Source organism: Aulonocara sp. 'chitande type north' Nkhata Bay, linkage group LG14 (assembly GCF_057382095.1).
Source record: "Aulonocara sp. 'chitande type north' Nkhata Bay isolate Kocher_YH1m ecotype deep benthic linkage group LG14, A_spYH_male_GT1.1, whole genome shotgun sequence".
In the NCBI taxonomy this organism is placed as follows: Eukaryota; Metazoa; Chordata; class Actinopteri; order Cichliformes; family Cichlidae; genus Aulonocara; species Aulonocara sp. 'chitande type north' Nkhata Bay.
The window spans coordinates 21341780-21412642 of record NC_141357.1 but is presented as its reverse complement, the minus strand read 5'-3'; the positions used below and the strand labels follow the sequence as shown (position 1 = coordinate 21412642).

General features: G+C 43.6%; 3 protein-coding genes across 7 annotated transcripts; 1 reads left to right on the top strand and 2 right to left on the bottom strand.

Annotated features, from left to right (window-relative positions):
* Window positions 1-8738: 8738 nt before the first annotated feature.
* Window positions 8739-13131, top strand: rnf26 (ring finger protein 26). The gene has a single exon (XM_086261512.1). It carries the CDS (start codon window positions 9198-9200, stop codon window positions 10560-10562), a length of 1365 nt encoding a protein of 454 aa, XP_086117638.1. The 5' UTR covers window positions 8739-9197; the 3' UTR covers window positions 10563-13131.
* A 5260-nt stretch (window positions 13132-18391) lies between these two features.
* Window positions 18392-24726, bottom strand: c1qtnf5 (C1q and TNF related 5). Of its 2 annotated transcripts, none has more exons than XM_086261511.1 (3): window positions 21998-22648; window positions 21457-21701; window positions 18392-21371 (listed from the first exon to the last, which is right to left on the bottom strand). In XM_086261511.1, exons 2-3 carry the CDS (start codon window positions 21686-21688, stop codon window positions 20851-20853), a joined length of 753 nt encoding a protein of 250 aa, XP_086117637.1. In that variant the 5' UTR covers window positions 21689-21701; window positions 21998-22648; the 3' UTR covers window positions 18392-20850. The 2 variants fall into 2 exon arrangements, with proteins under 2 accessions (XP_086117637.1, XP_086117636.1); XM_086261510.1 differs by lacking the exon at window positions 21998-22648 and adding an exon at window positions 24451-24726 and having other exon boundaries at window positions 18394-21371.
* Window positions 24727-34779: 10053 nt separating this feature from the next.
* Window positions 34780-69518, bottom strand: kmt2a (lysine (K)-specific methyltransferase 2A). Of its 4 annotated transcripts, none has more exons than XM_086261507.1 (34): window positions 69202-69518; window positions 60355-60427; window positions 56889-60226; window positions 56190-56367; window positions 55236-55464; window positions 54128-54858; window positions 53956-54029; window positions 53620-53856; window positions 53355-53501; window positions 51919-52017; window positions 51479-51599; window positions 51245-51358; window positions 50885-51066; window positions 50173-50349; window positions 48685-48795; window positions 48348-48421; window positions 45104-45318; window positions 44892-44986; window positions 44667-44804; window positions 44421-44579; window positions 44175-44286; window positions 44002-44080; window positions 43697-43857; window positions 43459-43605; window positions 40719-43359; window positions 37970-40630; window positions 37479-37547; window positions 37171-37397; window positions 36947-37021; window positions 36671-36845; window positions 36384-36491; window positions 36213-36293; window positions 35953-36082; window positions 34780-35870 (listed from the first exon to the last, which is right to left on the bottom strand). In XM_086261507.1, exons 1-34 carry the CDS (start codon window positions 69445-69447, stop codon window positions 35595-35597), a joined length of 13680 nt encoding a protein of 4559 aa, XP_086117633.1. In that variant the 5' UTR covers window positions 69448-69518; the 3' UTR covers window positions 34780-35594. The 4 variants fall into 4 exon arrangements, with proteins under 4 accessions (XP_086117633.1, XP_086117635.1, XP_086117634.1 ...); XM_086261509.1 differs by having other exon boundaries at window positions 45104-45315; XM_086261508.1 differs by having other exon boundaries at window positions 56889-60223.
* Between the last annotated feature and the right edge of the window lie 1345 nt (window positions 69519-70863).

The window sequence follows — 70863 nt, the reverse complement described above, 5'->3', positions numbered from 1 at the left end:
TGATTTTTGTGTTAATAAATACGTAAAATTGACAGACGGCGTGTGTTATCGTGTGATTTGTGAGTAATGATTTACAAAGCGGCCATCCGGTGCCCTTTATTTCTAAAAAAATAATTAACCCTCTGTGGTCTTGTTAAAAATGTTTTAAATGCTCAACACAGAAAGTCATAGAGCTGTTTTTATTTATTTTTTTAAGATAAAGGGAGACAGAGAGAGTTCGTGTGAAAACAGTGTTAAATGGTTAATATATCAGACAAGCTAAATGTTGAATTACAGTATAATAATGTGACACAGAAACAACACAGAGCTGAGGTTTATGGCAGAATTTTGCAGCAACAAAGATTTTGAGAAAATTATTTTAAGACCTGGGAAAAGATTTAAAAACTTCATGGGACATATTGGGAAGTATTTTAAGTGTTTCTTTTAATTGTCTTTGTGCAAGTTTTATGCCCTGGGCATCACTAAAGTTTATTTAGTTCATGCTTGAAAAAATAGCCCAAATAAGTGCTCAGATGCCTGCCAAGTGGCAAGACTTGAACAATGACTTTGGCGTAACCTCCACAGAAGAAAAGCTTGCCTGGTTTTTACTGTCTTGTGTTTGTTTAAATGTTAAAATGTATAAATCTGTGGTCTTTAGAGATGCTGGCAGGTGAAGTTTGGTCTTGGTAACCTGGCTGTTTTCATATACTAAGGGTGAGTTTAAGGTGACCAGCAACTACCGAGTTCTTTTAGGGTGGAATATTTTCTTACATGTTACTCAGAGCATCTGCTTTGCACCTGCATGTACAGAGAAAGAAAGCTGTGTTATTCAAAAATAAAAAAAACTGAATAAAACGTATTTACAAAAATGTCAAAACTACTTCTCCTTCGTAGACATATAAGATGCTTTATCGCTTTATCTTTAAAAGGTAGAAGCAGTTGATCCCCAACTTTATCTAATGCTTAATTCTACCCTTGATCCTGGCTTGTGAAGACTCCCTGTTCTCACGTACTGACTTGAGCGTGCCCTTACCATGCACCCCTGTGGGCCATTCCTCAGTGATGGATGATCACTTTTGTACAGAGAGATGTGCTGCTGGGCTAAGACGACCACAGAGGAAGGAAAGAGAGGAAAAAGAGTCACTCTTTCCGAAGGCCACACTCAAGAGCAAGTTGTTTTGGGGGTTGTCTGCTCAACATGAGAGACAACTATTGTCAGTTACTCCAGTGGACGGGAAGGGGGGCTTTTCGGCAGCGGCTGGTATGGCGAGGGGGCTTGGGGAAGGAGTGGGAGAGCAATCTGAATTTCTTCTAAACACCGTCACAACAACAGGGATTGTGACAAAGAGCCACTTTCATAACCACACGGGCCAAGAACTGAGCATTGCTTCACCATGGTGATTATATGTAATGGTGGCATTAATCATAATGAATCCACCCACCGCTGACATGTTTCTTCAGTGTTCAGGCCTGGTGTTTCACGTCTTCTGATTCGAAGCGAAGGCACATAAATTCAGTTTGTTGCTTCATAGAGTAATTTGAAATGAAAATGAGGATAAAAGAAGCATCTTACACACTAATCAAAAGATTCAATAGTGTAGTGTTTTACACATTTGCTTAACAAGGTCTACCAAAATCTACCAAAATCAAACATGCAGAGCTACCGGCTGTGGTGACCACAGCTCTGTCAGGGTACAGCTGACAATAGTCTTTCACCAATACTAAACAGCTGATTCACTGCGTAAAGAGAAACAAGCCTATGGACACCCTTTTCATCGTTTCTGTTCTTCTTTGTGTAGTAATCCCATAAAACTGTGATGTAATGCTGGATGCAGCTTTAATCACAAAGAAGATCCCATCACAGAGGTGCACCTTTTAATCACATTTCAGTTACTCAGAAGAAAAAACTCCACACATTGGTTATTTACAGCTTTGGAGAATCCACTGAGTTCTTTGCTCTTCTTTGTTTCTGCTGATGTCAGTCACTTTTCCGTCAGTGCAGAATGTAGTATTTTCCAGTTGAGGTTTAATTTTGGGGCATGTGGTACCCCTCATCTGTCTTAATGTCAGTTAACACCTAATCTGTCCTTTGCTCTGACACAGAAACCTCTCACAGTCGGAGAGCGTTTTTGTGAAGCAGCTACGTTTCGTACATTTTGTACTGCGAGCTTTTTCCTATCAGATCTGGCTGTGTAAGTTGAATGGACTGAAACACTGAAACATTTCAAAAATCTTTTAATCAATTCCTGATACCTACACAGAGAAAGAGTCAGATTAAACAGGATTTCTGTTCTTAGTTGCAGAGGTGTTTAAAAGTATTAGACCATCTGGGTGAGGTAGGAGTGATTTAAAAAAAACGTATTTGATGCTTGACTCGATGATTAAAGTGATGACTAATAAAAAGTTTTTTTTTTTAAAGACTAGCTGTATGATTTCACGCAGGATCTTAGTGAGTGATGAGTCATGAAGAAGGAAGCTGCTACTGCTGCCTACAAACTGATGGACATCCTGCAGATGTGCAGAAGAGACCCTGAAAAGACGTGACTGAAAGACCATCTGCGTCACGCTGAAGGACCTCTTGGTCATCCCAGTCACGTCTCTGTGAGTCACATAAGAAACATTCCTGCCATCTCTTTTGTCTCACCTTCTTTTGCAGTTTTCCCTCACTGCCTCTTTCGCCCATTGAATGAGCTGCAGAGGCAGCAGGCCTGAGGCAGAGGGTTACAGAGGAATGTGGGGTCCTGCTTTGGGTCTCAACCAGTCTGCACTCCAGTGATTTCTACTGTTTGGAGTTTGTGTTTTCCCAGAGAAGTCTTAAATCCACCGCCTACCCCCTGTGCTCTGTGTAAAACACACACATACACACAAACAGATGTAATCTAAATGTAAATTGATGTGAGTGTAGTGCACTGGCCAGCTGCCAAAGACATCAGTGAATCTCAAAATAAACCACAGAATCTGGGAACATAAAAGTTGAAGTCAAAGCTGCAACAGCACATTTCAAAACTGTGGAGAAAGTGATGTAGTTTGCCTCCTAAAATGAACCTCAGTGGATCAGGTCTGTAAAATGCAGAAATCTGAACTTTGGAAATCAATTTAAATCTCATAGTTTAAAACTAAGCACAGGAATCTGAATGAATTGCACAAGGCTATATTTACACCCCAGTATCGTTTTTTTTGTTTTGTTTTTTTAAACCCCAGATGCTCTCCACACAGCTGTTGAAGCATCAGGGAGCAGGATAGCAAAAAGTACCTTAGGGTGGTCGGCTGCTCAACACCAGAGAAAGCTTGTGGTGGACTTCAGGAGGTCCAGGATTAACGCTACTACTCTGTCCATTAGGGGAGATGTGTGGCGATGGTACAGCAGTGAAAATACCTGAGAGTTCACTTGGATGAATCACTACGCAGGAGCAGAAAAAAGGCAGCTTCTGTTGATGTTTTACGACAGTGTGGTCACCAGAGTGGTTATGCTGCGGTCTGCTGGGGTAAACTATGTGAACAAGTGTTACAAATTAGTCCATTGTTGGTATAATTAAAAGGATTCTATTTCTCATTCATTCGCATACTAGATGATTCTGCAGTCATAACTTCCATTCAGCAAGTAGCATCTCATCTATTTGATGTAGGTGGGAGGCAGACAGAGGTTGGATTGATGGTTAGCAAACTGCACATCATCCACACATGACTTTTTGTAATTTCACTAAACAAAGAAAAGCTAAACACTTTGGAAGGCATGCTCAAAGCTGGGTGCTAGGTTCTGTTATGCCTTTGACAAACATTGAAATGATGTACTTTGTTTGAAAAAATACAACCATTATCATCATTAATGCTGGGCTGGACCACCTTTTGTTTTGCCTCCAGAACTGCTTTAAGTCTATGTGGCATAGATTCAACGAGTTGCTGGAAACATTGCTCTGAGATTTTGGTCCATATTGACATCGTAGCATCACACAGTTGCTCTACATCCATGATAAGGCTCTCTTACTGCAACACATCCCATATCTGCTATATTGGATTGAGATCTGGTGACAAAAAAGGACTTTTAAGCACAGTTAACTCTTTGTCATGTTCAAGAAACCAGTTTGAGATGAGTTCAACTTTTGTGACAAGGTGCGTTATCCTGCTGAAAACAGCCATCAGAAGATGCTAGAGTGTGGTGATAACGGGATGAACATGGTCAGCTGTCATGTTTTGCAACTTACTTGGTTGGACTCAAGAGCAGGACTCAGGCAAGACAGTGAGATGTAGAATACGCTTTAGAATAGAATAGAATAGAATAGAATAGAATGTCTTTGTTGTCACTATACAGATGTACAATGACACACGGAGCATCTCCTACTCAGTGCAAACATGTGGGGGAGGGGGCAGAGGTGCAGAGAGCCTTAGATCCGCGGGTTACTGAGGTGAGGGTGGGAGGCAGGAGGAGCAGGAGTGGTGATCCAGTGGTTGAGTTTGATCTGTAGTAATAGCAGGTGTTCCTGAAAAGGTGAATGTCAGGGAGTGATCCGGGGTTGGCTAAGTCACTAGAGAAAGGTGGAGAAACAGAATTACACACTTGACTTGGTATCACCAACAACTAGCCTGTTTACCGCTCTAAGAGAGTGATAATCTGGTGGAGTCTGGATGGCTGCACTGGTCCTTAAGTATTGCCGTTGACTGGTGATGAGTAGCCTCCGCCCAGGTAAGGCAGACACAACGGCTGCCTTTCACCCACAGATCAAGGCTTCTTATGACAGTCTGCAACTATACTCTTCCCCGATCTGTTAGTTGTTTTAAACTTTAGCAAGTCGTCTTCCCCTTGTCTACATGTCTGTCCATTCTGTAACAGTTCATTGATGGGTTCATTTGTTTTCAGCTATGGCAGTGACAACCACTCTCACACAGCACACATTTTGTTCAGATTTTCTGAATAAAGCAAAACAGTTTAGTATCTAATAAAGCACACCACTCACCTCCAGTAACAGGAGAGAAAGGTTTGTCCTTCTCCCTTGTCTCCTGACCTCCTTGCTCACAGGAGATCGTCTGAATTGTTGGAGTTTTCTCTTTACTTTCCCTTACAATATAAAACACCTTGAGACAACTGTTGTTCTGCTATCATGTGACTGGCTGATTGGATATTTGCATTAACAAGCTGTTGAACAGGCGTACCTAAAGAAGTGGCTGGCAGTTGTATACATATTTTTTACAGGAGATTCAGAGGTAGGCCGTTCCTCCATTGATTACTTATGTCCTGTCCAACTTTCCCTTCAACTATATACTTTTGTTATGTACCAGTACATGACAAATTAAGACAAATTAGAGCTCTCCTGTCTGTGATACGGTTATATTTATGAAGTCAGCTGGGGGGCGTGGTTCGTGGTGTGGCAGCGGGAGACGCTGACACATCTGAGCTGCATTAGCTCATCATGCCTCCCCTGCTTGTAAGAGTGAACTGGGTCCTGAATGGCGTTGTTGTTGGTGGTGGTGTGTGTTCGGCTGGCAGCTGGAAAGCTGCAGCCGTGAGTGTAAGGAACAAGCAACTATAAATAAAGATGATGAAAAGCGTTGAAGTGTGGTTGAGTCCATTCTTACTGCCACATCAGTATTTTCACTGATTTCTCATTTGTTTTGGCAGTGTAGAATTAACATGATATTCATGATAGTTCACATAGATCTGTGAATAGATGCGTATAGTATCCATATCACCCACACAATGGAGTTAAAGGTTATTCTGTGGGAGTTTCTTTAATGGGTGGAAATGTCCCAGCAGGTGTGAAGCTCCAGATTGGATATCTGTGGATCCTCAAATGTTTGTCTTAGTGTCTCCAGTTCATCCTGTGCAAGCCCCACCCCCATGTCCCTGCATGACCTTTTTATGTCCTTTTTGACATTGTATGCTCATTTTAGCTAAACAGTTCTGAGGAGGCAGCTTACAGCTCTGAGTTGAAGACAAATGGTAGCAAGTGGAGGTTTTTTTCATATAAAAAAGTGGAATCTACAGTGTCTGTTGACTGATGAGAGAAAATGAAGCAACTCTATGTAGTGCACATTAAGAAAACTTATAGAAATTCTACATACGATTCCATATGAAAGCCACCCTTTGTTTCATCTCGTCTTTTAGAGGGGAAGGATTTGGTTGACCAGTCAACAAACAAAGGAAACTGACTAAGGGTCTGCTTTCGGACCAGAGGGAAGGTTAGCTACCATAAAAGGAGTAGGTCTAGAAGCTCTCCGCCAGAGACAAAGTAGTGCACAAGACCTTTTATAGCTTCTTGCACTGCCCCGTGTATCCCTGCTGCATCATTAAATGCTTAAACAAATGCTGTTTGTCAGGCGTCCAAAGGCTCAAAGCAGGATTTCCCATGATCGTATCAGATAGAGTTTCCCTTTGCGAGGAACAAAGTCCAGCGCTGAATGGCTCAGATGGAGAGGATGAGGCAAAAGGCAAGGAAGGAAACTGTTTTGATATTGCTCAGGACCGCAATTCTTTTTTTGTTTCATTGTCACTGAAGTAGCTGATGTAATGGGAGGATATATCTGTTAATGTAAATGGAATGGCTTGAGGAAAATGTAAGATATGGTGATGAAAGGTCAGAGTACTGAAGAGTGGATTTCCCAGGCAGCTGTAACTGGAACTGACTTTCTTAATCCTTAAATCATTTCCTGACCACAACCCACACCTTCAATGTAAAGTGTGATGCAAAATACTGTAAGGACTTATTTTTGTCCCAAGAAAAGGAAACAGATCTCCACTGCATGACTGTGAATGTTTGTCCCTACAACATTAGAGATACACATATAAAAAAAATGTTTTAAAATATCTGGAACCCCAAAAAACTGAACAAAACAAATTCAAAAATACTTTCAAAAAAACTCTTCTCCTATGTGGCTAGTGTTATCATCAACATGTTCCAATCCCTGCGGCGTCAATTAGTTATGCTTTGTCAAAGCTGCTGGCGTGGCTAATTTAATTAAACACAGGGTTTCATTTGGCCTGTGTGCTGTGACGCACTGCATCATGATATAAGTGAGAGTGATCATCATCTCAGTGCATCATTTGTAAGTAGCAGGGTTGCTGTGCTAACAGGCCTGTCCACGATCTTTTCCATATCTCAACCAAGTTGTTTCAAGGGCTCAAAGGCTGCCAGCAAGTGGAAGTGAAAAACACTCCGGATGGGATTATTGGAATTGATACTTGAGTTTTTGAGACTTCTACATCATCAGTGTGAATATTTGATATAGCAAATAGGATGCAAATTAAAGCTCGTATATACTAATTAACAATTACTCTTTTTTTTTTTAAAAAAAAAAGAAAAAAAAGAAAAGCATTTTTCATGTTAAATAAACATTGTTCATGTTTCAGCTGCTTCCTTATGGGTTGCCATAGTGGATCATCTGCCTCCATCTCACAATATCCCTCTCATTCTCCTCCGTCACACCAACCTCTGCCTGTCGTCTTTCACTACTTCCATGAATCTCCATATTCAAAACCCTGTCTAATATATCTATTATCCCTTCTTTGCACATAGCCAAACCATCTCAGCCTTGCCTTTCCAACTCCAGCTCCACCTGAGCTGTCTCTCTGATGTACTCATTTCTAATCCCGTCTATTCTGGTCACTCCCATTCAAAAATCTTAGCATCTTCAGCTCAGCATCGTGTCTCTTTGTTAGTGCCACCATCTCCAAACCATACATCGTAGCAGATCTCACTACCATCTTGTAAACCATCCCTTTCAGTCTTACAGTTATCCTTCTGTCACTCCTCTCCACCAATTCCACTCTGTCTGCACCCTCTCTTCTTCACCTCTCCTGCGTGTTGCCTGTCGCTTTAGATGCTCTAGATTTTAATTCATCTACCTTCGCTACCTCTACTCCTTGCATCTTCACTGCTGCACCTGCTTCCCTCTCATTCACACAGACTTTCATTCTTCTCCTCTTCAGTATATTCCTTCATCTCTGTCTTCCAACAAATCATTTTGATCGTCTAACTCTAAATGTGACTATAAACATGGGCATAACTTTGTGCTGAACACTGGGGGGTGGGGGGGGGGGGGGGGGGGGGTCAAGATCTCTGTCTAAATAAATAAATAAATCTGGGTAAATTCCCAGATGATTAAACATGCAACTATTTTGCTGGTAATAACTGAAATGAGTAAAGAAAACCATCAGCCTTTTTATCCAAGATAATTCAGAAATTTATTGGGGGGGTGGGGGGGTATATTGGCTGGGTCTGATTATTTGACTATAAATCACAAGCCTAGAATTATTCTGTATTTAGTAAGATTTGAAACTAGCAGGAAAAACCATAAACTCATTAGGAATGTGCTTCCTGATGCTCCAGGTCATTTTCACAGATGTAGACTATAACTTCATTTTGAAAGCAGAGAAGTTTCTGGACATGAGAGGGAATGTAGATTTAAAGCAGAACATGAGGTTCACTCGTGAGACCTTGAAATGTGTTCATCTTTATATACACTTCACTAATGCTAGAAGTCACATTAACATTCAGTGTCGTAAATTTTGTTTAGTTTAAAAATAATGAAAAAGAGCAACAACAAATAAAAATGATTAAAAAAATAAAAGAGGGTGTGAAAACCCCCCAAAAAGTTAGTTTGATTAAGTCAATTTTATCAATGTTATGGACAATGCGTAATTTTATTTCTGCATATATTTTTAATATGTTTTGAATGTGCGACTTTTTTTCTAAATCCACTTTTTTCCCGCTTGTAAACACCGGGGACACTGTGCGCATGCTCAGCTTAACGACGCACATACGTAAGCTCACTCGACCAAAACAAATATGGCGGATACAGTAATGATGGTAAAGACTCCAAAACCTTTTGTCTGTTTTTCCCTCGGTTTTTCTTGATTTCGTTTATGGGTTCGGCCGTTTTATAAAGTCGTCGTTGAGCCGGAGAAGTGTTTTTGAGTGGTAGTTTGACCGGACACCCAACAAAACGAAACCTAGAATATAAACGGAAGTGTGTGGACCTTTTTTGAAACTAAACATCCGCCTGTGCAGCGCGTGTTTGCTGTGTTATGTCGTTATTTCAGTGCATGAAAAATGGGGAAAACATGAAAAATAAAGACGTTGAGGTTCAACGACACGAAGAATGGTGTGCTGATTGAGAGGACCAACAATATGTAACTCAAAGCAAAGAAAGGAGAAATGGACTTAACGTGGATACAACCTGAGAGCACCGAGTGGTAAACAGTAATACTTTACAGAAATATTACCATGGGTTTGGTGAACTTTGTCATATCCACTGTAGGAAAATGTCTGGATGCTCTCTGCTTACTACTGGACCTGAACTTTGTCATCGTCCACACCGTGGTGCAGACTCTCCTGGCAGTTATCACCTTCATAACCAGCCTGCCCAGCCTCCTTTATAACTCGGTGCTGGAGCTGGGAAACCTCGTTCTGCTTTGCGCTGTGTCCACCGCGGAGGCGACATCAAACCTAGCTCACAGCACTGTGGCTAATCTGGGGAGCTTGTTGCTGGCTCTGGAGGGGCTCCTGGAGAGCTTGAAGATGGTGGGTTACCTGTCTATGCACGTCCTACTGCGTGGAAAGGAGCACTTGTGTCGAGGGCTGCTGTCAGTGATTGAGGGCTGTGGCATAGCAGTCAGCCTGGTGGTCTATTTTACCAACACAGTGGTAAACTTTGTGCTTATCGCTACCCAGAACGTCTACTTGGCTTTGGTCAGCATGTGGCAGACGGTTTCCACCCCACTGCAGAAGGCGCTGGAGCTCACGTTGACCTGTTTCACCTTTCTGTACAGCAGCCTGGCCGGCACATCAGCTTTGCTATGGACACCCTGCAAGATGGTTTTGGACTTCCTGGTTTCACTGGTGCACATGTTCATTAGCATCTTCATACTGAACATCTACGGCCTCGTGCTCACCATTACTATTGCACTGGCCACCACCGCTTACCTAAACCCGGGACTGTCCCGACAGATTGCTGTGCGCGTTGTAGAATATATAAACTCCTTTTCACTTCTCCGTAGATTATGTTTGGCTCTCAATTGCATCACTTCAGCCTTACTGTGCTTGCCTCACTTTATACGCCGTAACGTGCAGTACCTGCAGAGGATCCTCTATCACATCTACCGACTGGAGAGACGACTTTGGCAGCAGTTGTCTCACCAAAGCAGCCTGATTGGCCTGATGCTCCGACCACATCTTCACAGGCAAAACAATAACAATAACAGCAACAACAGAGCTGGAGGTGACGGTGACCCTGGGGAAGAGAGGCGGGACCCACCAGATGGTAGAGCAGGAGATGGAGCCCACCAGGAGGTGCTCAATCCAGTTTTACCCTCCTCCAGCACAGACAAGCAGCTAAAGAAGAAGTCGCGTTCAGGCGAAGATGGTAAACCTCTGCCAGCTGAGAGTCTGCTGACTCTGCTGAAGGAACAGGAGGAGAGGAAGAAGTGTGTGATTTGTCAGGATTGTGCCAAGACAGTGGTGCTTCTGCCTTGCAGACACCTCTGCTTGTGTAGAGACTGTACACAGATTCTTTTAAGGCAGCCCATCTACCAGCAGAACTGCCCGCTCTGTCGGCAAATGATCCTCAACACCATGGACGTGTATCTATGAGGGACCAGCCAAAGTGGATCAACTGGTGTCTGATACCAAGTAGCCTCACAGCCTATCAGTATCTACATGTATAAGTTTTACCACCACTGAGCTTTACTATATAAGGTTTCTTTTTTGTCTTTTCACTTAAATGGGACTTAAGTGAAAAGACCAGACCAGACTTGTTAAACATACTGGATAGCTCTGGATTATTTGGGAATTGAGAGATTTAATGATAGTAAGAAAACAAAAAGTCACCAGGTTGTCTTCTGGTGTCAGATGCGTGCACACGTTAACAGCACATGTTGTGCCCTGATTCCATACTATACACTAAATGTAAACAACACATAGTATGTACAAGTTCTCATGGTAAACATTTTCTGTGAGTATGCAAGAAGTCAACATATTTATATGTGCACAATATTTGTGCCATGATGCATCACAAAAGTGATACAGCTGTATACATTTTGAGAGAAAGCCAGAGGTTTTGTTTTTTCAGCTGTAAGCACCTCTTTGTGCATTTTGCATCAAAAATGTAAACACAAGCTTCTTTTTCTCACATGACGCCTTGGAAAATATCAGAATTCGTTCTGTTCTCACTTCTGAGAATATTCCTTAGTTTAGGTGAGGTAGCAGCGTGGGTACGCCTTGCTTGCTTAATTCTACGCATTATTTTCCACTCCGTTCCTTCAGGCATCATATAAACTTTATACCCAAGGAGCTAGAAGTGTAAAAAAATCAATTTTCAGAATGATCTCTGTTCAGGGATGCAATGCTTACAATGCTTTAAATATCAGTCACGTGTGCAACTGTGTGTGTGTGTGTGTTTGAGCTTTGCTTTAATTTTTGCCTTCCCAGTGTAAATCCATACTCAAATCCTAGAGTTAGTCTTGAGTTTGGGGGCAAGTCTCTAATTTAAGAGTAAGCTGTGTCTGTTGCTGTTTGCCACAGGGACGCACTGATTAATCAGCCACGCATCAGCTGTTTGCCAGTGTTAACCTTGTTGATTGCCTGCTACCCATTTAAGATGATAACTACAGTGGCCCTGCGAGGTCAAACGGACTGCAACTAAAGAAACATCAGCAAATAGAGAAAGAAAAGACTGCAAAAATACAACAAAAATAGAAAAAAACATTGCCAAAGCTAAAAAAAATTTAAGTTTTTAGTTTCTGGGGAAACAACTATTTGATGCAGCAGCTGTGGAAGTTACAGAAACCAAAACGTGAAGGATTGCACTGAGACACACTCGACAGAAGCAAAAGATTCATTATCGTTGTAAAGGAGAAGCAATGCAAGGCAGTACATATTGTTTTAATCACACAATTCATACAGTACTGTAGATGTATGTTTACTGTTAGCTGTTTACTGTTAGCTTGTCACTTCCACAGCTGTCCTGTCACGTTATTGTCTTCCCAAAAACACTTTAGTTTTCTTTGGTGTTTTTTTTTCCCCTTTAGTTTTTCCTTTAACAGTGTTGTTTCAGTTTCTGCTGTGTTTTGCGTGCTTTTACAGAATTTTTCAGTTTACTGGTGGGTTTCTTTTAAGATGCATTCATTTGACCACTCAGAGTTCTTAGGTTTGGTCAACTGAATGCTCAAGAGGTCTAGTATATTCTTAAAATTGTTTGTTTGTTTTAAGTTTCCCTGGCACAAATGGAGTATTAAATTAAAGTGAAATCGGTCCAAATTTCACCTTCAGTGCATCTCTCGTGTTCCAGTGTCGCTACATTGAGCCTCAAAAAAAAGCTTTTCTACCACTCATGTCTTAAATTGTTGTGATTTCAGTGGGCCAAGCTGTGAAGGAAGGAAGCTAACACTGTGCTTTTACTTTATTAGTGAACACATAATTCCACATGCTGTACGCATGAATGTTGTATGTATAAATGCAGCTTTCACCCTTTAGACCAGATTCTGTGAACCACTTCACCATTTTGTCTTTCCAGTCAGGCTTGATTCCATTTATTGTATCTTATTTCTTCCAGCTGATAGGGTCTTTCCTGTCCTCTGCCAGAGGTGAGTTACAGTCACAACTGACAAGTAATCCATAAATGGTTTTCCCTTTCTTTTGACATTGCTGTAAAACTGATTTCTGTGGTATAAAAGGACCATAAACAAATAAGGATTTTGCAATTTAATTTGCGGTTGTTTCTCCCTTTTTTTCTGTTTCATTTAAAATATTAAAATTGATTTATGTTAAAAGTTTACAGGACGATATTTTGTCACCAGTTATTGCGTTGTTATTGATGGTGGGTGGTGTAGAGTCAGATATGGAGAAGTTGTGTAATGGAAAATACTGATGATGTCATGTTTTCTACTGCAGGTGAAAGCGGTCTCGGTGTCAATTTGGAAGATTATTCATGATTCTAGAGCCTGTAGTCAGAATAGACCGCTCTCAGGTATTTCTAAAGCACCAATGGCAGTCCTAACTAAAGATTTCAGTGGGTAGAAACACATGCTGATTGCTGAATGTATGAACTGTGTGAGCAGTGAAGGACTGAGTTAACGACATGAATGTGTGTTATGTTTTTTAAATTGCCATGTGACTGTCTTGTGTTTGTAATAAAATAACAATCCCTGAAACTGAAGCTCTTCATCCAAGTGAATGTTTTTGTACGATTTTACCTGCAGAGGATTTTATTAAACAACCCATTAATTCATTAATCTATAGCATCGAACACCAAAAAGAAGTTTTAAGACCATCTTAAAATGCTTTGTCCAAACAGCTGTGCAAAGATGTGCGGTTTCATAGAAAACTGATTATTAAGTACACCAGTTCAGCTCCTCATTAATGCAAATATCTATAGACAACCACATGGCTGCAGCTCAGTGCATTTAGGCATCTTGACAACCATGTTCAAAACGAGCAACAGAATGGAGGAAAAGGTCATTTTAGGTGACCCTGATCAGCCGGTCTTAGGTTTTTCCATACAACCATCTCTAGGATTTACAGAAAATGGTCTGAAAAAGGGAAAATTATCCAGTGAACTGCAGTTTCTCGGGGTGAAAATGTCTTGTTGAAGTCAGGTTGAAGTAGAATGGTCAGACCCTTTTGAACTGATAGGAAGGCATCCTGTGAAATGTGTGTAGTATCCTTTGGAGCATCTCTGAATGCACAACATGTCAAGGCAGATGAGCAACAGCAGCAGAGGACCACACTGGGTGCCACTCCTGTCAGCTAAGAACAGGAAACTGAGGCTATAACAGAAGATTGAAAAACATTGCCTGATCTGATCAGTCGTGCAAGATATATCTTGATACCTGAAGTATTGTTCATTAGGCTTTTTTATTCCATAGTCGTTGAAAGAACAAATAGGTAAGATAAATAATAGAAGATGAGATTTGCTTTTAAATTTACAAATGTGAAACAGACAACTTGCTCTGACGTCGATCTTAATACATTTCTTTTTACATAAGGCACAAAATCTGCCAGCTGTACAAAGTGAACTGCAGAGGATGCAACTCTGGACAGTTGATGACATCGGTCATTTCAGGACTGAGGCTCTAAAATAGGCTAAATCTCCCTTCAGGTGAATTTTGAGGGAAGATCCAGTCTCAGGAAGGAGGGTACCACCTCTAGTTGAATGCCTCATGCTGTTTCTGTAAACATGTTTCCAAGTGAGCACAGATGCAAAAAGTATATTAAAACTAAAAAGAAAATAAATATTGCGAATGAACATCCTGTGTTCTTCCATGTTTTAGTACTGTGACCATGAAGTTGGTCAAAACTGGCTGACGAAAATGTGACAGGCTAGAAAAGCTTGACGGTTACTGTTATTTCCTGCAAGAAAAAAATAATTCACGTCTGTTGTGACACATCAGACACAAAGGGCGGTTTGGGGAAATGAGTGTAGCTGTGATTCAGGTGCAGCACATGAGAGGAAACAGCCACACTCAGGAAAGGCGTTTAAAAAAAAAAAAATAAAACATGTCGTAAAAGAATAACCACAGGTGCAAATAATAAAAGTATCGATGACTGAGTCACACGCAGCACTGAGAGTCGCAGTGTTGTTCACTGTGGCTGTCATTAAATAGCACAGCCAGCAGTACTGTTAATACCCACACCTGTACTTCTCTCGCTATATGAAAATTCTATTCAATTTTATTTATATTGCGCCAAATCACAACAACAGTTGCCTCGAGGCGCTTTATTTATAAGGTAAAGACCCTATAACAATACTGGAAAACAGAGAAAACCAAAACAATCATATTAGCCCGTTAAGCAAGCACTTTGACGAGAGTGAGAAGGAAAAACTCCCTTTTAACAGGAAGGGTATGTATAAAGTAATACAGACTTGTTACACATTTATTTTACTTATGGTAGCAAAGATGATGCAACAGTTCAGAGATAGTTTAGCTTTCACGTCTTTTGATTCTGAAGATAAAGGAGCTGCTTTGTGAATGAGGGTGCGTGTCTGGAGCTTGCAGAAAGGCTGCAGGATTAAGGGGGGAAAGGGGTCCTAATGGCCAGCTGGGAATACTACTATAATCCTACTACAATTCATCAGAGCCTTGTGGCTTACAGCTTCAGAGGCTTCATTCTCATTCCCAATGTTCCCTCTAAAAATATCTCCATATTAAACATCTGCTCAGATTTTTAAAGTCCACCTTGACCTCCATAAATATAATTCTAATGTTTCTTTTTGCACTTAAACTATGTTGCTGTTAAATCATTCTGGCTCTGGCTCAGCTGGAGACAATAAGACTTATTATTTAAATGACAGAGAGGTGAGGTTGCTACCTGACCCCCAACCTCAACAGACTGTAAGACACCAAAAGCAAATCCAGGTGCTATTTGTTGTCTCCTGACCTATGAGCCCAGCCTCAGCAGTGTTTATGTTTGTTGCAAATGAGGGTGGTGTTAACAGAGGAGAGGAAGTTTGATGTCAGGAGAGGAGCAAGAAGAAGTAAACCGAGGCGAGCAAAATGCTCCGGGGATCTGACCTCTTCCTTCTGACCCCGGTGGTCTTGCAGTGTGGGAAAATCTCAAACTCCAGCACGCTCATCTTTGACTCATTCAGGCTCTACTTCTTCTGATTTTAAGCACCATCTAGGTAAAGGTTTAGAGCCACTGTGGCAGAGACAAGGAAGAAATGGGCAGCTCATTAGCCTCAGCCTCAATCCTAACCCTCACTCTACTGTAATTAAGAGATTTGTTGTAATGAATCCAACTAATCCCGATAGCCTTTAATAAACAGAGTTTGTGATGTATGGGCAGCTCAGAGGCTGAAGCTGGTAACCACTGAAGGAGGAAGCTGGATGGTAGCAGATCCAGCAGTTTTGTTGATACTTCGTGGTACTGTGATACCTTGAGCTTTAAACCAAAGAGAAGCACTTGCTACTTTTTGCTATGGCTGAAAGACTACTGAAAACAAAAATAGGCAGTGATGCTGATTTAAATGTAGTTCTTATAAGAAATATTCAGACCATGATTTGTAACACTGACTCTGTGAATGTAATGCAGCTTCTATTTTTAAAAAACACTAATCAACAGAAAATGGGCCATAATGTCAGCGTGAAGAAAAGTACAAGTGTTTGTACAAGTCCCTTTGACGGGACACACCCAAATCGTTTGTTATTTCTATGCCCATTGAAACTTTCTGGTCAAGAGGGACATAAAAGATCTGATTACAGTACTGTACAAAAGTCTTGAGACACTCCTTATTTCTTAACATGTTGCTGGGGAAAGGGAAAACAGATGTAGTGATTTATTGAAACAGTATGTGAGACTGAGCAGACTGGTGTGATTGTCTTCATTATTCAACACAGCCTGAACTCTCTTAGACAGTTTTTTTTTTTTTGTAATTTATATACGTAGTCTTCAGGAGTAGTTCTCCATGCTTCTTAAAGGACATTCAAAGCTCTTCTTTGGATGTTGGCTGTGTTTTGTTCTGTTATCTGTCAAGATGATCCCACACTGTGTCAATAATTTTGAAGTTCAGCTCATCATTCAGCCTACATGCTGACATGCAGCCAGTTCAAAACTCCATTTAGTACTCACACATTTTCACAGTGAGTCCTAATGTTACACCAGCTTTCATACATTCATAATGAACAGAGAAGAGCACAGAGTGAATCGTGAGGTTCACGTATTGATCTGTCTAAAGTACGTCTGAGCTGCTTCACAGATGTGGGTTTGTTTTATGATAACAGTTACTCTAATATAGATCCCGTCTATCAATATAGATACATTTGTATGCATGCATGCAAGTGTTTTTGTCTTAAATAATCTGATGTTTACAATTTTAAAATATTTCATTGTTTCTAATTGTGTTTTTGTGTTTCAGGAGCAGGAAATAAAGTATCTTGTTTCTCTTGTCTAGCTTGTCAAGTGTGCATTCTGTTAAAATGAGAAGAAATGTTTAGTAACTAAGGGAGTCCCTTTGTGACATGATGGAGAGTAGCTACTGGGTCACAAACTGAACTAATAAAATGTTCATTCCTGTGCAGCGTGGGTCTATTTTAACATCAGCAGCTTCTATTGAACGCATCATAAAGGCACCTCAGGAGTGTCAATACTGCTGGCTGAAATCATGAGTCCTGCCCAGACACTGTGAAGTAACAACACTATGAAGTTTGCAGGCAGTGGTGCTGAATAGCGGTGCAACACTGCCCCCTGCTGGATGAAGTGTTTCCATCAGCTCTAGACAAAATATGCAGCTTTGAGCAAAAGAATGGCAGGGCTATAAATACACACGGGGGTAATCAGGGGAATAGGACACAAGAGGGTAAGAAGACAAAACTGAAAGTGTAGCATAATATAATCTAAAATCATGTTACTAGTTTCTTCTTTTTCTTCTTCTTCTTTTTTCAGCTGCTCTCTTTAGGGGTTGCCACAGCAGATGCAACATCCTCTTCTGTCCTTTTCTTTTCCTCCTGCCAAGTAGCTCCATCTTCAACATCCTTTGTCCAATACATCTGGTATCTCTTTTTTCCACATGTCCAAACCGTCTCAGTCTTGCCTCTCTAATTGTCTCCAAATTGTTACACTTGAGCTGTCCCTGCACTCTGTGTGTTGTGGTCACATCTTCAGCTCTGCCACCTCCTTCTCAGCCTCCTGTCTTTTTGTTAGTGCCACCGTCTCCAAATCATGCACCATCTTGTAAACCTTCTCTTTTACTCTTGCTGCTATTTCTCTGTTACAAATTACTTGTGACTCTAGTCTCCACCTGCTCCATCCTGCCTGCACTCTCTTCTTTACCTCTCCTGTGCTCTGTCATTGCTTTGAATGGTTGATACCAGGTATTTAAACTCATCCACCTTCCCTACCTCTACTCTTCTTTGCTTTTACACCTCCCTCCTACAAGTGTATTCAGTCCTGCTTCTACTGACGAGGAAGAGTAAATCATGACCTTACTTCAATGAACAAATAAAATCAGACAAAAATTAATTTTAGATCTTTTCTTTCTTCTTGGGTGCTTTGATTTGTAGCTTCTTTATCTGCAGCTACATCTTAATCCAAATGTCAGACTCTCATCTTCTTTTTCTGAAGTGCCCAGTCTGTATTTTAGTGAGTGATGTCACTGTCTGCTTTACCCTCAATTCTAAGCCTCAACATAGCGATGAAGGCTGTGAACTAATGGAAATAACTGACGTACGCCAAGGGAAAACTTATTAACTCATTGCATCCTTCTCCCTCCCCGAGCGGGAATAGTTAGAAGGACCCATCTGGAGCTTAATATTGTATAGGGGTTTGACAGAGAAATAAGAGAATAGCATTTCATCATGTCTGAGTGTATCTAACAAGGCTTTCTCGAGCTCTGGTCTTGTCGGAGTTTATTCGAGAAAATAAACAGTTCAGCCCCAGATCTCAAGAAACAGAGGGAGCGGCTCATCTGAGTAAACCATGAGATTAATTCACACCCACGATTATTGTTGGGAGGAGAGAGAGATGCTGACTAACATCAACCAGCTCGTAGTGTATCTGTCAGGGTACTTAGAGCGTTTGGTGAACTCATTAGGCAGAGGTACCTAGCATGAATCCAGTGGAAAATGAATATTTTCCAGCCTTTTTCATTTGGGTATTTACTTTAGCAGTTTTCTGCCTTTGGGAATTAAAGCAAAGGACTTGGGCATTATTCATAGAAATGCCATGTGAAAGCACTTTATGCAACTTTACACTAGAGAAACACTACATTTTGACTTCAGTACATTTGGTTTTTACTTTTCAGATTAAGATGTTACATTAAATGCATTAAATTTAAATATACAGTCGTGTGAAAAAAAGTGTTTGCCCCCTCCTGATTTCCTTTTTTTGTATGTTTGTCACCCTTAAATGTATCAGATCATCAAACACATTTAAATATTAGACAAAGACAACACAAGTAAACCCAAAATGTAGTTTCTAAATGAAGTGGTATGTATCGCATCTTTGGAAAGTTATGTTCAATTTCTATAGCCACATCCTGCCACACCTGCCACACCTTTTCTTAAACAAGAAATTGCTTAAATAGGACCTGCCTGACGAAATGAAGTAGACTTCAAGATTCTCAAAAGCCAGACGCCATGCTGTGATTCAAGGAAATTTGCAAACAAATGAGAAACAAAGTAACTGCGATCTCTCAGTCTGAAAGGGTTGTAAAGTCATTTTTAAAGCTGTGAGACTCCAGCAAACCACAGTCAGAGCCTCCCAGGAGTGGCAGGCCGACCAAAATTACACTGAGAGCACAGCAACGACTCATCCAAGAGGTCACAAAAGACCCCAGATCAACATTTGAAGGATTGCATGCCTCACTTGCCTCAGTTATAGTCAGTGTTCATGACTCCACTATGAGAAAGAGACTGGGCAGATTTCCAACGCTGAAGGAAGATAAAGGCTCGTCTCAGTTTTGCTAGAAAACATCTTGATTATCCCTTCAGATGTTTGGGAAAATACTCTGTGGAAGACAAAATTGTAACTTTTTGGAAGGTTTGTGTCCCATTACATCTGGTATAAAACGAACATCATACCAACAGTAAAATATGGTGGTGTCAGTGTGATGTTCTGCAGCTGTTTTGCTGCCTCAGGACCTGGAAGACTTGCTGTGGTAAATGCAACCATAAATTCTGCTGTCTACCAAAACACCCTGATGGAGAGTGTCCAGCTGTCTGTTCCTGACCTCAAACTGAAGCGCACTTGAGTTCTGCAGCAGGACATTGATTCAAAACACACCAGCAAGTTCACCTCTGAATGGCTTATGAAAATCAAAATGAAAACTTTGACTTGTGGCCTAGTCAAAGTCCTGACCTGAATCCAACTGAGAAGCTGTGGCATGACCTTAAAAATGCAGTTAATGCTCGAAAACCCTCTAAAGTGGCAAAGACGAGTGGCCCAAAATGCACAGTGCTGAAAAACACTCACTGCCAGCTATGACAAATGCTTGATTGCAGTTGTTGCTGCTAAGAGTGGCCCAACCAGTCATTAGGTTTAGGGGGCAATCACTTTTTCACGCAGGGCCATGATGGTCTGAATTTTTCCCCCTCTTTATAATAAACATCTTCATTTTCAAACAGCATTTTGTGTTTACTTGTGTTAAGAATACTAAACCCAAAAAACTTTTATTTTGTATTTTTGACCTTCTTGAAACATCTCACAACCTCATACATTTATTTGCAACTATTAATGAGGGAATAGACTGTATATAAAGTAGTTAAAACAGGTTCCAGATTTTCCATTCATTTATAATTATTACTAGCCCTATTATCTTACACTAGATTACATCCACAGCAGAACGAGGGCTTTTAACACATTTATAAGAGTATATTTTTCAAATCATTCTCATGCATTGCTTTTTTTAAATAGCAGTATCAGGGGTAGTTTTACTGTTTTCCATTTGCACTTTGTCTTCAGTGAAGTATTTGAGTTCTTTTCCCTCTTAAAATCAGGCAGGGATGTTATCAGAAAGAGTCTCGCCTTTCCTGTTTGGAGTTAACTGTGCAGCTCCAGCCTAATGCCTGATCCACTTTCATTCATGGCCAGAGACATACTTCAGTCTAGTGTGTTTTCAAAAGTCTAAAAATGTATTAATGTCTCGCGTTAGAGCTGTAGACACTAAAACAAAATGCAATAGAACAGTAGCATAAAGGCTGTTTGAGAATTTGTGGCCTGACATCTGTTAGAAGAATTAACTGTCAGCAGTTTAAAAGCTGAAAGTGCAGAACAGACACAGAGTAAACTGTACCGTTCATTGTGTGCGCCTCACTACACCATGTGCTATTCGGGTTACATTGCCTGGTGTGTTCTTTATTTATTACACAAATACAGCTGTATCGTGTCACGGATGATTCACTTGTCTGTCCAGAATGTCTCAGTAAGGAAATAAAAGCGGCACATGTCAGGCAAACACAGCAGAGTTTTTCCAGTCCGAGTACACCAAGAAGCCGGTGAAGCTGCTGTCTGTCTTGGTGCTGGAGTAAAATCCATTGTACTCTGAGAGAGCCATCTGCACCCACACCTGATCGCCGGGGATGAGGTGAAGCAGGGAGCCGCCTGAAAGAGATGCTGGTTTAGGCCAGTTGCCATAAAACTGAAAATAAGAAGCCACAGCGTGTCCGTTCTTCATCAGGTCGAACTGCAGGCTGGCGCGGTACACCGTGGCGTGGACGGCAAAGTAGTAGACTCCAGGGACTTTGCAGGTGAAGCGTCCCGTCTCTGAGTTGTAGTCGCCTTGTTCATTGATCAGGATGGTGTCAAAGCGGACTGCGTCGCCCACATTCAGGGGCGAGGTTTGGCCCTGAGAGAGTTTGACACTGAAGGCGGATTTAGGAGCCACTGCACACTCGCCCGGCTGCCCCCTTTCCCCCTTTTCTCCAGGGTCACCCCTGTCTCCAGTCAGGCCTCGCATTCCTGTCTCACCTGGAGAGGAGGAGGAGGTGCACAAATATGAGAATCCTGCACCGATTTATCACATGCTCACAAACAAATCCATATAAGTACGTACCTGGGGCCCCTCTCTCCCCTCTCTCCCCCTTTTCCCCAGGAGCAGCATCCCTCCCATCCCTCCCATCTCTCCCTGGCTGACCAGGACTGCCATGAACCCCAGGAGAGCCTGGGATACCAGGGTGGCCAGTACACAGACTGGGGGGGATCTTATTGTCCTCTAACTGGTTGGAAAGATGGACTTGTAGGACGAGGAGGGAGGGGAACAGGGACAAGAGTCTGAGTGAGGTCATTGCAGTCTCAAGGCTGAGAGAAAACGAGAAATGGAAAAAAAACAGATGAACAAGCACAAACAGATCTGTGCACGAGCAACACTGCATTACAGACAATGGGAAATATTGACCTGACTAAACAAAAGAAAACCACAACTCCCACTAAAATAAAACAAAACATTATGAAAATAACAGAGGGAGGAAGAGCGCATGTAATTTCTGGAAACTGCAGCATACATAAACACCAAATGGGTGATTTACACACGATTTATGCCCTTACAGTAAAAATGTATTAGTTTTTTCGTCAGACAGGCTCTGACAGAGACTTACAGAAATATGTCAAGTAGATTCAAACAGTCTCATCCTCTACGGAGTGGAAGCTCTCGTTTAAAACTCAACCTAACTGATTGATTGACAGTTTTATATCAGTCACAAAACTCAAATAACAACAAAACAAATTGTAAACAGAGTAAAAGTAAAAGACATCAGGTTTCCATGAATATCTCTCTAGAACACGTAATTTACATGCTCCAAACTTATTTCACCCTATCTTCTTCAATAACAATATAATGTAATGACCTTGAATATTATAAACAATAATGCAAAACAGAGGCTTTTGTTAAAAAGTATAATATTTGCCACTCACCACCTCACAGTTTGATTTATGGACAACATGTCAGCGTCTTAGATTTAGAGTAAAGATGGTGAGGGCTTCACTGAATTCGTTTCGGGCAGCGCTCCAATCATAAAAATAATCCCTTTGGGATTTGTTGGACCTGATTATCAAACAAACTAAATATCATGTTTGATCAGAAAGTACATTTTTTTTGTTCCCATATGTACGACAGAAAACAAAGTCACAGCTGTATAACAAAATATTAAAACACTTAATTGAGCATGTTTATGTATACGGTGCAAAAAAGCCACATGAGCATGCAGGGTGCAGGGAGGTTAGACCGGACCAGAGGGAAGTCATTTTAACTCTTTGCATTTACATAACAGCCTAGTTTACAGATTTACAGCAACGGTCATTTCTAAACAGGTCGTTTGTATGACACAGGCTGCGATATGATGGGCATCATAGACAATTTCCAGCTCAGGAGGTGGAAAAAAACATCTTCAACTACTCGTTTAGCAAAGATTAGTGAGCTCTACAAATCAAAACATTAATATTCTAAACAGATGTTTCATATAAAAGTTTGTTGACATGCTGAATACCAGCTGGCCTACTCAGAAACAACTTACAGTCACACCTAACACTCAAATTCTCTCTTTCTCTCCCTCTGCTTCCTGCCCGTCCCTGAACACAAGCGGCCTCGGCCCTCAGACGACTCTGTCCAGACACTCAGGTTATCAAAGTGCTAATCTCTGCTAACTACTCTGTATAAAGTGTGGAATGTTTTTAAAATATATATATTTGTCCTGCAGCACTTCAAAGGCTTTATCTTTCTTTTCCTGCCAGGTTTTCTCTCATCCAGGATCCAATCAAAGAAGAAGAGGAGATAAAAAGCTGCACTGTTGGATCCTCTGCCTGAGAGCAGGAGGAGGAGGAAAGCTAACAGCTGTCTGAAAGCAGGTTTAGTAATGAAAACCTGCAGTTTGCGGTGTGTGACAATAATGAGAAAAGTCGGGTCTTGTTGGTCTCCTAATGGGAAGTTACCTTCACAACAGCTGCAGGAACAGAGAGAAGAGGGCAGAAAGAAGGACGAGGGGGGATAAAAGCAGAAAGTCAAGAGAGAGAAACTGTAAAAAAAAAAAAAAAAAAAAAAAAAAAAGGAGGAGGAGGAGGGATACTGAGTTACATGAGTTACATTTCTGCATTCTTGGCAGAAATAGAGAGCAGACATGAGAACAAATACTGGAGAGTCTGAGCAGATGTCTGCAGCCACTCCTCAGTAGCCCTCAGATGATTAGAAACATTTATGGTTTCAATAAAAGCACGAAAAACTCAATCTGCTGTTTATAGGCCACTAATATGTGAACCACAAGGTTCACTGGAGAGGATCGCTCAGTCCTCTGACTTACCATCTTTTCCTTTTTTCATGCAGACACTATCCAAAGCAGCACTGTAATCGCTTTGTTTTTGTACTTTTTTAAATCCAATCAGCATTTTTTTCCATCCAATCCACTTCACTGCTCTGAAGCTCTGATGGAAACTTAAGTTTTGCTACCTGGGTGGTTCAGATGAACATTTCAGAGCAGTTTAATGGTTTTATTGCAGCACCACAGCCATTCGGTAAAAAGTCTGGCACGTTGCCTTCAGGCCAGCTGGAGTTTGATGATGTTATCCACATTTACTGTAACTCAGTATCAGGCTGTTAAAGGCAAAGCTGCCTGCTTTATTATGACTCTCTCGTAGTGGGAAGTACTGTAACTAGGTAGAGACAGTAGACACAAATTCTAGTTATTTAATTTATACTCATTCAGCATGTTGCCATTGTTATTGTCATAGTTTTATTTTTACTGTACTACAGTGTCAGACAGCTCCAGATTCAGTCTGTAATGATTTAAATAAAGCTGAGGCATAAAGAAAACCTCCTTTCTGTGATAATAATCCAGTACTGTAAACACAGCAACATAAAAACTGTGTTATATTCTACTGTGTAGCAGCTGTGTACTTCTTCTTTTGATACTTGAGCATTTTTACTGCGTAATTCTCTCTCATAGTTGTAGCTGCGCAGTACACGACGCAATATGTGGAGAAAAAGAGCTTTTTGCTGTGAAATGAAAGCACTGATAAGCAGCTTTCATTGTTTAATTGTAGGAAAGATTCAAAACTTTACCAGATGATGCGCTGAAGTCTTGAAGTTCTGCTGCTTCTGATGATGATGATGATGACGACGACGGTGTTGTTCGTATATGTGTGACCAGTGAAAGCTGTTCCTCCTGGTCAGAGAGTCCTGCTGGGAAAAACTGAAAGGAAATGGTAATGAAGCCCAATTAGAAACTGCGGTGGGTGGGTGTGTGTGTGTGTGAGAGGAGGAGCCGTGGGTGGAGGAGACATGCAGAGGAAAATATGTGATGTTAGTCCAGCACAAATAAGAGAAAAATGGAGCTGAAAAACAAGTGACAAAACCAGCGTGAGGGGAGTGATGAACGGAGGAGTGTTTAGGATGTTGCATAACAGTGTTGGGGGAAACTCTCCAAGGCAAAACCACAGAAAGTTCAGAGGGGCTGCAGTCAAAAGAAGCAAATGTCCCCAGAATGCATTGCTGCAGCTGAACCTAAGCTGTCCTCAAGCTTCGTTATACAAAAACGCTGCTGCCTACAAAGACAGAGCCTCAAAGAAAGGCAAACACGGACGTGTAATGTGATGCAAGGAAGTCAGATGGGCACGCACACATACACGGATTTTCGTCTCCCTCCTCTGTGATTATCTGCTTCCAAGGTGAAGTAATTTTCTCCATCCAGATAGCATCTTCTAATATCAGGCCTCCACTCAAGCAAGACTCTGACAGTAATCCTCTTTTCCCATGTAATCCTTTGCTGGTAGCGTTTAGTTGATAAGGGAAGAGGTCTTAATATGCTTTTGGCAAAAGGAGGCGGAATTTGAGCTGGTTACTTTTTGCAGCTTCCAGAGGGGTAAAAACAACATGTTTCACGGTTTTCATGCAGCACTGACCCCGAAAGGACTCAGCCTGTGCCAGAACTGGACATGGTAGAGTTTGAGACCACAGCACTCTGAATCTATGTGGAGAAAACAGAGTGAAGCCTTTCAGCAACGTGCAGTTGACTTCCACATCGAGCAAAGTGAATACATAGGTATAAATGGTGTATTTGATCTTTTGCATTTGCAGAGGGATGGTGGTGTCGCTTTGAGGGTCAACATTTTGGTCCATGTGAAATACCTGAAAAACTATTTGATAGAATGCAGTAAAAGTTGCACATACATTCAAAAGTAGTTATATACAGTCTCACATGAACAACAATATATGACATATTACAACTTGTCATTATCCATCCATCCATCCTATTCCGCTTATCCAGGGCCAGGTTACGGGGGCAGCAGCCTAAGCAGAGACACCCAGACCTCTCTCTCCCCACCCACCTATTCCAGCTTGTCTGGGGCAACACCAAACGCGCCTCCGCAAATCCCTACTTTATCCTGGTGGAGGGGTTTGTGTCTCCCAGGGATCCCAGGGGCTATGTTTTCCGGGGGGCTTCTGGTCCCCCGGAAAACTGGTCCTGGGTCAGGTACCAGACAATGAGCGATTCAGAAGACTTGGTGTTCTATGAGTAGAACACCAAGGGAACAGTTCACCCTGCCTGGGATAGGGTTACCAGGGCCTCGCCCCGAAGCCAGGGCCGGGGAGGGTGCCCGAGGATGAGTGTCTGGGGGCCGAGCCTTAGTCCATGGGGCCCAGCCGGGCACAGCACGAAAAGGGGACATAGGCCCAACCTCCTGCAGGCCCACCACCCACAATCGACACTGTGGGGGTCGATTGTGTGCTGAGCAGTGGCCAGGCCCTGGTGGGCCAGTCCCCAGCTACCAAGTCCAAAACCTGTCATGGTTTCTTTAACAAAACCAAAGCCAAAATGTGTAAACAATGTGGAAATATCAAAGACATCAGATTACAACTAAGAGGGTAAATAGCAGGCTATACTGCTCAGACTCGACAGGGCTCATGTTAAATGTTAAAGTCCTTTGGTTTGCAAAACTACAAACCAAAAGACTTTTGGGACAATGTCCTTTGGACAGAGGAGAGAGTAGTGAAGATGTTTAGCCATAATGCACAACCCTTGAGTTGGAGAAAACCAAACACAGCATATCAGCACAAACACCTGATATGTCAAGCAGTTGGTATGAGGTGTTTGGGGTGGAGGGGAGAGAGTTTGGGTTTGAACTCCTCTGTCTGACAGATAAAGCTTGGCTGAAATTAGGTCCTTCACGTGATCCCAGCAGCAAATCTACAAGAATCAGGGTGCTGCAAAGTCCAGAGCTCAACCCAACTGAAATGTTGTGATGGGATCTTAAAAGAGAGCTGTGCTTAAATGAATGTGACAAACCTCAAGAGTGGGCCAAAATTTCTCCACAACTATGTAAGAGACTGATAAAGTCACACAGAAAATGATTACTTCAAGTTATTACTGCCAAATGTGGTTCTACAAGCTATTGAATCACAGGGTGTACTCAGTATTTCTGCTTCTGCATTTTTGCTAAATAAACAATGACGCCATGTAATATGTCATGTGTTATTGGTCATCTGTTCATTATATTGACCACTCAAAGTGCCTTATATAAGTCACATTTAGGCATACATTCATACTTTACCCTATATACTTCAAGCCCCTCATTTAACCCTCATCCACAGCCAATTTAGAATCACCAATTAAACCAACATGTTCATCTGTGGACTGTGGGAGGAACCTCACAGTTGGCAGGCTCAGGGAGGACTCCACTCAGAAAGGCCAGGGTTCAAACCTGCTGTGAGGTCACAGCGTTAACCACTATAACACCGTTCCGCTTTGGAAAGTGTACTTTCTTTAAGCCGTAACACATTTCCCACAAAAACTAGTGCAAATCAACACAGCAGTAACAAAGAAAAGGACGAATGAAAACAAGTAAAAATGGGATTCGTGTAATTCTGTTTATTTATTATTAACGTATCAATATTTTATTGTTTATTATCATGGTGGTTACCTCTTATGTTAGCACAGAGAAAGCACACCCTCCAAAGCATTTTGCTGTAACAAGCACGAGAACAAAAACACATGGGTCTTTATGGGAAGATGGTGAGGAGGGGTGGAGGAAGAGGAGTTTAAGTGGCTCCTGCGGAGCTGCAACTGAAGTTGGGACATGTATTTAATTAGCAGCGCCAGATTCAGCACATTCTGGGTCTGCTACAGCGATTTCCTGTAAGAATCCATAAACTGCTGCTCGGAGGATTTGCTCCTAATTTGGACCACCTGACAAATGTAGCTTTCAGTGAGTCCTGGTGAAGTTTCAGTAAGAGTGTGAAGGTGTTGGACAGTTTTAGTTTGGGGTTAAATGTGTCACAGTCACACTGTTTAAAATGACAGATAAATTAAGCAAAAACAAACAAACAATTGGACAATTATCGAAACATGAGCGCAGCCTCTAATTTTAATGATGTCATTGCAGCTTTTCTTCTTCTTCTTCTTCTGTTTTTTTTCTAGCTCTAATGCCCATAGCTGAATGAGACAGTGGACTAAAGTAACACCTATAATGTCCATAAGTATTTGACAGACTTGAATGAGGAAAAGAAAAGGGAGAAAGGAAGAGGGGGGAAAAACAGCGGAGAAGAGGGACGGGGGATAAAGGGCAAAAAAACAAAAACCAACTAAATAAGCAGACAAAAAAAAAAATACATATATCAATCACCTGGATCACCTGTTGAGAAAGAAAAAAGAAAACAAGCAGAAGAAAAGGAGAACAATACAATAAACAACATCACGATGATCTATGGGAATATAACAGTAAATACTAAATATTAAACATTATTGTGCAGCACGTAATATCGACAGTGCACAGTGTGCTTTGAGGTAGGAGCCAAAAAGGGTGTAGTTTGTGTGTGTGAGCACCCGTGTGTACACCTGTGAGCATGGACATGCTTGTTTTTAAAAGGTTCCTTCATGTAATGATCTGATAGAGGGTGTGGGGGGGGCCACAGCCCCGTCCTCCAGGGCATGAAGCAGGTATGGAGGAGATCAAGACTCCAGACATCCAGAGGCCCCCAGAACACAAGAGACCAAGGAAGACCAACAGCAGCCGCGCCACTGTCCCAGAAAGAGCTGAGGAGAGCCCCAGATGAGGGGTCACTCAGCAGCCGCGGAGCAGAAGCCAGGGGGAGTTGCAGTGACGCGCCCGTGAGCTCCGCCGGCAGCCAGCCGTGCCTGAGTGACCGAGCCCCAGGCCGAGAGGCCGGGGGCACCCCTGGACTATTGACCTGTTTCATGGCTTCCTTGTTGTTTCAGGACAAATTAAGCAGATGATGAGACAAAGTCCAAATGTTCACTGGAACTCTCAATATGAGGTTCAAAGGGACACACTCAAAATAAACCATCTTGAGCAGAGATGTCAAACTCTTGTGTGACTCTTTGGGCTTAAATTGTAAGAAAAGGTGTTTCAATTGAAGAAAAGTTTCAGCAGCTCGTTGCCCAGACTGCCTTGTAATTCTAAAACAAAAGATTTTTTATTAATATAAAGCTAAAAGAAAAAACAAAACACCCTGAAATTTCTATAGTAATGGCCAAGATACATACCTGAAGTTGCTCTCCGATCCATTTATCAGAGCATGAATGTGTATGTTAGAAAAAAGTGCTTGTATGACTTGGTGAATGGGGCGCGTTGTATAGAGTGCTAAGATAGAGTAGAATAGCTCAAAATAAGAATCAATCCATTTACTTCAGATTTTATGAGCCTTGGGAGACTTTGCCCTGGAATTCTGGCCCCTGTATGCTTGACACTCCTGCATTAGAGGGCTAAGAAACCCTTTGGGAATGCCCAAATTAACAACCTGGTTCATCCTTATAAAATGAATACACTGATGAGCTCAAAGTGGAAGATCACAAATTCACTCTGAGTTTGAGGTCAAAATAGATGCTTGTTACCCTTTTTAGTAAACAGCAGTTATACCAATGAAGCATTTGCTGTGGTTCAAAGCAGATTCTCAAAGTTACATTGGAGTAAACTGAATCACTTTGGGATTACTGATCTGTGGGTGGACTTTTTAAAAGGTCTGCTCTGAAAAATTAGGTACCTCACAGAAGGTACAAAATTATTCAAGCTTGATGTTCACTGTAGGAGAATAAAGTAGTATTAGTCATTCAGCACTTTTGTATTGACACTCCTCAAACAAACTGAAACGAACACTATTTAATCAGACTATTACATCAAGTCAGTTAAATTTCTGGAATATTGATTTGGTCAGTTAAATAGCCGTGGAGGTTATTAATCAGTTTCAGCTGCTTTGGTGTCAATGGAATTAACAACAGGTGCACTAGAGGGGCAGCAATGAGACAACCCCCAAAACAGGAATGATTTTCCAGCTGGAGGCCACTGACATTTTTCATGATTGTCCTTTTACAACTTTTGTATTTGGCTAGAGTCACTGTAACTAGTAGTAGCATGAAGGGATACCTGGACCCTGTAGAAGTTGCACAGGTAGTCCTCAAGGATGGCATATCAATATGTGCCTTTGCCAATAGGCTGTGTCTCCCAGCACAGTCTCAGAAGCATGGTGGAGATGACAGGAAACAGAGAGTTACTCTAGGGGAGATGGACAGGGCCATAGAAGGCCTTCAACCCATCAGTTGGACCAGTATCTGCTCCTCTGCAGGAGGAACCAGATGAGCACTGCCAGAGTGCCTTCAACAAGCCACTGGTGTGAACATCTGACCGAACAATCAGAATTGGACTTCATGTGACCTGAGAGCCTCTAGTGCAGCCTGTGCTCACACAGGCACTGCCTGGCTGCCATTTGCCATTGAATACCAGAATTAGCAAGCCAATCATTAGCACCCTGTGCTTTACACAGATGAGAGCAGGTTCAATCTGTGCTCATGGGACAGCAAGGGTCTGAAGAAGCTGTGGAGAATATTAAGTTGTCTGTACCATTGTTCAGCACTATCAGTTTGGTGGTGCTGAACATGAAGGTCCGGGTAGGCATATCAATGCAACGACACACAGACTTCTACAGGCAATAGCATCCTGACTGCCATTAGATATCAGGATGAAATCTTTGGACACATTGTCCGACTTTGTACAGGACCCACTCCCTGGTGCACAACTATGCCCACCACCATGTGGCGAGAGTATGCAGTCAATCCATGGAAAATCAAGGAATTGATACCATTGAGTGACTTAATCCATCACAACACCTTTGGGACATTGTTTCAGTCTCAGAATTCCAGGACCTCAGTGATGTCGTCTCATTAGGAGCATGCCCTGATGTTGTCAGGCATGCATAAAAGCACACTGGGTTCATACAAAATACCGATTAGCATTTTGAGTTGCTGCAATTAAATCTCAGCAGAATGAACAAAATCACTTTGATTATCGGGGTGTTTGATTTCAGCCCTCTGTGGACAGATCATTTTCATTTCCATCAAACAATGTGGCATCCTTTTTGTTCCTAACACATTACCCAGTCCATATCACCGCAAAGACCTGATTTTTCCCCCCATTGAGATCTGAAAAGTGTATATAAAAGCCAGAGTGTGCAATCCTTTACAAATCACATTTGAGTAAATGAGGCGAGAGACAGAGGAGTAAAGGAGACATGTTTATTATTTAAACTATCACTTAAATAAAAAAGTGCATAGAAAATAAACATGATTAGAAACTTTTCTTTTTACACTTATGTACAACTTTGTTTCCAAATTATACATTCAACCAAGTAGTTTGTGGTTTATTTTCACGGTGGTGGTTTTCCTTCATTTCGTTGATGTGTACAAAGAAAGATCGCCTGTTTTATGGGAGAAAATATGACTGCTGTGAATACCGTTATTACAGAGAGCGGGAAGAAAATGATAAGACAACGGCAGATAATCAAGGCGAAACAAACTAGCCCGTTCGTGATCCCTCTTTTCCACGTCCTACTGCGACACCGCAACCCACCCTAGGCTGATAACGTCTATACATGTGAAACAATCAGAAAAATTACAAATACAGGTTTAAGTACTTGTCTGACCTCTCCAAAACCTTGATTTGTAAAAGAACAATTCAGGGTGGATGTTGCACGAAATAAATAAATTAAATGTTTTCAACATCAGCATTATGACTTTCTACAAAAAACAGTACATGATAAGTACAACCAAAAGCTTCATAGGAGAGAGAGATAAAGAGGTGGTCAGGGAGACGAGAGAGGTTTCCAACGTGAAAAAAAAACCTGATCAAAAAAAACCAAACAAACAAAAACAAACAAAAAAAAAATTAAATTAAAAGAAAAACGCCATTTTGGTGGTATCTTTAAAATCCTGGTAAGCCTCCACAAACCCATCTCCTAATTTTTACCGCATCAAGTAAGCAGTCTAAAAAGTCCCTGTTAAAACATTAAAAAAACTAAATTAAAAAAATAATAAAAGAAAATTAAAAAAGAAAAAACATTCACTACAACAACCAGAAAAAATGGATGACCTCAAGAAGTTCACAACCACATTAATACAGTTACATTTCTCATCACATTAAAAAAAAAACAACAAAAAACAAACAAACAAACAAGAAACGACCCCCCCCCCTCCCCCAAAAAAGTTCCTTTCCAGAAATAAAACAAAAAGAACTGCAACGCTCCCTGCTGCTGCTGCTGCGGAGGAGGAGCGCTCACAGGCACAGCAAAACTGGTACTGGATATCAATATACAAAAGAGTGATGCACGTTAGATTCAGCGGATAGTACTGTAACACAAAACCATTATAGAGTACATTGAAACATTGCTATTAACCATTATAAATCTGCTGTTTTTGCTACTGTAACTAAGTTTGTCTGTCCATTCCATATATTGTATAGATACTAAAGTACAAGAAATTACTATGCATGTTTCCGTATAATATTGTTAAGTATTTATACTATAATTACAGATAATGACGTAGAAGTGCCACTGGTGTGGCGTGGTAAAATGAAGACCAAAGAAACAGCAGACAGCTTCCTTATTTGTATCTATGCCGTTTTAAAAACGGTGAAATAAATGACTTGTCGTCAATAAACACACTCTGACCCTGAAAAAAGCAGAAGTGGCTCTCGTGAAGAGAGAGTCGTAGACAGAGCCCTTGGCGCCGGCCGACGCTAGCGTGAACTGTTTGAGCTAACCTGTTGTCCTACAGACAGAAAACACTGCCCGCTGTTTTACGCCTCAGTGTTAATCCCAGTGCTGAAATGAAACTGCTCCCTGGCTTTGAGGTCGTATCGACATGTCTTCCACATCTACCAGGGGTTGCTGACACGACAACTTAACAAAAAAAAAAAAAACCAAACAAAAACCAAACAAACAAAAAAAAGCAACAAAAAAAACCCCTAAACGAATATAGCTGACAAAGCATCAACATCCACCCACGTTGGGTGATGTGGAGGAAGAATATACATTCATCGTTGACCTTTAGCAGCAGAACCCAGCAAGCCCGGTTGTCAGTGTAGGACTGTGTACGCCCGGCTGGCCCGCCGGCGGAGGCGTCAGGGCTCTCGGTGGGAAAGGCGCAGCCGAGGTTTGTACACGCCACACCGTCAGGAAGGAGAGGGCTGCTGGTGTGGTCCCTGCCTTCACTTTGTTGAAGTAAAACAATAAAAAATGTAAATAAAAACAGAGTCAAGTGCACTTTGCTAGAGCCTCAAACACCACTGTCGGAGTCATCAACACCAATCCATAAATTTGAAATATCAGGGCCTGTTGCACAAACTCAGAGACGGTCTGTGCTTCTGGTTTCAGTATTGGGAGCTTTTCCTACGCCTGTTCAGTGCCCGTGTCACAGCTAAAGTGCAACCTATTTTAGCTTCACTTTTACAAAACCAAATGAGAGGGTGGTTGAGGGGCGAGCCGCTAACAACCTTAAAAGGCGGCAATGAAGTCACGATGACGAATTCCTTAAAAGGGACAAACGGAGCAATCGGCTTCAGTTGCTCAGTGGAACCAGTCACTCTCTGTTTAAATACTCTGTTTAGGACGTGAAGGCTTTTAAGAGAGAAGAGGCATTTACGAACTGAGGTGAACCACGAGGAGACTGGATGAAGGTATAAGAACGATCTCAGACTGCTGGTGAGCATTGAAGAGCAGTCACCACAACACCATGCTTCTTTTAATGTATACAATGGCTATAGTCGGATATGATGAGTGCTATAAGTAGCATTAAAATAAAGGCACCTCTTCATTATAGCCAAAGTCTTTGCAAGGACATAACGCCTTAAACTGACGGGAATCTTTGTGGGGTTTTTACATGTAAATATTTCATATATTGCCAATCGGCTGCAAGCCTATCGACCCTTGGCTCATTAGTGACCGAACCACTTTGATAGAATCGCCTCCATAAGGGCTCTATCCTCGGTTTGATGTGGTGTGGAGACAATAAGGCTGGAGAGAGGAGAAGTCGGCTATGGATCAACAATCTAAACTCTCTCTCTCAAGTGCATAATAGTAGTTCACATGACTGCCATACTGTCAGCTAGGACTGGAACAATTAAAATAATAATAATAATAATAATAATAATAATAATAATAACAACAACAACAACAACAACAAAATAATAAAAAAATGTCAGCTCTGACCAAACGGCCCAGGATAGATAAAAGAGCTACTGGTGGACTGAACTTAAATGGGGACCAAGCCATAGATAGACCAGCATCAGTCTTTGGAATCAAAGAAAACATTCAGGGTACGAATTTTAAAAAGAAAACAAAAACAATTATTAAAAAAAAAAAAAAAAAAACTCTGGAAGGCAGCGGGATACAAAACATAGAGACCAAGTATTAGTGTTTGTAAACCCCTATTTTCTACAAAAATGGCAATAAAATAAATACAATTTTTTAAAAATATAAATACCATCATTAAGTGCTATTCACTAGTGAGTGCTTTTAAGGTTTTTTTTGTAGAAAAATATACATTATTTACATTTTTTTTTTTTAAAAGCAAGCATGATATTTCCCTGTCCATAATAAAAAGACAAAGAGACAAGACTTTAGAAGACTTAATACAAATAAAAAAGAAATAATTTTTTTCCTCTTTTCTATCAGTATGTTTATCACAACAGGCCAAGAAGAAAACAAGCCGAGTGAAAAATTCAATTCAAGGGCGCAAAAGTTTGGTTCTCTTTGCTGCTGTAATTTGGAAAGTGACTCAAAAGTCCAAGCTTATACGATTACCCGAACGAGTTTGATAACAACAACAGCATGCACAAACTTGCAGACGTCTCTGCGTCTGGAAAACAGGCCCCAATCCCACAAAAATAAAGAAAAATCAATTATAAATACGTCTACTCAAGCACATCAGTAGGTTTCTCTGGTCCCTCGGCTGTCAGTCCACCAGAATCTCTAGCTGCCTCGCTCTCTCAGGCCAGAGGCTTCATCTCACTTTCATGTAGCTACCAAGCTGTCAGACTGAAAGTCAATTTTAAGATGGTATCAACCTCAGATATCATCCTTTACACAAACTGACAAAAACAAATCTTTTTCTCCCTTCTTTGTTATTTCCACTCTTCCTTCCTGTGGCGACTGCTCCCCCTAGTGTTTCAACCTGTACGGCTCTGATCAGGCTGCCATACACGAGCAGCTCCTATTTACAGTGTTAAATGTACACACCTACACACTTTTTTTTCCTTCTTCTTCTTTGGGAAAACAAAAAGTCAGATTAGGGGAAGGTTCCAGTAAAATCACAACAATTCTGAAGGCATCGAGGCACATTCAGACGGGGAGATGTGCATCAATAACAGTTGACACTTAGATCAACATGAAAAATAAAAGAATTTCTAACAATTTTCTAATTTTTACCTTTAGTAAAAGTCCCTTCAACAAATTGCACTTTGGTGTAAAATTGAACCAAGTTCTTTGATATTTTTTTTTCCTTCTGTGTTCACATCTGAGCACAAGTAGACCAAGACATTTAGAAAATTAAGGAGGATGGGCCAATGCATAAAAACAAAAATATAAATAAATTATGAAGGGGGAACTTTCTGACATGACTTTCTGACTCACCTCTGAGTGCCAAATGAAAGCGAGACATAAGGAGGCACAATATGTTGGTATTTCTACAAATGGCGCGTCCTCCCAAAAAATGGCCCTTCCTGCATATACAGTGCAACCGACAGCTGCTGAGCCTGCTGTGCTCAAAACCATCAGCGGAGGGCGCCGACGGAGCTCCTGGCCTGCTCGCAGCTGTGGTCCATCATAGACCAGACGCATGAAATCGCCACAAACCCGCGTGCTGCGGGTCATTGTGGTGCTTTTGCTCAACAGTCCTCGTTAAGGTCCTTCAGGTATGGGCATCAGTTGAGGAACTTGCGACACTTCTTTGCGCCGCAGTTGCACGGCAGCTTGTTGCTGGCGTCTTCGATGGGGAACTTGTAGTCATAGGTGAGCTCTTCCCCGCAGTAGATGCGGCGCGAGGCGAAGATGACGATGTGCTTCTGGCCGTCCACGGTGATCACCCGGGAGTAGCAGTTGGGCTCGCAGGAGTGGTTGATGAAGCGGGCAGCGTTGCCGTGCACCGTGGCGTCCACCACCTCGTAGTCATCGATGCGAAACATGTAGCAGCCAATGCCCTTTGAGGAGAGAGAGGACAGTTTGTATAAATAATCGAGTTAAGCAAATGACGAAATCATCGGAAATCGTTCAAGTCCTCACCTTCCCATCGTAGTATTTCTCCCGTTTGTCAGTGAGCACAGACCGAATGACGTTCCCCGAGTATTCGATGACCATTTCTCCTGCTTCGATGGTTTTCTTGCAGAAGAGGCCGCGGCCATGGATAGGAGACCTGACGGGAGGATCATAACAGTGGACTGCTCTCAAAATTAAACAGGCAGCTATCTGTTATTTATCTGAGCACTGAAAAACAGCTGATAATAATAAAAATGATGACACAGATTTAACACCACTGATCTAACCTGTAGACTCCCACAGTCTCCTTCGAGGTGGCCTTGAGCTGTTTGAATCTCACAGCAAGTGGAAGCTCCATGGAGGCACGTCTGCGAAGGGAAAAAATTATGAATGTAATATTACATTTCTTTCTTTAAATAAAGCATAATCATTTTTACAAAAAATGAGTTTTTATTCACCTGGCAGTCCTGAGCTGCACTTCATCATCATCGTCTTCCTGCGGCCTATACTCAGGAGGTTGGCGATGTTTTGAGGCCAAGAAATTGAACATGTCGAATACTGACCTCCTGGTGGAACAAACAAGAATCTCAATAAGCAAAGCAGCATCCCTGGAAACAGTTATCTGTACGGTTTATTAACAGTGTGCATTATATAAAGTGCCATTTCTGCTCCGATTGACTTCTGGTTTCCTGACACGTGCTCTACAATTTCATGGTCAGAAGGTGTGTGTGTGTACCATACTGACCTGTGGTGGACTTCTGCACGAGCCGAGCCGTGGGGGTTGATGGGAGGTTCGTCCGTTTCCTCCGGTTTGTGGAAGCGGAAGCGATAGCTTCGACAGTGCCTGGTGCCGTACAGCTGCTCCAACAGGAAGACTACAGCCTCGTGGACGACCCCGAGCATCCTCAGTCCATTCACACCTGGAAGGAGCGGAGAAACACCTTCATCATGAGGCTTTATTCAAGTATATATGTAAAGTACCTCTAGTTATTATTTCTACACTTTTAAAATTACACCTCACCTTCAAAGGAGAGCTTTTTGAGTCGTGCACTGGAGCGAGCTTCCTGCACTTTATCAGTGAGGGATTTCCAGGCCTCTGTAGGGGAACAGTCGGTATTTTATGCCCAGTGTGTGGTTTCGTTTTTGCAGACTTGATTAAAACATTTTTATTTTTTATCACAAAAGCAATTTAAATTTGAATTCGTTTTGCCAAAGCAGGCGCTACAATCAGTTGTTTTCTTTTACCTTCAATACTCTCACAGCGGATGTGGAACCCGTCCTCACTGCAGATTTCAAAGATGATACCCTTTTTGGGTTTACTGTCTAAACCGTTATCCCTGCTGTTGCCATCCTGGTCGGGCGGTGAGGTCACAGGAAGAGAGCCTGCTCCTCCAGTTGCATGAGGTTTGTCTTTTCCCACCACTTTCCCTGGTAAAACGTGTCCTTCGGATGTCTTCTTTTTACCAAGTACACTAGAAAAGATGCGAACCAAACATTAAAGCTATACCGTATGACGATTTTGAAAACAGGTGATTAATACTGATGCTTCATACCTCTTGTTGGTCGTCTTTTCCGGTGGCTTTCCTGTGTCCACTGGCTCAGAGGAGATCGGCTCTTTGGAGCTGGTTGGGGAGAGGATGGGAAAGGTTGGAGTGTTTTTGCATTTTACTGAACAAAAGTGGGTTGCTTGAACAGCTGTTACGTGGTTAAGTCAAACAGTATAGCTATGATAAATAGAGCAACCATCATCAATAAAGAAGTTCAGTCCAGTTGACATATTTAACTTCTGTGTCTGAAGACACACTGAAAACTATTCTGTGCAAAAAAACAAACACACAAAGCCCACATTCATTTAGGCGAGACATCTGAAGAACACAACATACTTTAACCATTCGTTCCACGAAGAAATGAATCCCAAACTTAGACATTTTTTCAAATATTCTGAACACAGTCAAAATTGAAATTTCTTCCCATTATTACGGTACGTGAAAGTAACATAAAAACGATTTCTTGGCTACAAGTCACAGGTCTGTTAGTGTCTCACCTTGGGTTAGAGGATGGGTGCTGTCCTGCAGGGTTGCTGAAATGTTCCTCAGGCAGAGAGGCCTTAAGCTTCTTCCCGCTGCTTACATCTAGACTCTGCCTGCTCCTCTTCCCTTTCTGTTTGCCTTTCTCTGCTCCTGAAACTGCAGCTGCTGCTGACACTACTGTGGAGGTAGGTGGCATATGCTCTGATAACTTGGAAATAGGAGTTGTTCTACTGCTCTGGGAGTGCATGGATGTCCGTGTTTGCGTGAACACTCCAACAACACGTCCCTTGGTGGGACTTAGAGGGGTGGATGGAGCAGGAGCTAAAGTAACAGTGCTGTTTCCACATGAGTCCACAAGCTGGGGTCTGTTAATGGGTTGAGACTGATGTTGTAAGTGAACACTGCTGGCGTCTGTCTCTCCTTGCTGGTTGACAGCCATGCTGATAGTCTGTTGGGAGGGCAGGACGCAGATGCTGCTAGCTATTGATGTCTGAACAGGGGAGCTTAGCTGTGACATCAGAGGAGCTCCTCCTGCTGACTGAAGGACCACAGACTGATCTGACAGGCCCAGGGCGTGTGGACTTGCTTTAAAAAGGAGGTTGCTAATCTGCCCTGTGATCTCAGTTGAGCTGAGAACAGGGGTGGAGAGTGATACTGATCCTGGGGCAAGAAGTCCAGCTGCGCCACTAGGGGGAACAGACACAACATTTAACACTGACTGGCTGGGGTTCAAGCCAGAGACTGAGCAAGGTAGGAGATGAGCAGAGGAATCGTGGCTCAGGATACCAGGCTGGGCAGTACCAGAAAGCCTCTGCTGAAGGAGAGTAGTGGGATCTAAGTACATCACCCCGCCGGATTTTGGTCTCTTGATTATATTGGGCATCTTGCGTTGAGAAGTGGAGAGAGTGCTTAACTCAACTAGGCCACCAGGTTGACCGGGGATGCTTGCAGTAATCTGAGGGGAAGACAGGTTGATGAGGGTCATATTGGGAGGGCCTACTTCAGACGGGGCCAGAGTGGGCTGGTTACGGGAGCGCCCTGACTTTTTGCTTTTTCTTGGCAGAAGACGAGAAATGGGCCTCTTCTTGCCATGAGCAGAGGCAAGTACAGTCGGGGAAGAGGTGAGAGAGGACGGACTCGACACTATGGCAACACTGGGACCTAACTCGTGTGGTCGACCGGCCTCCGAGACCAGAATCTGGGACTGGTCGTGGGACTGAGACGGCAAACCAATGAGAAGTCCTGAGGTGGTGCTAGGGATTCCTGTCTGAAAGCCTGTCTGTGTGGGTCCTGTGAAGGTGTGAATCTGAGAGGGGTGAGGCATGGTACCCAGAACTTTGCCCCCAGCAGGAAATATTGATTGGGTTGAAGACAAGCCAGTATTTAACCCCGTGGTAAGTGTCATGGAGCTTAGCACTGCAGGCGAGCTAGAATCCATCACTCCTGTTGCACTAATCTTTTGGGTGACACCATTAGGGACAGTCTGGAGGACATAGAAAGGCTGGAATTGTTGATTGACTAAAATAAGCTTATCAGGACCTGGTTTGATGACTGCTGGGCTGGACACTTGAGCCTGGGAAGGTCCTGGGCCTGGTGCTGGAGTGGCGCTGCCTGCAGCTGCTGCCGCTGAAGTCGGGAGGTATTTCTGACCCTGAAGAGGCAGCGAGGGTGAACTTGGCAAGCCGGGAGTACCAGAACTCCTCGGAATATCCTGGTTAGCTGGTGCCTCAACTACCTGGCCAATAGCAGGGCTAGGAATAAACTGCTCAGGAGTCATATGACCTTCTGAGACCTGCGTATCCCTGTTTGCCAACGACGTACCATCATGCTGATTCTCTGATGGTGACACGCCTGGCCCCGCTCTCTTTTTGTCCCCACTCTTTTCCCCGCTGATGGTCTCTGTGTCCGAGTTCAAGCCCAGCATGGTGCGGTCTGAGGTATTTGAGATGAGACTCCCAGCGCTGTGGTTCTGACTGGTGCTGACAGTCGGGCTGCGTGTGGTCAGGACAGAGAGGTCAGACGGCAGCTCCAAAGGAAGATACGGCTCCTCCACAGATATTGAGCTATTGACACTACTCTCTACGACCCCTCCGCTTTCCGCACTGGGCAGCGGCTCGGAGAAGTCATCAAACAGAATGTCTTTACGTCTGTTGACATCCACTCCAACATAGCTCTCATCCAGCAGCAGCTCAGAAGAAGATGGCTCAGACTGCTGACCCAGAGCTGGCAATGACATAGAGGGGGTGTTCAGGACAAACTCCATAATATCTGATGGCAAAATGTTCCCACAGTCATCACTGTTGTTGTTGTCAGAGTCGGATTTAAGCAGGTCTGTGCTGAGGGACAGCTGGGCCTCGAGAGGATCCTGACCCTGACTCTGCGGCTGGGACTTGACCCCACCTCCGAGTGGAAGACAATTTTCCTTCTGATTTTTTCTGCCTTCTCGGGTGTTTCCACTAACTGCTCCGCCACTGCTGTCGGCCTCTTTGCTTGACTCGTGGGAGTCGGCCTTCTCAGTGTGTCTCTCTCTGCCTCTCCTCTTGGGAGTGCTTTTATGTGTGGTGGAAGAGGACGTGGCTGTAGTGGTTGTGGTGCTGGTGGTGCAGATGCTGGTATCACTCTCCGACCCATCATCGACGCCATCAAGCTGGCCGATACGCTGCTTGCCCAAGGTCCTGTTAGGCACAGCAAAGCACACATCAGATTATCAGAGTCAAGGAGATATTTCAGATAATTCACTTCATAAAATATGTGTCTACTTACAAAGCGCTCAGCATGTCCTCTTCAGCTTTTTGCTGAGCCCTTCGTTGCTGCTGCTCCTCGTCCTTTAGAAAACGCTGAAGCTGGGATCCTCTTCCCAGACACTGGTCTAATCCTTCTATAGATGGCAGGCCCTCACCAGGATTAATTATTGTTCGAGTGAAGTTGTAGTAATAAGGATCCTTACCCCTATGTTTCATTCCACTGTCTTCATCCTCTCCACTGTCTCCAGATGAAGATGTGGTGCTCATATCGTCCGCTCCATCGACCTGCCCCTCAGCTGACTTCTTGCGGCCACCCGTCCTCCTCTTAACCACAGTCCCGGCTCCGTCACCGCTGCCATAAAAAGGAAGGTCTTCCTCACCATACGAGCGAACCCCATAGAAAGGCGTGAGACCGAAAAACATGTTGGAGCGTGCGCGTGCGCTGCGTCGAGGGTAACGCCGCTTGGCCGACCCTGATCCGTCACTGTCATCTTCGTGATGTTTATCCTCCATACCCCTGTCATGGTCATCTTCGGGGCCAACGCCCTCATCCTCAGTGCCTTGCACGTGGAGACCGTGGTGGTCTCTGAGCTCTCCGCGTGGGCGCTCTTTATGCAGTTCCTCTTCCTCTGTGTGAGTCTGGGTGTCAGATTCAGAGCTGTCACTGCTGCTGGCAGAGGAGAAGAGAACAGTACATGCGGAGCGATGACCCCCCTGGCCAGCAGGAGAGACTATGGGGGCAGTGGTTGTGGGGCAGGAGGACGAAGAAATACTAGTAACGGTGGTGGTCCCATTAGGGTCACTCTTAATATCAGTCTTTAGTGGAGCTGTAGCTGGGGGTTTAATTGATCGCTTTTTCTCTCTGGAGGACAATGAAAGCTGGTTAGTTGCTTGCTTGCTGTGAGACTGTGAAGAGGTCTTCATAGTCTGGTGCAAGCTGTCCAGGCTGGAACTGTTCTTCCTCTCTGGACAGGAGTAACTGTCTCTGTTCTTTGAGGATGACCTGTCCCCACCCTGGGTATCGTGCTTCTCTCCCTGAGCCTTCCCATGGCCTTTGGTGCTGTTTCCTAGCATTGGAGCTTTGCTTTTGCTGCTGTTGTGAGAAGTAGGGTTGGTAGCGTGCGTGTTGGAGCTGCCGGCAGCTTTAGCATTATTGTTGAGAAGGGGAATCTTGTTGCTGATGTTGACGTTTTGAAAGGTCTTCTCTCTGTCACGGTCTTTGGACACATCTCTGCTGCCTGCTGTTTTAACTTTGGGGTGTTTATCTTTGGCAGCTGAGGCTGCAGCTGGAGAGGCCAGGTGCACGGAGCCTCGTTTAACAGCATCATCCTCCGCTGACATCCTCGAAGGCCACAGAGGCTTTGCGGTCGCTGCCGTGCCTGAACCTGACGAGTACTCGTTTGATTTCCGTGTACTGGACTTCTGAAATGGAGGTTGCGGGGAGCCGGATTTTCCAACAACAGAGTCCTTATGGAGTGATGATGATATTAAATTTCCAGTGCTGCTACTACTCTCCTTCCCTGAGCTGGGCTTGTCCTTGTTCTGGTTATTGTTGGACGCTGGGCTGGACCTCTGACGAGGCAACAAACTGAGGCTTGCCGAAACATCCTGATCTTTGCTTCCATGTTTCCCTTGCTTGTCTGTCTGCTTGGTGCTGCCACTTCTCTGCTGGCTTGTGTGAACAGCAGTGCCAACGGGAGGGGAAGACTGGCCTGAGCCTGCAGGTCCCAGTCTTGGGTTCTTACTCTCTCCTCCAGAGTGTTTAGACTGGCTGTTTGCGTTACTGTCCTTCCCTGAGCCAGAGTCTTTGTTTCTCTCTGTGCTTCTATAACTGGAATCTCTCGACGGAGGTCTGCCCTTGTCAGCATCTCTGCTGGATGATCTGTCTTTACCTTGGCCTGAGTCTTTTCCTGTTTCCCTGCTATATGGTCTATACTTTTCAGAGTCCCGTAGTCCTGTATCTCTATTCAGTGACCTACCTTTGTCCATATCCTTATAGCTGGGATCTCTAGAGGATGACTTACTTTTGTCAGTTTCTCTAATGCTTGATTCTCTGCTCGCCTGTTTTCCCTTCTCAGTGTCTCTGTTTGTTTGTCTCCCCTTTTCGGAATCTCTTAAATGATCTCTACTGATCGGTCTGCCTCTGTCAAAGTCTTTCAGACCAGAGTCTTTACTCAGCGGCCTCCTCTTTTCTGGCTCTTTGGTTGACATTTGGTTCCGGTCAGAGTCTTTCTGCCCAGGTTCTCTGGATGATCTACTCTTGTCAGTATCCTTAGAGTCACGCTCTCGACTCGGGAGTCTCCCCTTGTCTGCCTCTCTCGTCGCTTGGTCTCGGGAAGGTTGCTGTTTGTTTCTGTCCGAGGAGAAGTGTCGACCTCTTTCTTCGTCTTTTTGAAGTGGGCTCCTTGCTGAGTCTTTGCTGAAGTGTTTGGACTTTTCGGGGTCCCTGGCGGGGGAGGGAATGAGTGGAGGGGGTGAGGTCAGGGGTCGTGACAAAATGTGAGATGTGGCGGTGATTCCTCTCTGTCTGTTAAGATGCTGGGGCGGAGGGGAGAGGGAAGGCGAGCTGTGACGACGTGAATCAATATTCCGCGTACCGGGATTCACCAGGGAGTCTCCCACTGTCACAATCTCGTGACTTTGGGGCTGTGAAGAACCTCCTAAAATAAAATAAAAGAACTGTTAAATTCAGACTAATTAAGCCAAATAATCAGTTTGAAATCAAAGTTTTAAGTGAAAAAAAGGCTGCACATTTGTACCTGGAGATGGCATGGGACGAGGACCTATTGACCGTTGACAAGGGGGGTAGCTGGGATGTCGGTTCCTGGTGTAAACCCTGAGCTTGGGGGTGTTGGCAGGGGAAAGTGTGTCAGAGCGCCTTGGTGATTCAAATGGATCAGGAAAGTCTAGAAGTGAAAAAGAAAGAGAAATGCATTAGCACATTATAGCTCTGAATATGGTTCTCACTGTAACACACACATTTCTGAACTATGTTACCTGTTAAGGAAGGTGGGCTGTGTGCTATTGTGCGATTCTCCTCAGGAGCCATCATGTTCTTTAGATCAGAATCTGCCACTGGAGGGTGACAAACTAGGATCTTGCAGGTATACACGCAGCGTTTTCGTGCATCTAAAGTACTCCAGTACACCCTCGAACACCTGCAAAGACAATTTATTTAGTTGAGCAAAGATGGCAGCTTCCTTCGCCAATCAGCAATTTAACTGCACAAAGCAAAATAACACTGGCTTTTAAAACAGCAAAAAGACTTTAAGATAAAGGTTAAAAGCAACAACAAAACTCACTGGTATCCCACAGGAAAGAGTTTGCGTTTGCAGTCTGAGAGTTCAGTTAGTATTCCCAAACAATCAATTGCCATCGAGCCTGAAATGATGATATTTAAATCAGCGGTCAGCAGAGCAGGAACTGCGAAAGGTCAGGGAAATGTCACAAAAGAATGTACCAGCAATCAACCTACCAATCATCATGTGGACATTTTCAGGCTCCAGTCCTGCCAGCCACTTCCTCCTGAGATTAATGCCCTCCATGTCCACCAGGATCCTGCGGGTCACCTCAAACCCAGACACCACCTCAAGAAAAAGTACATAAACAGAAAAGGTAAAGAGAGAACTGAGAATCTAAAGTCAAAGCCCTGGCATCGCATGGTTTTTCCACGCAAAACACCTAAGTGTGCTTTTAGTGATATATAATGAGATTTCCTTACTTCTCCTTTGATGAGGTCCCTGTGCTTTGGACAGTAGACTTTTTTATCTTCCAGGAAGCTGCAGTGGCACTGGCGGGCACACATGAAGTGGTAGTTACTGGTGCAAGAGGTAAGGCAGCAGCTAACGGTGGCTCCTGGCTTTTGACACTTCTCACACCGCTAAAAGAAAGTACAAATTGTAAACGTCCAATAAAGGTGCACTGAAAAAGAGTGGAAGATTATAAGGCACTAAGTGTTCTGGTTTACCAGCTGTTTTCCCCTGAGAACAGCCATATGAACATTTTTCAAAGACCCGTCATCATCCTCGAAGACCTCTGCGGACCACAGAGCACAATTCACATGGGACCACTCATTCTGACCGATGTACAGCAGCCTGCCTCCCTCCTAAAACAAAGAAAAGAGTGAAAAGTAAGAAAGACTCAACCTTGCGGTCTGCGTCCTGAATTTTGCTGCTACCGGTAAGGCACTCACATTGGTGTTCTCGTCTCCATACTTCAGGCACAGGACGCACTGCCTGTTATCTGTGACGCCTGGTGGAGGAGGGAGCTCTGGGCTGTCCTCGCGATCTGGAGAGAAAGCAAGAATTCAAACGCAGCTTGAATCTATATGAAAACCAGTCGACAAAGCAGCGTGCAAAACAGCACGCACGCAGGCATTAGTAACATATTTGTAGTCCGCCTTACCAGGCGAGAGTAGGGGCGGTGGGAGTATAGAGGGAAGTAGCGGAGGAGAGGAGGCCGGAGAATCAGGTTCGCCGGGGGTCTTGGGCTGGGGAGCAGGGATGATCTTCTTCATGAAGTGTGGGTGCTCAGCACGGGAAAGCTCCTGTCTCTCCTGCCACTGGGCGTAGTTGTGGTCTAGGGACGGCGGCAGCACAGCGTTGGGGAGGAGCCCACTGCTGTGGAACAACAACAGAGACGGGCACCATTACCTGGCAACCTATCAGCAATGAAACTGATTGGGGGGGAAAAAAGCACATTTATTTTTGTTTTGTTGCAAATGACCCCATGTCACATAAGCAACTGATGACAAAATATGATCACGATTTGTTACGTGGGTTTAACCTCCACCCAGTAAAGATATAGCAGATGATGTGGATAAATAATGTCGGGTTTTTCAATAAATAAATGTAAACCATCTGCTTCATTGAATCAACACAAGTTATCAGCAAACGGTGAGAAAAAGCCTTTTATTCCCGTTCATGTGTTCTTTCTGATTCATTAGTTGACTGCCACATTTAGAATAGGTCATTGCCATTGGAATATATTGTGTGACAAGTAATATCTACCCCTATGGTACAGATGATATGCTGGAGCTGTTTTTTTAAGATACTAAAAAAATAAATAAAGTCTGAGCAGCAAGTGAGCAGTGACACCCATGTTAAATAACCACATTCGAGGAGTTCTGCCAAGTCAAGAAAGCCTGGGTAATTGGTGTGATGTAAAGTCTCACACTTAATAAGCCAGCAGAGGCTTCTAAAAGCAAATCCACCCAGCAATGGCCACAGGATACAGAAGAATCATTGGTTTCCTTGACTGGAGCACTGATAAATAACACAATGAACTAAACTGACAAGCAAACCGCAATTAGACCACAAGTATTTATCAGCGAGTCTTCAATTGAAATATGACACTGTTACGGTTTCCCCTTCAAACAATGCCCGAAGGCAAAGCAGAAGAAATAGTCTGAGAAAGCAGAGCGACTGAGAAAGTTGGTGAATGGATATGTGTCAGAAAAACTCCAACATGCAGAGCAGTAAATTTCCATCAACTGTCTATTTAAAGACTGAAAAGTTAGGGGGGAAAAGTCAACTTGTAGCTATTCCCTCTAAAAAATGTCAATGTTCTTCTCTCTGTACACATGAGGACAAAGTATTTAAATTAAAAGCAGGGGATTTTAAACACAGCATTTCCAAATGTACTAGTTTTCTTCAGAAAAAACACAATACTAGAATAATTTCAGGGAAAAAAATAATTACCAGGTTCAGTATTATTAGCACAAACCACAAACCACTGCTGTAAAGTGATGGGATTTAACTTTGCAATGCTCAAAGCTTGTAAAATCAAGTTTAAACTCAGGGTCATCTTCCAAATAACACACAATATAAAAACATCAGCAAGGGTTTGAGCTGTAACTTGAGAAAACATCATGTCAAAAACTAAAGAAATCAGTTTAGACTTCAGAAAAAGAACTGTTGATGCTCACAAAGCAGGAAACAGATATATAAAGTCACCACAGTGTTTCCAAGTGTCATGAACAGGAGTGAGAGGTATCATCAAGAAATTCAAGGAGAGCCAAACAGAACAGATCCAGCCTGGCAGATGTAGGAAGCAAAAGATTTCAGACTACAAAACGACTGCAGACCAAAAAACCCCTCAAATTCTGCATAAAGAGACACCTTTGCACCAGACTGAAGTATATTAAGAAATCCTTTGGTAGGATGAGAGTAAACTAGAGCACTTTGGCCACAAAGACGATGATTATATTAGGAGAAAGAAGCGAGAGGCGTACAACCCAAAGAAAACGGTGGAGTGAAGCACGGTGGTGGGAGTATGATGCTGTGGGGATGTTTCAGTGCATCTGGAACTGGGAGAATCTCGTCAAGGTGAAGGAATCATGATGAAAGAAGGATATGTGAAGATTTTGATAGAAAACCCAACGCAGTCACCAAAAAACCCCAAAAACCGGGGTCTGGGTTGTTGCTCTGTCTTCGACCGATAACCCAAAACATCCATCCCTCTTGGTGAACGACCTCCAGAAGACCAAAGTGAATGTTACTAACTGGTATGCAGGCTGCTATCAGGCCAAAGTGACTGACTATTGACTATTAGCATCGTGGGAGCAAATAATTCTGACCCTCATAATTTTTGGTTTCTGTGAAATAATTTTGTTCCTGTGTGGAAAATAAAAGTAGGATGTTTGGAAGTGCTGTGTTTCAAAATTCCATTAAAAATGATTACAAGGGGAAAAAATAATCCTGCCCTTATCTATTAATAATATGAGTTCTTCAGTACAATAACAATAATATTAATTCTTAGCACAAAGGCATGACATGACATGCTCATATGTCATGTGACTGGAAATAACTACAGTTTATCTCTGTGATCCTGTCTTCTTCTGTCTTTAAAAACAGCACTAGGTATTGTATAGTATTGTATATAGTATAGCCTGGGACCTTTAACAGCCACTGCCAGAAGGAAATGTTGTATCAGCGATATTCTCCACTCAATCATCAGTTGATCAAGTTGTTAAAAAAAAGTCTGGATTGAAGTGTTTTAGCTCCCTATGTTTGAAAACAACAAAACGATTTCCTTTACCAATCAACGAGACACACGGACTATCACATGACACCGTGATCTCAGCCCTTAGTTTGCATTTCCATTAAATATCTCGGTGGATGTTTGTACAGCAAACCCACACGTTTTATTCTTTTCAGTTCACAGTGCTCTGGTTCCCTCCTATATACAGATGATGATACGGTGCCTCCCAAAGAAACCACATCTTGCTTCTCATTTCAATAATTACAGACCAGCAGCTCTTGAAAACTGCAGTTCTCTGAGGTTTTTGGACAGGCTCACTTTACACGAGTATTAAAGTGAAATCTTCTTCTCTGTAATTACAAACATAACTTGCGATACAAGTTTAGAAAATCGTGGCAAATAAAACACTTCACACAGTATATTAAGACTGAAAGCACTGCCTTCTGGGTGGCATTGCTTAGCTACTGAATTTCAGATTTTGCTCATATTAGTCTGAGCTCATTTTAACTTCATTTTAGCAAATCTTTTGTTGGTTATTTTAAATGCATTTAAATAATTATCAAGAACCAGAAACACTTCTGAGTGCCAATACGAGCCAATCGGAACAGGTAGTGAACACTCTCGTATGAGCTCTTGCATTTGCTAAGGTATAACGACAGACACTCACTTGGCAGAGACTTTTTGGCTTTCCCAGAATCTGGACTCTTTCACTTTGAACCATGGAAAGGTTCGGTCCATTTGCTGAAACAGAGAATGAATTCCATTAACGTTACACATCAGCCTACTCAAGCACTTGTGCAGACCTGCATTTGGAAGCGATCGTGAATGTCGTTGGCGCAGCTTTAACTCGATTAGGACAATTAACCTGTAACTGATGAAGGAAGAAGAAAACGCTTCTCACAATGTCTACGTAAACGTGTGTTTCGCTGTTGTCATTTAACCTCATTTATGCTTGCTGTGTTTCCAGCCGTGCCATGAGACTTGAGCTGATCTGAACTTCTTACCCGGATGAAAAAGGACTTGACCATGCTGTTGGCTTTCCTGCTCTCAGGTTGGCCTCCGTCACTGTTGATGGCTGTCTGAATGATTCGCACGATGTCATCGCTAAACTCCAGCTGGGAGAGAAATGATGAACACAAATGGCACACAATTAAGCTAATGAACATTGGTGGAAAGGACATTATCTCAGCCATCTGTGTTAATTTCCCATTACACAGCACAGGTCTGACCAGGGAGTCAAGATGCGGCTACACATACCAGATTAAAATCAAATATCAAACATGCTCTAAAGTAGGGCTGGGCTATATCATACCGTTCACGGTATGATGACACATGATGAGTAATTTTGGGCAACGATAGGAAAATGAAATATCGCGATAGAATATGGGTAAAATGCGCTTGCGCAGTGCCTATGTTTACATACGCACATGGCGGCGACGCAGAATGAGAAGAGCAAAAGTGGATCGTTAAATGAAACGGATGAACCAGAATTGGTTTGTAAAAATGCTGCAGCTTCAGTGGTGTGGAACTGGTTTAGCTTTCAACCGTCAGATACACATCAAAGCACTATTTTTGGTAGAGCATGCTAGCGAGCCGTCGTTATTACCGTGTTGTTTGGAAAATACGGCACACTTAAAATCAATCCTTTTATTTTTCTGAAAATCGACAGTGCCCCTTATAATCCCGTGTGCCTTATGTATGAATTCTGGTTGTGTTTACTGACCTCGAAACGATTTTATGTCTTATGGCTCGAAAATCTGTCAAATCTTTTAGTACGACTTTGCTAAGCTACAAAACTGCACCGCTTCATGGATTGTCGGAGCATTACGGCTATTGTAGGCAGGAGCCTCGCGGAGTGATACGTACTGTGCTTCGTCATAATATTACCGTATTGTGTGTGTATAACCTCTTTTTAAGTTTTGTGGATGTTATACATGGTTATGCTGAGGACATGTCGGCCAGTTTCCACTGGAAATGCATTTTGGTTAAACTGTCAGCAAGGAAATTGCACTGTTACATTTTTATATAACTTTAATGCACATAAAAACAGCTGCTTGTTTAAGTGAAAATACATTGATGGGGTTTTTTGCACTAATAAAGTTGTGGAGTTGTAAAGCATTTTGTCTAGTGTCAATTATATCGTCAGTTATATCGTTATCGCAATTTTTCAAATGTATATCGTGATAAATATTTTTGGTCATATCGCCCTGCTCTACTCTAAAGGCTGTGATTTAAAAAGAAAAAAAAAAAAGTACAATCTGCTTCAAGAGAGCTTGTGAGCTTTGTCATATGTTTAGAGAAAAAATATCTGTGGTTAGCCTGCACAGATCCTCGACTACGTGTTCTCTAGTTACAGAGACTGATGAATTGCTTTTCATTAAAATGCAGCAGACAACACACTTGTCATTCCAGTTTGTCAGCACGGCAGAGATACTGGAAAACAAATGGGCCCCTCAAAAAAGAAAAAAAAGAAAGAAAGAATGCACACTTACCAATGAATTGTACCGGCCTTGATCCATCTTTTTCTCAACAGACTCCAAATCTGGAGGGGAGTCGCTGGGAGGTGTGGGGGTTACTTCTGTCAGGACTGGAGGATCTGGGCCCTCCGGGGAACGACGGGATGGAAGACTCTCCTCCGTCTCTGGATTCAGCTCTGGTGGCTTCACCGCCTGCTCCAAAACCACAGAGTATAGCTCTGACTGATGTGGTAAAATAAGCTCAGGCTGTTTCTGGTCAAAATGTGCCTTTATCCATCAATATCCATCATAGCACCACGTGGTAAAAAAGTAAAACTCACAAAACTATAAAGTAATAAAGTAAAATAAAATCAGTGTTTCCCACACACAGACTTCTCTTAGCTGGCCATCAAGGTATATAAATACCTGCCTAAGTTTATTTGGTAACACAAATGTTGGTATTTTTTAAATTTCTACATGTTTAAGAGAGTTTAGCTGCGACTAACCAGAAAGGCCCTTATTAAATTTACTTGGCAGTTCTCGACTTCACAGAGGCGACCTCAAATTTATTTCTCACAAAGAAACTGGAAAATGAAAAATGTGCAGAGGAAATCCTTAAAAATGGCAGTCTGCAGAACCTAAATCTGTGGGAAACACACTGCAAATGATGCTATAATATAAAAATCTGATCAGTGAAATGTTTGCAATATGGCAAAGACTCACATCGATTTGCAGGCGTGTATCTTACCTGTCTGTACCGTAGCAGGTGTGTGGATGTGCGTGAGTTGAGCAGTGCAGTGAGGACGTTGCGAATGCAGCCCTGAAGTTCCCTTTCCAACGCCGCCCTCCACTCAGGCGGGTGTCGTTCGGTACATTTGGTACATGTGTAGGCAACGCTCTCTGGCTTTGACAGCAGTTCATACATTTCATCTGCGACACAGCGAAACAGCAGGTCATTAGGTTTATTGTTTTTCTGCATGTCATCAGCGTGACAGCGCTCAGAGGGCGGCCTGTCAGTCATCTGCTCAGACACTGTCGAAGCACACAAGCTGCTACAAACTGATGAAGAACATACTGTCAATGTATTACTCGCTATGCAGCTTCTCACCTGTGAGATTCTCACACTTTGCATGAACCCAATGGTTGCAGCGGCCACACAGCATCATTTTGCTGTCATAATCATCATCGTCATAGCACTTATCACACAGTGGGCAGAAGTTCCCTGAGAGAGGAGATTAAAATTCATCAAGACCAATAAAATACTGCTTACATTCAAATGTTGTTGTATTTTTTTGTTATTGCTGGTGATACTGATCAGTCATCTACTGAGCTACCTGCTCACCTTTAGCAAAAAGTTTGGCACAATCGTGACACATGGAGAAATCATGTGACCACTGGGCATCCCAGGACTTCCCAGGTTTCGTGGTGCCGCAGCTCTTACAGCGCACACACTTGGCGCAAACCTGAAAATAAGAGGCACATAAACAACATCGTTACTACACGGTAGAAACTCGTAAGCATTCGTTTAAGGAGTGGAAAGTGTGTGAAAGTGACGCTGTAACAGGAGCAAAACGTTTTCCTAGACGCTGGCTGTGCGAGGTCACATCCATGTAAGTAGCACAATCTTGAGAAGAAGGAAACGTGTGAACTTGGGAGAGAAATGTGCGAGCATAATGCTATAGTTTGGTCACGCAGTCGTGCAACTGTGTTACATAAAGGTGAGAAAATGGTGAGGGTGTTTAAGAGAGGAGGAGGAGGAGGAGGAGGAGAGTGTGTGCATACCCAGATTCTCTTCTTCTTGGTGGGTCTGGTTGGGTAGTTGGGACCCAGGCACTCTGGGTGATAGCTGTTGTGGCACTTGTCGCACTCTAGCAGCTGCTGCTGCAGGGAGAGAGGTAGAAAAAGTGACAAGATGTTATTTGTATATCGAGTTAGGCAGCAGTAACATTTTCATCCCTAACAAATAGTTCTGCTCCCTGCAAATCAGCAACAAAGGCTTTGACCCATAATTGCAGTACTCGCCTTTACCACCAAGTGTCACGCTGAAATAAATGAATGGTAGATACAGCCATGCAGTATTTTTTAAAAGATGAACGGTGCTTCTTTTACACAGACGTCTTGCTCTAGTGCTCCCTCCAGTTTATAGCAGGGCACATTCATAGCGTGTGTAACGGATGGATAAACATCATTAACTAAGGCATTATGATGCAGCTTTAATGTGAGCTGTATAGTGCTCTTGTCGACAGCTGCTTAAGGGTTGAGCGCAGTTGAGTTTTTCTTGTTTTTTCTTTGAATAAACACAGTTATCCCATTTAAAGTTTTTCCAATATACAGTTAATGTGCTGCAGGACATTTTCATCACTGAGCTAGCAGGGATCCTAACCCAAAATGCGAATGACAAACATTTATTAATAATGACCAACAAGCTAGGCTGGAGGCTGCAGTTTGGGGAGGGCCTTACTGAGGATCAGCAGCAGCACCTGTGCCTGCAGGATACCCCCTGACACATCTGAGAGAGGCTAACAGAGAAAAAGGGGAGTGATGGTGGAGCATTTATAGCCGTAAGAGCGGGAGGAGAGTGTTTGAGATGTTCCTGAAGCTCCTAAAATTTAGATAAATTATCAACAATTACAAGTTGCAAATAGTCAAAGTTTTATGATCATCCAGCACTTGATGTGCTATTTCTGCAGCGGCCTGATTTGCCCGTAACTTCGCCAGCTGAGATTTAAGTTAAGCCACACTCAGTGGTGGAATCGGAATGCCAGAGACCTACTGCTTAGAGGCAGCTCCTTGGTCAGAGACGAAAGCCAGTCAAAATAACGATTTACTTTACGCTCGCTAGATTTAAAGATCCAGCTCCAAAGAATCTTTTTCTTTAGCCTTACTTTCTGCTTTCCCCACTAAATGGGCAGTAACCAACAATTTCACATATCTTGCAAACATGTACAGCTGTTTGACTGCCTTTCTTCCACCTGATGTGTTCATTCATATTTCTAAACCCACAACCATACAAGGCTCACACCATGCACATTTTACACATGGCTTCAGTTAAATGATAAAAACATGGCAGGAATCCAAGAAGCTGATTAAGTGCTGTCTGCTGGCTAGACTAGCAAGCATCTTTCTAGGGAAGATTCTCCAGTCTTCACACACTGTCAGTCTGAACCAAGCTTCCGTGAGCGGCTTTAAAATATACAGAACTGTATCGAATGGCTTACTTTAGTTTTCTGGTGCTGGCGCCCACAGGCCTGGCAGTATCGGCATCGTCGACAACACCAGTTCTCAAACTGCTCCTGGAGAGGGCGCTCCGATTCCCCCAGGCAAAAGAGATGGAACGGTTCACAGCATACCTGGCAGAAGACAAACTACATGCAGAGAGAGAGAGAGAGAGGAAGACGTGTTTGAATATAAGCTCAGCTTCTGCGTGGATGAAAGGAAGCTCAAAGGGGGGAGGGAAAAAAAGAAAATCAAGATGATTTTTACCTCCGCATTTCCACTGCTTGCACACAAAAAGCAGAGCACCCTGGGTGTGATAGGCACAGAGGTGAGCAGGCTGAGGCCACCAGCCTCCCACACCTTCTCCACATCATGGTTCCTTTTGAAATCCACTCTGATACGATGCACTCCGTCGCAGGGTGCTCTAGAATTCACCTGGCCCCTAGTCGAGGGAGTGCTCTGCGAGTTTAAAGTACTGCTGCTCGGGGGTTTAGTGGTCAGAGGCTTCACAAGAGGGGGTGACCAAAAAAACAAAAACAGTGTTTGACAAATGCTTATGGCAAAAGTTTTGATGGACATCTTATACAAGTAAAACTTTATTACCTTGTCTTTTGGTTTGTGTCTAGTAGAAACGGGAACAGAGCGAGAAGTTGGCTTCTTTAACTGTTTTGATTCAGCTATTAAAAAAAAGAAGAAAAAAGCGATGATATTAAAATAAGAACAAGGTAAAAATAAAAATGCCGTTTATTGGGAAAAGGTATGGCTATTTACTTACCTGTATCTGAAACTAGTGTAGCTGAGCTCTGCTGTTGCGCTGAAAGCTGCTGCTGCAGCGGCTGTGTTTTTTTCTTGGGTTCATTTGGCGAAATCTTGGGTGAAGCATCCTTTTTTGAACATGCCTGACTGGTAAGTGTCCGTTGCTGCTGCTGTTGTGATGACGGCTGAGACTGCGTAGACTGAGAGGGGGAATTTTGTGCAGAAGATGACGATGAAGAGGAGGAAGAGGAGGAGGAGGAAGAAGAAGATGATGAGGAGGAGGAAGAAGACGATGAAGTGGAAGAAGATGACGTGGAGGTGGAAGCCGGTACAGGTTGCTGTGGCTTGTGCCCCTTTTTACCGGGGGCACCGCTTGGGGCCGTGAGCTGCTTGGGTTCTGACATCGGTGCGGGAGACTGAGCCTGGGCTGTGGACGCGGCGGAGGCCTGAGGGGGATCGGCTGGGGCAGGGGAGGATGCGAGGGCTGGCGATGATTGCTTGGATAATGGCTGTCTTGACTTCTCCTCTCCCTGCCTTAGAGGAGGAGGAGGAGGAGGGCTCTTTTTAAGGGGAGGTTCCTCTTTTGCTGGAGCAGGAATGGGTTTGGGGCCAGAGTCCGAGTTTGGTCCTTTCACCGGATTGAGGCTCTCTTTCTTTTCCGGTGGCCTCTTTTTCTTGTCCTTCTTGCCTTTACCTTGCTTTTGAAGAATCTTTGAGGGCATCCACTGTAAGTTCTGACACTTTCTCATCCTGAAAAGGAGATTCACAAAATTTTAGCTTCCATCCTGCCTTTAATTCCCACCACAATGACGATGTCTTTGATGCATCTATACTTCTACCATCAACTGTTCGTGCTGGATGTTGATCTAATGAATCTTGTTAGTTACAGTTACAGAAAAGGAGGAAGAAGAAGACATTTTAAGACCGACTCTGACTCTATAAGTGTATTGTCTAAGCTTTGAAAACAAACCAAAAAGATGTATTCACTGGCAAATACCTCCCACTTCATCAGCATAATGAACGAGCTGGATACAGTAACAGCCCATTATATTTTGTCACATAGCATAGTTACATTTCCAAGAACGTGCATGTCAAGCTGCTGACTTCAAGTCAGGAATAATACTCACTTGCAGCATTGCTTTTTAATGTTTCGCCCTCCAAACTTAGGCTTATCCAGACAGTTGGTACATTCACCGCAGTCTTCTGGAACCTGGCAGCCTGAGCACTGGCCACAGCGCCGCGACCGTCGGCCCTTTTTAGGAGGAGCTTCTTGAACGGCCTTTTGCCGGGTCTCCCGTGGCTTTATGGGAGGGGACTGAGGCTCTGCCTCTTCTGAGCCCGCAACTGAAGACTTGTCTGTAAAAAAATCCAAAAAAGGAGGATTTCATTATTACTGACACACAGTTTAACACAGAGAGAGTCATAAAATAGCACTATTAAGAAGGCAAAGATGAAGAAATTTACAATATTGATAAATAAATTATTTTTTTAAACAAATGAATGAATCTTAAATTCTGGCTTATTTTAAAATAAATCAATAACAACTTATTTTTTAGCCACTTTGTCTTTAACCTAATTCCCGACCATCACTATTAGGTCATCTCGCCTCAAAAGTTCGCATGTAACAACATGACATGAGACCAGTCAAAATAACAGGGACAGGGCAGCCAAACGCTTCTCACTCCATCACCACTCCACTGTGTACTTGTGTGCCCATCAATGATTGAATTTCTCTTCTCCTGTGATTAGCCTGTCATCATTGTGTGCTCCAAACTGTTTCAGGACTTCATTCATGACACAACATTTGTGCCATGAATAAAAAACCATTTAGCTCACGCTGCTCTGCAGTATTAGAAGTGTACACATGTCACAGTCCCAATTAAGACCCCGCCCAGAATAGCCAAGTCTTGCACAAGCTGAACTATTCTCTGTACCTTTTTTTAAAAATTAAAACGGTTAAAGATTACCATGAAGTTTACCATTTAAAACAACTAAGCAATAATATCATCCACACCAAAGAGTGTTGATTTTTGCACTTTATAGACAATTCAGTAAACTTCAAGTATGCAGGTGTGTCTCACCATCATTCCCCATGGAAGATAGGATCTTCTCTCTCTCCTCCCAGGGCAAGGCACTAAGTGTGGGCATGTCATCAGGGAACACCGCCCGGTTACGGCCAAGAGCCACAGCTGCACGACGGCATACATGCTTGATGCGCGGTCCACGGACTGATGCCTCCGACGAATCACTCTCTTGACCCTGCAGACCACCGCAAAAAGTGCACCGAATACTCATAAAGAGCATCATGATAACAAATATGCAAGACAATCCTACAAATGCACAAACTTGCAATGCAAAAAGACAGCATGTTCAGCTTATTGTTAGATGTTAGTTACGTTAGATGTGAACAATCTGACCAGTGTGCAGGTGAAGATTAAGAAGATGTGGAAACAAGGCGTGTCCTTAAAAACCCAATTGACATATTAACAGCAAAAAATAAAAACAGATGAAGATTCTGCATAAAGGACTTTCATAAGCAAAGCTACTGCTGTTTTGTGCATAATGCATTAAGCGAGGAGAATTCCCCTTAAGTAACACCCTCCATGGGACTTTCCTCCTATCAAGTTTCAGTCTGAGTACAAACTCAGGTTTCTATTTATAGCAAACATTCATAGCATTATGTCAAACTCATTTGCTTGTGACTATACGATTTAAATGAGAAAACCAGACAGTCTTTTTGTTGAGACTCTATGAGGGCGACGCATGAACATGAAACTGACCTGGACCTTTGCCTGATCTGTAGGTTTTAGCTTGTTCTTCTTTATCTCAAAGAGCTGGGCTTTGGCCTTCTTCAGTAGTCCAACTACCCGCTTGTCAGTCACAGGGTGTTTCTCTGAATTTGATAAAATTTTTCCAATAGAGGAAACAGGAAGCTGTTGTCTGCTGGGATGCACTGGGAGGCTTGGTGTATTTTGGCTGGGAGTACTTCTTTTCTCTTTCTCTTTTTCCCCATCCTCCATCTCTGCTCCCTTCTCAGAGAGCCTGCCTTTCTTAGGCAGACGTCCTTTAGTAAAGGACACAGGACCAGTGGAAGGTGGCACATCTGAGGAAGCGGTGTCAGAAACCGTGTCAGCTGATGTTGATTTCTTTCTCCCCGGAGCCTTTTTTGGAGCAAGACCATCAGAGTCCCTCCCATCTACAGTAAACAGACTAGAAGGTGCATTAGGGGAGCCATCTGGCGTAGAAACCCGACTTCTTTTCTCCAAATCCTTCTTCCCTTCTCTCTTATTCTCCTTCTCCTTCTCACGATTTTTCTCAGAATCTCTCTCTTTTTCCTTCTGAGCAGGTTCCTGGGGAGTGGACAAACATTTTTCTTTACCTCCCTTCCCAGCTCCTCGCCCTGTGTCTTGGCCACTGGGAGGAAAGAGAGGGAAAAGTGGGGAAGAACCGGATGATGCAGCTGACATGGGAGGTGGGTTTCCAGTGGCCCCTCTTCGATTATCGGGTGTTCCTTGTGAGGCCAGTATACCGTGTGATACCGTGGAGAAAGTGTTGAAAGGAGCAGAAGTTAAGGCACTAGTGGCTAGTGGGCTTGCAGACACCCCTGGCAAAGAGCTGGGGTTACTACTGGAGGCAGAGCCTGGCAGCACAGATATCTCTGAGGCCCCTTTCCCCATGGACATCTGGCCTCCTATTTGGCTGCTGCGTCTGGTCATCGAGTGGGATGGAGACCGTGGATGGCCACGCAGTGTTCCCGGAACCGGCCGTCTCCTACGCCGCTGGGTTCTGGTGGAGCTGGGTGGCGTCTGGTGTGGGGAGATTGATCCAGGGCTGCTCCCCGAAGATGACTGCAGGGTAACTGACTCAAATATCCGAGAGTGAGCCTCACTGGGTGTAAAGCGTGGAGCACGAAGCAACGGGCTGCGCTTTTGAAGTGGTGAGTCAAAGCGGGATGATGGGGGGTGCTGGTGGTGAGCGTGGGGATGAAGAGGGGCAAACAGACGAGTCCCACTTCCCGCTCCGGTGACCGGTGCTGGAAATGCAACCGGAGCAGCTCCCCCTGCCCCACCAACACCCAGCCCGACGTCTTCAGGTGTGAGAGGTGGAGGACGGAAGTTGTCAAATACCGGCTTGCGTATAAGGCCCTCCTTGGCATATTTAGCAGAGGAAAAGTACTGCTGTTTCGGGTGGGACAGGGATGTCCATCGGAAGGTGGGCTCTCTCAGAATTGAGCGACTTCTTTTGTCTGACAAGCTGGGCAGCACTGATGGTCCAGGGAGGAATGGTGGGATGGGGTGAGGCATCCAAGACGACTGGGGGTGGTGTTCACTAATAGCAGCTGTACCAGTGGAGGTTGACTGGGGAGGCTGTGGAGGGGTGAGGAGAGGGGGAGGTGAAGAAGACGAAGAAGCTGTGGATGAAGCTTGCTGGGAATTTACAAGTGCAGAGGAGGACATCAGCACTCCTGTTGGTGGGCTGATGATTGGCTTTTTCATCCCAGTGGTGAGCGTCTCTCTTCCCCTCTGTTTCTGACCCCCCTGGCTGACCCCCTGCCGTCTCCGGCCTCGTTGATTCCTCTCTGCCAGCACATGCTCTGCCTCCGGTTCAGAGGGAGGAGACGCAGGCTGTGAGGTGTGTAGCAGGTTGGCCTCCCTCTCTCCCTGTGAGGACGGAGAATGATCCTCTGGCTCTGACAAAGCCTGCGTGGCCTCCGAAGCCTGGGAGTTGCACGATGAGTCATCCAAGCTCGGGCTGCTGGACCTGGAAGACTCTGCAGAAGAGAGTTGTGAGGAATGCTGTGACACAGCACTTGAGCCGCAAGATGGCGCGCTACTGCTGAATCTCCCATTGGCTGTGTTGCTGTTGCTGCTATTCAGAAGACCGGCAGCTGTTGATGGAACAGAGGGAACAGGGGCAGGAGATGAAGGAGGCGGGAGAGAGTCAGTCGGGGCAGTGGTACCAGCGCTAGTAACAGCAGATGTAGAGGAGACAAGCACAGGAGAAGGGGATGAGGAAATGGTGCAGGCAGGTTGGGCAGAAGTGGAGACAGATGAAGGGGCTGTGTCTAAGCGGGGTATCTTTGTATGGGGTGCTGGGGTTCCAAAACTCCCCTCATCTTCAATGAAGCGCTTGGGTGTTTTGATGATGCGAAGGGAGACGGTGCTGACCACGGGCATGATGAACTGCCTGATGTTCTTCAGCGGGGTCTTCCTGATGCCAGCTTCAATGGCTCCTCCCCCACTACCCCCAATGGCTACAGCTTCTTTCTCCAGTCGCTTCTGTGCTCCTTTCTTAGCACGTTCCAGCAGCTGTTTGGCGATGGTAGCATCAGGGCGCTTACACGGGGGGACGATTCTGACTGGCTTTCTGTGTCGAGGGCTTTTTCTGAGGCCCACCGCTCTGCCTGGCTTGGAGGGAAGTGGGGAGGCAGGTGGATTGGAAGAGTCTTGGTCCCCAGTGCCATCCACACTCCTTAGCATGGGCTGCTGAGGTGTGTGTGGTTCTGCGGCCCCACCTCTGATCCTGAACGTTTTATGTTTCCCTTCCCCACATTCAATGGAGGTAGACAGCTGGGCAGCAGCAGCAGCTGCTGCTTCAGCTTTGAGCCTCTCAGCTGATGGTGGTCGCCCACGTCTGCGTCGGGGAACACCGGGCAAAGTCTTGAGGCGTGACTTCAGAGGGGTGAGCTTGGTCTCTGTCAGCCTCTTCAGGTTGGTAACTTTGGATTCACCCCGTCCACCTTTGGAAAACCTCGCCTCAGTATCATGTGGCTGAGTAGAGCCCACTGCCACCTTCTTGCCACCCTTTCTGTCCTTGTCCTCCTCTGTGTCCAGCTCAAACCCAACCTGCCTGGTGTCCTCCCCTGCTGCATGGCTTCCCGTAGTCCAAGCTTTCTTGCTACTTGAAGAAGGGGGTCGGCCTCTTCTCTTTTCTCCGGTCCCAGGTGGCCTCCCAGGTAGCCTTTTCACCCTTTCAGCTGGTCTTTCAGGTCCCTCAGGTTTGTCCTGTTTTGGGGAGGGAAAGGATGATGGGGAAGATAGACTTGCAGCAATTTTCTGGGCGGACAGGACCCGTGGCGGGCGCCCTCTTGGCTTCTTCTCCTGTATAGGTGGTCCTGCTGATAAAACCAGAAAAACAAATAAATAACCAGGCACAAACAGCAACACCTATAGAAAAATTGTACAGGTAGAGTCATCTCAAACTGACTATAAAGTCCCTGGTAGCCAAGACGAGTTAAAATTTTACCTGAGGAAGTTGTTGAAGGGCTCTGTACTCGCTTCTGTTCAACAACCGGTCCAAATCCTTCAAATGCTTCTTCCTACAACACAAGAAAGGGAAAAAGATGAGTTGCCTGTGATCACACCATTTTGTAATGCTAAAATACAGGAACAGACCATATTTAGAGCATTAATCATAGTACATAACAGTGAGATGGCCTAGATGAGCAACACTTGAGTCATTATTGAATAGTAATAATAATAGAATGCATTTATACAGCGCTTTTCGGGACCCCTCACTCTCACATTCATACACTGGTGAAGGCAAGCTACAGTTGTAGCCACAGCTGCCCTGGGGCAGACTGACAGAGGCGAGGCTGCCATATCGCGCCATCGGCCCCTCTGGCCATCACCAGTAGGCGGTAGGTGAAGTGTCTTGCCCAAGGACACAACGACCGAGACTGTCCGAACCGGGGCTCGAACCGGCAACCTTCCGATTACAAGATGAACACACAACTCTTGAGCCACGATCGCCCGAAGACAGACTACTCTAGCTTACTCTGGTGCTCTCATATTTTTCTGGTTTTTGGAATAGCATGCCTAACGTTTGAGAAGACTCAAACCACCACAGACGTCTAAATCTTACTGGGTGACTAACACATAGCAATGTACTCCTGCTCCTTGAGTTACAGCACTTACACAGGCAGACAGAGCAAAGAGGCACAAAAGACAATGAGGCCTGAAGTGCAGAGCAAATACACATTAGTGGCATCTTTTCAACAAGAGGAGCAAAAATGTAAAGTGTGGCTTTAAGGCTGAGCCAGAGCAGTCTGAGCTTTGGATTCACTTAGATACATCTGTGCCTTTAGCTGAATTCAGACACTGAATCATGGTCACATGTTAAAAAATATATCAGTTTAGGCAATTTTAGCATGAAACTTTGATATGTTTCACCATAAAACATTTCATCCATGGTTAATAACTGCCAAATGATGTGACTTTAATTACTCAGTAATATTGAATTAATTTCAATATTTTGGGAAATTATGTAAGCTCCACTCTGGCATAGTAAATGTATCCTTCCTCTCATGTCTCAATGTACCCTTGAGAAGTGCAACAGAAAAGAAAAAATCCCTCAGTGATGATTAGCATCTTTGGGCTCCTCTGTGTGCTACTACTTCTTACAATCAATGTGCTTAAGAGTGGAGGTGAGTGTGTCATTTCGTCATGTTTATTTATAGCAGCACGTGGGGATGCAATAAAGGTCTCGCTGGCCCAGTTTGTAGAGCAGCTGCGATCTAAGTGTAAGTGCAAAATTACATGCAAACTGCTTTGCACCATTTAAGAGTTACACACGCTGCATGTGGCTGAGACGCACGACAAACTGTAGGATCTAATTAGAAAGCATAAGAAGCATTAATGTGTGCTCAAATGCCGGTTTTCAGCTGTTCCACATATAAACAAACAACAATAACAGACATCAATACCGCTGTTTTTCCTGGCCTGCAGTATTTATCTAAGCATCCCACTCTGCTCATGGTGCATTCAAGCTTTTCTTTTTCCTCCCCTTTTTTATGCTTCGCTCTGTTTGTATTTCACCCTCTTCTCACGGTAATTGTAGCATCCTCCTCTCTGAGCAAACTGGTGCTCTGGGTTGGTGTTTGTTGCAGAGCGGAGCGGGGGGGGGGGGGAGTACCGATGGACAGCACTGAGTCGCTGTGATAATGTGAGCAGTCAATGACATTACAGCGTACTTTGCCAGAGGCAAGTGCGTAGGGCAGGCAGCACAGACGCATGTACCTGCACTCACTCACTCACTCACTCACTCACTCCCACATTCACTCACACACTCACACACACACACCCTTGTGATCATGTACTAATTCTGTCAGCCAAACATACACAGTTTGGTGGGCGGGGTGGGGGGTGGGGGATAGCACACCCCCCTGCATGAGCTGCACATCAAGATGTAAACAAGCAGAACACAGGAGTGAAAATGGGGGGAGGGGAGCAAAGACAAGGCAAACCAGCAAGCTCGACGAGCTAAAGGAGGAGGGTCGTGGGAGGAGGGAGAGGAGGAGAGAAAAGAGACAAGGAAGCAGCATCTTGACCACATGCACCATCAACAACGGAGGGAGCGCACCGCTCTCTTGGGAGCAGTGAGGATGAAAGGGGATGAGGTTTTGAACATGCTCGTGCAGAAGCTTGCTAAATCCCAATCTAAACATGCCTCCCACACACAAGACAAGACTCCCCTTTCCTCCCCCCGCCACTCTTAATCTTGCTTGCTCTCTGCCATGCTTCCTAACGCACATTCAGTCAGTCAGTCACTCATTGCTAGCTCGCGCCCACTGACTGACAAGCACTGAGCAGCAGCGCGTGGAACATGCAGCTCACCATGAGCTCAATAGCAGTGCAGGCACAGGGAGGTAACTTCAAGAAGTAAACAAACACCGTAGTATACTACTGAGGTGAAGTGTTTTGTACTACGTTGTCGTGCGACGTGCAAGTGATGAAAGGGGTTACTGGAAAGACCAGAGTTTGTCTTTTTTGTTGTTGTTTTTTTCCCCCTTCCCCTTTATCTCTTAAGCTGAAGAGCACCCTTCATCTTTGCTCGCTTTTGCCGTCGCTCTCACCGTGTGAAATCCTGAGCAGTTTTACTTCCCTGCTGGTCTGTCATTTTTCATCTTACTGATCAATGCATACATGAGTTAAGTGATATAAATTACTTAAAGCTGGAGCAAGGGAAACCAATCTGATTCATGACAGAAGCATCATTAATTTTGTCAGGACGTGCAAGGGACTGTCCCTGACAGGTGTGAAACAGATAGGAATTGGGTTGGAGGTTTATTTCTCTGTATCACTCTGACAGAGCTTTTTGCACTTTGACAAAGCTAATGGGACTTTCACCGCCTTATAAGACAGCATTTAGGAGAAATCAAACTGACTACAGATGACGGGCTGCAGATGATGGATCTGTTTCTAAGGCAGGGTATAAACCCAGCTTTGATCTACAAAACGTATTCCTTGCTAAACAGGTGGGTTTCCAAACGGCATCTCTCTGGTTTTTTTGGATAGGTTTCTTAAATTCCAGATTTAGCAAAACAAGAGCAATTCTAACCACCTACTGTAAGTTAGCCCTTGCTAACCAAAGTTACACTTTTAGGCAGGCGGAACAGCAAAAGCAGACAAAATAATAGAAGCAGAATATGTATAGAAAAAAGTAAAAAAATCTTACTGTGATTTGTCAGCATGTTCCCTAATGATTTACTGACTTTACTTTACAATGAATATTTAAATTCAGTGGAGAAAGTAAGGAAGAGATGTACAACGCTTCATAAAGAAGGCTGGGAGGTGCTGAGAAGGGTTCATTTCCCACCTGAAACTAGAATCTGCAGCAAACCTTTGCAAGCTTTAACCATGGCCACAACTTTTCCCTTTTATTGTTTGTCTCACCTTTTTCAAGTGAATTACCACTATGACTAGATATCAACTCTAAACCCCTACCCAGCACTAATAGTGGTCGTGCATGATTTGCAGTAAAAACAAATCATGTTGTTTTTTTGGGGGGTTTTTTTATCTCATGCTGAGCTTCAGGCCAGCCCCTCAGTTCACTCTCTTCCTGAAAGAAGTTTTTTTTTTTAAGATCATTTCTCTTTCAAGCAAATTTCTTCTACCTGGCTCTGCATCATAAACAGAATTGCTGGAGGAGTCTGCTGCGCCTGAGATGACTATATTAAGGGTATCCCCCTATCTATATCAAACAGAGCCAAGAGTAGAAAAAAAAGTGAGTGTAAGTGAGTATTTGAGTCAGAGGGATTATTTGCACATGTGCTGAAATCCTTACTTTTACCATGTTTAATATGAGCATCCGCCACTGTTGCAATATATATGGCAGAAAATAAAATAAGGCCATTTTTAAGTTAAAAAAACTTTTTCGTAATAAACTTCTCTCACTCATACTAAAAACACTTTAGTTCACAGCTGATATTTCTGCTTTAAAACGCGCCAGTCATTTAATGAGCACGGTTGGCTGTAATGTTAAATATACCTGATGGGCAGTAAAAAAGTTTACAACAAGCAAACAACTGCTGTCACAAGTGACGATTCACAGGTCAGTAACAAACACATTAGCATACTCTGCAGCTACCCAAACACCTACCACATCAAGATCTTACCGGAAAACCTAACCGCTACTCATATAATCAGTCGCAGTTTCATGACAGCTTATGACTTTTATGTGTTTTTCTATGTTTATGAAAGGTGCTGGCATCCCAGGGTCTTAATTTTCACTGATTTCTGCATGTAAGGCTGAACCTCCATCGACATTAGCAGCAACATGGAAAAGCACATAGTTTTATGTTAATGTGATATTCTATAATAGAGACTATTTTGATGCATTTACCTGGCAGTTACATACAAGTGTATTAAATGCAATAAGCTAAAGAAGAAAGTGGATAAAGAAGCAGTTGGACAAAACTAATTACTAGAACAAGGATTTAAGCCGGAAGCCAATGCCAGACACAGCTGCAGTGTGGAAAGGGCCTCAGTCAAAGGAGCTACCTTATTGATCCTCGCCTTACCCTGACTGCAAAAAACATTAAATTAAATAAAATAAAAAAAAATCACATACACTATTTGTGTGGAAATATCATCAAATTTACATAAGCTCCATTTAAACTCAGAAGTTACCCACTTTCAGACATCTGAACAAGTGATGAGGAGCAAAAGGAGGACAGGAAAGGGATGTCATATAGATTTATAGGTTTTCCAGGGTTATTCTGACGCTAATAGACACTCTATAGGAAGTCATTCTTCCCCGGTAGTCTAGAAAAAAAAAACATTTTGTTGACTCATTCCTGGAAGCTTTCCTTTAGATTTACGGCACAGACACCATGCTCTGCTCCTAGAAATGCAAACTGGCAATGAGCTCATAACCCTATATGTCTGTGATGACATATCTGTTCAAGAAGGTCTCAGCAGGGAAAGCAGTGACACTGCTCTGTGACCCTCCCTGTCAGCACTGAGCAAAAGGTGGGCATTTGTTTTTTCAAGTGTCCAAACACTAAGTGCAACTGCTTCACATTTGTTCAACAGCGTGCAGACCAAAACAAACACACTCCCGTGTTGGGGTACCTTGACTTTCCACACCTCACATGTGAGGAAACGAGGAAACTGTCAGTGGACAAAGGCAAACAGACTGATTGCTTGGGGAGGGGGGGGGGGCAGAGTGTTGTTCTCTACACAAACACACACAAACATAGTAACACTTGCACAGGCTGGCACACAAACACACATTCCCTCTGAACCATCTAAGGAGGCAGCTTGAATTAAAGTTTTAATCAAAATAAAGACAAAGCAGACACGCCTACTCCTGATTGCAATGAGGGACATAAAGTCTGAGGGACACCCCTACCACCACACACACACAAGCGCACGCACACGCACAAAGAGTAAGAAAGACGACACAATTGCCGCCTTTCTCCCAGTCAGGCAACTCTAAAAGCAGAGGTGAAAGCTCCTTGCCGCCCGCTGTAGCTGAATAAAGCTGTGGATGGGAGGGGTGGGAGGGTCTGTAACTAATTCTCCACCCAGCGTTATCCCATTGGGAGGTGGGTGGGGAGGGTTGCCCTGCACCCTTTGATATCCCTGCCTGCGCTCTTTCAGCCGCCGCACTTTGTGAGGGCTGGAATAAAAGCAGACACAAAGCTCTTGCTCCAATCCACACGATGTCTCGGGGATGGGTAAGAAGGGTCCAGGAGGAGGGGTGTGTGTATGGGTGGCGGTGGTCTTCTATTTAAATAGGCCAAACACCTGCTGGACCCAAGCGCCTTCCGCTCAAACACACCATTTCTTTCAAACCAGTGAGGCAAAGAGACATTTAGGTTGATACATCTATTGAGCTGTAGTTTTGTATGAATGATTAAACACTGGTAATTACATGAGAGTAAAGAGGAGGCAGCAGAAGGCAAGATGTAATGGACCAAGAACGAAAAAGAAAAAATTATGTTTAAAAAAAAAAAAAAGTCAGAACAGCATGACTTGGGTTAAGGCTGTATGGGTTTTAAAGTCACTTTTAGAAACAAAGATCAATGTGGACTACATTAGATTATTAAAAAAAAAAAAAAAGAACCAACAATTTGGCCAGATCAAGAAGATGAATTCCCAGCAGACATACAAAAGCTAATAAATGCCAAATTTGGACAGCAACAGCCAACAAGCACCCTTTTGAGCCACCCCAATAGGCTTAGTAATCCATTCCAAAGTGGCAGCTGTCAGAAGAAAAGTTCCTCTGCCTCTCAGACAGGGTGGTGTGTGTCTGAAGTGGATTTGGGTTTTTCTGCCTGGATGAAGGAAGGAGGGGCAGGAGAGTGTCCGGCTGGCGCTCTGTTCAGGGTCGCCCTGTGCACTCAGCAGGCTGCAGTGAGCCTGAACAATCCTGCCTAGATCTGGCCAGACAAGCACTACACTGATTCTCAATGAAATCACCATGCTGTGTCCACAACTTCCATAGGATTCAGGTTCCAAGGGGAATTAATGATCCAGTCTGTCTCCACGCATCCTAAACTAATGCTATAAACTGATACACAGAGCAGGAGGAACTGTTAATAAGTAAAGCCATTTCTTAATAATATAATGCTCTTGGGTAAGGCCCAAAATAGCATGCTTTCTTATCAGTTGGACAAAAATGGGAGAACTCTTTGCCTTAACCATTTCTGGACAACCTATGCTTACGTGCACAGTCACACCCCAAAAAATCACTATGCTGTGTCAGAAATCTTCATACAACTAAAGCTGCCCTAGGGTGTTACAGACAAATCTCTCTACACATACATTATCAGTGCTCCAAAGTAAAAAAGGGAGGGAGCGAAAAAGCTTAAAAAGCCATTTAAACACAAAATTAGTCAGTAAAGTTAGTGTTTCCATGGGCCATGTAACACTGATTTAGTACAAATGCACTCCAAAAGTAAATAAAGCAGTTTAGAGGATTTAATGGTCCAATCATGGACTCGCATATATTATTTCAGTTTAAAAAATAAATTAAACTTTCTCTTAAAATTTCAATAAACTATTATTAACTACTTTTCAATACTCCATAACCCCCTGCAGCTACATAATAATAAAATGTATTATATTGTCCAAAGGGAGATTCCAAATGTCAAATGTGAGAACAAAAATAATTTTTTTAAACTACAGCTAAACGTCTCAGGAGCAAACATGCACATACTGCTGTGCTTTAGTAAAAAACAAACAACAAATAAGTAGTGGTCCATGTTGAGACTGGATGGTGGTAAACATCCCCACACGGTGTACTCCCACTGCAATGAACGCATGCTGCTCATCATGAAGAAGGAAGATGGTAGTTCGCTAAGGCGAACACACCCCCACATCACAAGGTCCGTCAAGAAGGGGCTCGTTGTTATTGTAGCCAGCCCTGCATGCGCACTGTCACCAGCCACTGCTCTGATAAAACACGGCGAATTCACACACTAAACCTTATACACATATACACTCAATAACGGCCAAACGCCGTGTAGCTGTGTATCAGGCGTCATCTCAGAACATTATAAACCCGATATTATTTTGGTACTAGCTACGCACTGACTGTGCAGAGAAGGGGAAAACATGTCCACCTCCCATTTTCCTATGCATCAGCAATAGCCCCGATGGCTAGCGCGACGTAGTGCGTAGCATGGTAGCTGCCCTAGCTTAAAACTAAACAGCAATAGATCTGATTTCGTTTGGAGCATGAGCTCAGCCAAGTTTAGCTCCGATGCTTTAACCCGCTACGTTGCAATATGCTAATCGGGGAGGAACGCAGCAACCTCCCGGGCAAAACTGCAACTTTATAACGCCGCTCACGGAGAGGAGGAGAAGAATGGTGGTGTAGTTTTAGCTGTAAGATGTAGACAGCTAACGTGCGAGCTAACCGAGCAGCTACGTTGGGAGGTTGACACCTCACCTCAAACAGCCAGTCCTCGGAGCAAATACGAAGCTATTTAGCTGGCAAAGATAACCTTATAGAGAGCTGGGGCAAAGGTAAAGTGAATAAGGAGTAGCCGTTCTCGCTGGAGACAGACGCTAAGTTCACGTTAGCTAGTTAGAAACCACAATTGTGTACTCTCACCTCCTTCAAGTTGACATGTCTTGTTTTCAAACACATAACACGCTATCATGAAGCTACGGTGCTGTTACACCGCAGGGACGCCACCATTTATTAAAAACGTGTTTAAATGCTGGTTAGTTGCAGTGGGTTAACATTAAAGCTAATATGTTAACGGTAACTTTTACCGTGTTAGTGTTTATGATTTTGAAAGCAGGCATGAAGGCTTCATACCAGGCTAATAACAACTTGCTAACTAGTAATCCCACCTTAGTTACGCCATATACATTGGTCACCAAATAAACTAGTATCGCTGTTGTTTGTTACATGTACTGTATGTTGTAATAGCGTTGGAACACCGAGGTTTCTTCTGGCCGAGCTAGCGTTAGCACTGGTTCACCCAAAACTGAGTGGATGTAGCCCGTCCTCACACTCCTGCACTGAGGAGCAGAAAACTTTCTTTCCAGTAGAGCTGTGGAGACTAGATATCTATAAAATAATTTGGCGTTTTTTCTTGCTTCTAACTAAAGTTAACGCTGTAACGGGTTACTGTAGAGTTTAAGGCCACATAACCAACTCAAAGTTAACTGAGCATCTTGGCAATGACAAGTTTGCTCAGAGCCACACTAAGCGTCAGGGAGACGGAAAGATGGTCAACGTTTGGGTACAGTAACCGTTAGCTCCCTGCCTCACATGTAACCAGCGGTCCTCCGCGTGAACTCTGGCCCCGCAGCTGTCTTACCGATGCTCCCGGGTCATCCCCGTCCTTACCTCCGTGCTGCTAGAGTCGCTCGATTCCCCCAAAACATCCCGAAATTTCTGCAGGTTGCTCCCGATAACCGAAGAGACCTGTAGTGCAGCATCAAACCCGGGTCCGAGCCCAGCTGCATTAGGGTGGGCTCCCGAGACACTCCGCAAAGAGGCAGTAACCCTGATTCGGCCCGCTCTCCTCCCGGTACCGGAGTTGCTGCTCCCTCCGGGCCGAGCAGGGAACCGCCACCGACAGCTGTGCGCCATTTTACACTCTCTGCCTGTCTGCCCTGCGATCGGAGATACCTCAGTGGGCGGAACCCTTACCGAGCACTCCACATAAACAACCTCTACCAAGCGCAGCGTTCTCACTGGCCGAGAACATCGTTATGCATGTTGCGGGGCGGAACTGAAGAAACCCCGACAATGCATTTTCTCAGCGGCCCTATTGACTCTGCACGGCTGATTCCAAATCAGGTTCAGGGGCTTTGCCCGGGAAGGAGGTGCGTTTGAATCACCGAGGAGGAATAGACTGATATCTTACAGCATGTGTTGTTTCTTATACCAGATAAACAAGATAAAGCGATAAGTGCGTTTTTTTCCTTCTTTTTTGAGCTGCAGCCAAACCCAGAGATAACAAGATAAGATACTCACTGTAAACAATCTGGGTCACAGTGCGTGTGACTTGAAGCAGGAGACTAGCATGCCACAACATAATAAAGCTATTCGCTTCCATCAAAAGTGCATGCTTAAAAAAAAGAGAAAAAACATACATAATGGGAAAAAAATCACTAAAAATACTTGGCACATTTTGTCCATGAAAGCAAGTAGCCTACTTGTGTGCAAACGGGCCCTGGGTATACTGACCCAGGCAAGATTACCCTCTAGAAAATTTTTACACGTGGTTTTAAAGGGATGGACATGGTGAGAAATAATACTCTGTTAGGCTGTGGCATTTAAACAATGCTCAGGTACTAATCAGCCCAAATTTGGGAAGAAATATCTCCCACACCTTTACAGCACCAGTAGCAGCCTGAACGATTGATACAAGCCAGGACGGATCCATGCTTTTATGTTGTTTATTCCAAATTCTGAACCTGCCATCCAAATGTCACAGCAGAAATCTAGACTCACCAGCCCAGGCAATGTTTTCTAACTTTCTGTTGTTCAATTCTGGTGAGCCTATGCAAACTAACCTCAGTTTACTGTTCTTAGCTGACAGGTGCAGCACTCAGTATGGTCTTCTGCTGATGCTCTTCTGCATACCTTAGTTGCAACTAGTGGCTATTTAAGTTACTGTTGTCTTCCTTTCAGCTTGAAAGCAGTCTGGCTGTTCTCCCCTGACCTTTCTCATCAACATATTTTCACCCACAAGAAATGCCACTCACTAGATATTTTCTCTTTTTCAGACATTCTCTGTAAACTCTAGAGATAGTTGTGTGGGAGAATCCCAATAGATCAGCAGTTTCTGAAATACTTAGATCAGGCTGCCTGGCTCCAACAGTCATGTCAAGTTCAAAGTAGAGCCAGACTGGTATATCGGTATTAGCATTTTTAATGCCCCCAAAAATTAAAATCGTAAGGAAGAGATGGGAGAAACACCCTTCAATTATGTTGTGAGTGTTGAGGTTTCACAGTCTGTTCACCAGCGGGCACTTGGCAACTTCCCTGTTGGTAATACTT

Bases quoted from the DNA above. Each gene is read 5' to 3' on its own strand.
- rnf26 (XM_086261512.1), top strand. From the start codon at position 9,198: ATGGGTTTGGTGAACTTTGTCATATCCACTGTAGGAAAATGTCTGGAT.
- c1qtnf5 (XM_086261510.1), bottom strand. From the start codon at position 21,688: ATGACCTCACTCAGACTCTTGTCCCTGTTCCCCTCCCTCCTCGTCCTA. The intron at 21,372-21,456 runs GTACGTACTTAT...CCTCCTCTCCAG, and splicing joins AGGGGAGAGAGGGGCCCCAG to GTGAGACAGGAATGCGAGGC.
- kmt2a (XM_086261506.1), bottom strand. From the start codon at position 69,447: ATGGCGCACAGCTGTCGGTGGCGGTTCCCTGCTCGGCCCGGAGGGAGC. The intron at 60,227-60,354 runs GTAAAATTTTAA...TGGTTTTATCAG, and splicing joins CCCTTCAACAACTTCCTCAG to CAGGACCACCTATACAGGAG. The intron at 37,022-37,170 runs GTAAAAGAAAAC...GTTCCCCTACAG, and splicing joins CCGCTGTGAGAGTATTGAAG to AGGCCTGGAAATCCCTCACT.